This window comes from Balaenoptera borealis, assembly GCF_965194805.1.
Source record: "Balaenoptera borealis genome assembly, chromosome: 13".
In the NCBI taxonomy this organism is placed as follows: domain Eukaryota; kingdom Metazoa; phylum Chordata; class Mammalia; order Artiodactyla; family Balaenopteridae; genus Balaenoptera; species Balaenoptera borealis.
In genome coordinates, this window is record NC_138870.1 from 10,836,847 (window position 1) to 10,907,843 (window position 70,997).

Below are 70,997 nucleotides of genomic sequence, written 5' to 3' on the forward strand. Positions count from 1 at the left end.
GCATAACCTTGAAGCTGATCCTGGTCCAGCAGCTCCAGGATCTTGCTTCTGTTGCTTCAAAGCGAGTTTGGCAGGTGACAGCAAGGCTGGAGGGTGAAGGGAAGCACTGCACTCACCAGGAGAGGCAAGAGTGCCAACCTTATCTGGCACATGACTCTGCTCCCCACGTGCTGGGTGGAGGTCCCCCTGGATAAAATTGCCCTTGCTGAGAACTCTGGCCCAGGGCATTCATTGGTTCCAGGCACCCTGGAGAAACCTGTGACGGGTCCACAGGGAAGTGTATCTGAGCAGGATGTGCTGATGGCCTTTGACCAGCAGGCTGGTGGGACTAATGATTTCACTGAAGATGAGAAGAAAAGGAGAAATTCGAATTCCACCTCAAAGGAAGCGACCCTGCCCCGTCCTCTGATGGTCTGTGGGCACCTGGAGCCGGGTAGGGGAACTGCTCTCCTCAGAACCCTGCTCCCCGTTAGCTTTCCTGAACTCCTGTTTGGAGGCTACATGAATCCACATTTGTGATGCCCCTCGTCATGTGCCTGGTAAGGAGACTGGAGTCGTTTTCTTATTCCCCTCAACAGCCTGCCTCCCTGTGCTTGGCAGGTAAACGTGAGGTATGGTGAATGTTGTTCCCGTACTGCTGGGGCTTATGCAAATCTTCATCAATCTGTGCGTTACATCCAGTTTCTTCCAAATTCAGGATCAAGTGAGACAACAGGAATCCTAAATATTAAACTAAACTAAAAAAAAAAAATACAATGAATTATCCACATGCTGAGAAAATGTAGCTGAATTATCATAGGTCATGAGACTTCTTAGAGCTCTCTCCATTGTGATTTGATTAACACTCTTAATTTGTCATTATTTGGGGGGATTTTTTAAAAAAACTAATCTCGATAACAAGAGTTTGTAAGAGGTTGTCTCACTGAATTTCCACCCACTGGGGTAAACTCACAGAACGTTAAAGACAGAATGGAGCTTTGTAATCATCTAGTCTTTTTTGGTTTAAACTGAGACCTAAAATACATATATAAATAAAATTAAAGTAAATTAAATTTTACTTGTTACAATCTAACTTTAAAAAATAAATTAAAAAAAATAAGTACTGGAGGGTCTCTTCTATTTTTTAACAACTCTGAACCACAAAATACAAGGGCCATGTGACATAAACATCTGGCTCATTTTGTCTGGTCAGCCATTGGCTGATAGGATAAGGAAGAATATGTGGAGGAGAAAGAAAAGGAAGAAAATAAAAGACACTGTTTTTATCTTTTGACTTTGATTAAAGAAATCACCTCCACTTAAATGCATCAGCTCTGCAGATGTTTTGTGGATGGAATACTTTATTGTTCTCATTCCTTGCCCCAAATACCAAGCCTCATCTTGTCTTGTTTCCCTGTGTCTGCGAGGTGGGATGTACAGCTTCTTTCCCATTTCAGACGTTTAGCACCACCAGCCCAGGAACCTAGCCACAGCCAAGGAAAAAGTGAGGGCCAGCTCGCTAAATTTCTATACTCTCCTGTTAAGAATGCCACGTTCTCCCAGACCTCAAGATTTCCACGCAGGCAGCAGCCATTAGGCCCACAGAGGTCTGGATGGGTTTGGCTACTCATGCATTCCCTATAGAGAAATCTGTCATGTCAAGGAAAGAGCAACAGACTTGCAGTTAGGGGACCTGAAGGTGAAAAACCGCTCGGTCACACTCCGACTTGGGCAAGTCACGTAGAGATGATAATATGAACATCACAGAATACTTGAGAGGATAAAGTGAGATAATACAGGTAAAATCACTGAACGACTGATATTATTATTTGCAATTCTTGTTAACTAGGGTGTGAAAATGCACACCAGTCTTGTCTGTAAACCCGTTATTGTTTGAATAAGTACATCTTTAAAATGTGCTAGTCCTAGATTTGAAATAACGGAGACCTGGCAACCAGAGAAGAAAATCTCGAGTTACCACAGCCAAAGAAGAGTCTGAGCTTGGTGAGGGTACGACGATACATCCTGGAGAGAGAGGAGGGGCAGGAAGTGCTGGCTGGAGAAACGGCCTCATGTCTGAGTGTCCAGGAGAAAGAAGAAAGTGCTCCTTGCCCTTGCTGTCCTAGGGTATAGGGGCAGCGTCGGGCAGCCAAAGGTGTCTGCCTGAACTGCAGAGCGCAGGGAGATCCCATCTGCACTTCTCCCTTTGGCATTTTCTGGTCTTGCCCAGCCAGGGTCCCTGCTCATTTTCTTGAGTTTAACTCAGAAGAGACGTAAACATCCTGGACACAGCCTAGATGGGACACAGATGTGAGGAAAACAGCACGGCCGCTTCAAATGTTTCAAGGCATCATCAGCTGGTTAGGTTAAGGGAGAATGAAAGAGAGAGAGAAAAAGAGACAGAGACCAAAATTAGGCAACTCTATAAGCTTTCTTTCCCTAAGAATCCTGATTATAATTCGATCACAGAAGACTACCCAGCAAGTTCCAGTATATTCCAATATATGGAGTGCTCTCCAGAACAGATCCGGACAGAAGGTAATGTAAAAACATATACAATATTAACACTTTCTAAATGTTGCTTAGTAGAGAAATTCAAGTCTCTGAAATGTGTCACACAGGAGATTTCATTTGGAACAGAAGCCCATAGTTAACAAAATTTCAGTAGGGAGGAGAAAAAGGAAACAATAAAACCAGGTTGAATCATTAATCAAAGACTGTGTATATGGCTTATGCTTTTTGGACCTAATGGTAAATAAAAAGTAGGAAAGCATTCTTTTTTTTAATGCATGTAACTAATATAGTAAAGGGACTGTTGACCATAAGCTCAAGGTGAAAGCTTCCTCGAAAACAAAAAGCAACTAAAATAAAAAACACGAAAACTAAAATCAATAGTGAGTGCATTTTACAAAATCAAACATTTCCCTCAGAAAGTTGATCGAAAAATATATATAAATAGCTTCTGTTTTTACAGTTAAACGTTTTAATCTCTGGTACATAACAGTAATTGAAAGAATTCTGAGAAATCAGACAAAAGTATTGGGCGGATTTGAATTAATGGGCCAAGCAAGCTTTTTTTCCTTGGCTTCCCTGTCAAATGAACCATAGCTTGAGTCTTTGGCTACAGCTTTGGCCGTGGGGAGGATTTCTGAGACGCCGACATAGTTTTTTTTGGCCATCCTTGAACTGGTTGTGATAGTGTAGGCATTGCTTCGGTAACACTTCATCGAGGACATGCAGAAAGTCTCTTTCATTCCTCTCCTAAAATTGGCATTATAAATGGAATACAGAGTAGGTTTAGAGGCTGAGGAACTAAAGGATATCCATGTGATAGCTGTAAAAACAAGGGAACTTTTCTTATAGTCTCGTTCATGGGGGTGCCACAGCTGAGCAACATGAAAGGGCAGCCAGGAGAGCAAAAACAGAAGATTTAAAATGAGGAACATCTTGATAGTTTTCACTTTTGTCCTCGGGACGATGTTCATCGTCCGCCTCACTGTTCGACCATCGGTGCCGATTCTCCAAATGTATTTTATGACCTTCTGGTAAAATAAGATTATGAGGACGGATGGAATCACAAAGCTCACCAAGAAATGGATGACGGTATAGGCAGTTCCTTCCCAAGAGGAGGGGAGGAAATAGTTACAATGACTGTCCCAGTTGGAGCCATAGAAAAAGAACACGGGGGTCACAAAGGCCGCCTCAAAGATCCAGGACGCTGCAATCATCTTCTTGGCTTTTTCTCTGGACACCTTGAAGCTCAGAGGGTAGACGATGGTGTAGAACCGGTCTATGCAGATGGAGAGGAGAACGTAGACCTGGACGCCCGGGGTGAGATACTGAAAGTAGCGCACGGCCTTGCACGTGGCGCTGCCCAGGGCCCACCGGCCGGTGGTGAACTGCAGCAGGACGAAAGGCATGCCGGCCACGCTGATGAGCAGGTCGGCACACGCCAGGGACACCACGAAGTAGTTGGTGGTGGACTGAGTCCTCCTGCTCCGGTGGATGACCAAACACACCAGGGAATTGCCAAAGATAGAAAACAACCACAGGGCCCCAAAGAAAATGCTGGCTGTGGCCACTTCCCCGGGGTTCGGTCTGTCGCGCACGTCTGTTCCGTTGCTCCTCCAGCCGTGCTCCTCGTAGAGCTCCGTCAGGTCTCGGCTCAGCAGAGGGGAGGCCGTTTCTGTGCAGCTGTGGTTTTGGAGGGGCACCAGAAGTGTAGGAACAACCAAAGGCGGCTTGCTGTTATCCATTCTGTGAGCAAAAACCATATTCATTTTTTCCCTCTTAGTTCTGGATAAGAAAAGAAGAATGAGGCCTCCTGTTAAAACGGTGTTACACGGATTGATTCCTAAGACTAACAATCTTATTTGACGCTTAGATCGGTTGTCATCTGTCAATGAGTAGGACTTGTGTGTTGGCAGGAAAACACGACTACTACCCAGAAAAAGCTCTGGCCCCGTTTCTCTTTCATTTTAGGGCGGTTTCAGCTGATCCCAGCTCAGGCTTTCCCTGGCCTCCCCCTCTCCTGACCTTTAGTCAAATGCGGTGGAACTCACAGCAAACCCCACTCCTACGCTGAACCTTGTTCCCTTCATACGCTGGGGATCACGGAGGGTTAGAGAGCTCAAATCTGGCTCATGGTTAGGGCGTTACCCCCAAATGAAGTGCTGCTGGAATCCTGGGAGGTACGTGAGAAGTTCCTGAATGTCGTAACACTAAAGTAACGAGGCTGCAAGGGAGGAAAACGGGCAGATGGAAACACACAGGCGTCAGCTATGGAAAAAGCGAACAGAAATCTGTGAATACAGACTGACTGGCTACTGGGAACGACCTTGTCCTTACTTATTGTAGAATTTCCATTACAAAAGCATTATGGCAGCACATGGAGCAAACATAACACTTTCACATGAGCCAGAAGTAGCTCATTTAATGACACATAAACATAGCCTGTTTTTTTTTCCGAAAGATGATAGGCCACCTATCAGTGACATATTTTGATGCTATTCTGTTGTTAGTGTTTCACAAAACGACCCTGACTGAGGAATATACAAGATGTCCCCTAATGAATGTGTAACCAGGTTACTAGAAACCTTATGGCATTCAGATGATTATAAGCAACCAACTCTAACTTCACCCAGCCTTTATTTTAACTCTTTTTTCCCTACTATTCAGTGAGGGAAAAAAAAAAAGGTATACTTTTTAATAGGGAAAAAGCCTGTATCATTGTGGGCCATTCAATTAAAATTGAGGTGACTGCTTGCAGTCCGATCATTAGGGTTTAATTTGGTCTGAATCTATTAAGCAGAAAGAGAAAGCACAGCGGCTGAATCCATAATAACCACAGCGATTCCACCTGGCCGGTGGCGCAGGGGAGGGCACACCAGCAAAGGCTCAGCAGGGCTTCCGTCCCTCTCCGGGGCTCCTGTCACTACACCTCACAGAGGAACGTTTCTGGGGTTTAGAGGTGAGATGAAAGAACAGTTCTATATGAAAGAACAGTTCTTAATGACCCATTTTTCCTTGAAGGGTTTTCCCAATGACTTGTGGTAGGGAGAGGGTGTTAATAGATACTGTCCTCACCAAGAAACCACATTCAACAAAAGTCTGGGGCTCAGGGCAATGCACTAAAGGCCAGGTCCAGGTTCCCTTCAAGGCTTTTTTTTTGTCCATGAAACAGCCCTACTTAATTTCTCAAAGAGAAATGTAAGGTAATTAGCCATTTTAATAACTAAAAGACCTTTAAGCATGGCTGACTGGTTGATAGTAAACTGTAAGACTAGCTACCATATTTTCCATATAAAAAATTAGGATACACGGTCTGAAGACAGGACGTAAGATCTAAAATTAGCACTGTCCTAGAAAATCTGGAATGCATGACTGTTATCCTTACAAAATTGAAATAATCTTTTCACCTTTATTTGTGTAAAACCTACAAAATTCCACAAAAAAAAACACCCCAAAACCAAAAAAAAAAAAACCCTACAATTTTTTAAAAAGATTTAAAGTTTAAAAATAAAACAGACGACCTATTTTCCCAGACAGAAAGAGCTGTTCTAAACTCTTGGGGGATGCCTGTGGCCTAAATACAACAGGAGCTGGTAGCACAGGCACTTTCCCATAGCTCCACACACACTTTGAAACCTGTGAACTTCCTTCTGTTTCCTTCTTCCTCTCACAGCAAAACTCTGCCGATGAAACTCAAGATCACCACTACCACCAAAGCGCTGCGAGACCTTCGCCCATCCTCTCCTCCAGCTGCTTTACATCAACTAGTGTGTCCACCAATTTCCCTGACGCCCCGCCCCGGCCCCACACATTCCCGCCTGGAAGCGCAGGACCCCGCTGCTCAGAAATGGGACGAGGGAGCCTGAGAAGTTCTCGAGTCTAGGTCTCCCCTGACTGATGGCACGACTTCTCTGACTGGACCTAAAAGTGCTGCGGCTCTGTTTACTCATTCAATACACCAAGAAACTATGCTAGGTACTAGGAGAACAACGAAAAGTAAGGCTCATAAAAGGGTAAATGTATAAATGAGCTGTCTGCCATAGTATAACTAAATTCTATAATAATTATAATTAGTAGATAAGGAGCTAAGTGACAGAGAAATATAGGGACCCGATTTTTCTTGGGATAGGGGGAAGGAAAGGAAAGGCTTCACAAAGGAGGTGAGGTGTAAGCCGGGGACCTGGAGGATGAAGGTCCCTTCTTCAGGAACACAAGGGGTTTTTTTAAAAAGCCCCAAACATTCCAAGGGAGGGAGAAAGCATGTGGAATGATTTGGGGGTCATCCTTCTAGGGCTGATCTTTTCTGGGCCCTTTTCCCCTTAGAGGTATAGTCTTCTGCAGACCATACCTCCCAGACTATACAGTCTCTAAACGCCCTACAAGCAAACTGACCTACATTTTCCCCATGGTTATAATGAGAGGTTACATTTTCCACATTCATGGGCTGAAATGTGGTCACACAGTGGATAAGAATATACAGAATGGCTGTGGATTCCTTGTTCAGAGAGCATGTTGTTACTCCTTTTCCCAGTTTGTTTTGCTTTAGAGCCATGGTTCTCTAGCTTAGCGACACACTGAACTCTCCCAGGGAGCTTTAAAAAAACATACTGATGCCCGGGTCCTACCCTCAGGGATTCTGATTTAACTGCTCTGGAGTGCAGCCTGGGCATCGGGATGTTTCAGAGTTCCCCAGGTGATCCCAACGTGCAGCCCAGACTAACAATCACTGCTTTAGAATGGCTTCCATGTTTCTGTCTTCTCTCATTAACTATGGGGTCCTGGGAAAAGGGCATTATTCTTTGTCCGTGCTCTACAGCTTCCACTGAAGTTCTTTACGTTAATAATCGCTCGTTGGCTATTTACTGAATTGACTCCATAAGTACAGAGAACTGAAATACAGGCCTCCTACTCTAGGTGGCTCTGCTAGGAGCATTAAATGCAGAGACAGAAAATCACCGTGTGTTCTCAGAGAGCCGAAACGCTGGTGACCACGGAGGCAGGGGAAAACGTGGCTCCAGAGCTGAGCAGGGCAGGTGACACTGAAGTCACCCAGGTCAACTCTCATGTAAGGGACAGTCAAGGTAGTTTAGGTGACCTCAGACAGCCTCCTGCACCCCCTCCCAGAAAACATGGTCTGCCATATTACAACTAAATTCTAGGGTCCCAAAGTAAAAGTTCAGAAAGGTCTCCCCTGCTCCATTAATTTGGAAATAAATACATCTTCAAGGGGGTGTTTCTGAAATACAAGGGCTGCGGAATTCATAATTATGTCTGGGTCATCCATATTCAGTAATTATAGCAGCAACAAGAAAGACTTCTTCACCTCTTTCCTGCTCAACCTGTCTGTTCCCAACCAACTCGGAGACTGCCACATGACACACTCCATTGGGTTGATATTGAGGGCCCCTATTTTAAAATATATCTCTATCTATATATTATCTAAGAGAGGAATTATTCATCTATTGGGCTCTAAGAGATGGGTTTTAATATATAGGTGGGGAAAATGGTGGATGGGTTGACATGGTGTAGAGCTACGGACTGGGGGACCTCTGAAATAATGGGACCCTGGAGAGTCCCATCATTACAGAGGTCTGGGTCTATATATAAGATGATATGTCTATCATTTTATACTGTAATTTTTATTTTGAACGTTGTCTCCCCTGCTGCATTATGAGTTCCTTAAAGACAGTGACTGTGTCCTTATATCCCTGGGGCATACAGATATTAATAAAGGTTTACTGAATACATAAATGGATAGAGGTGTTAAGAAAAATCATCCAATACTTGAAAATAAGGCACAGAGAGCATAGCATAAGTTTTTTTTTTTGGCTGCACCCTGTCCAGGGATCGAACCCAAGCCCCTGCATTGGAAGCGTGGAGTCTTAACCACTGGACCGCCAGGGAGGTCCCCATAGCATAACATTTTAATGTCATGCTACGACATTGTTAAATGGGCTTCCCCAAGGATCATTTAATTCTCTGGAAGAATGTATCTGTGCTTGATTTTGCTATTACTATATGACTAGCACCCAGACATTACACGCTAACATGCAAATTTCTGTCTAGTAGAAAAAATAACCCCAAAGGTTATAGACTTATTGCCCTGTAGGGCAGTAACCAGCTCTGTGCCTCCTAGCAATCTTATGCTCACATTATTTAAGGAAACAAACAACAGCAACGACAAAAAACCCTATAAATATCCATTTATTCAAATGCTCTTGGAAGCAACCTTATTAGCTCATCAGTTCCTTCAGTAATAAGTTAATAAATCTTTGACATGGTGTTCATTCTATATTTGAATGAGAGTCATGATGAATGACAGTCATGATTTTAACTTTTTGAAAATCGTATTTTGATGGATGGCTGAATGTATGAATGATTAGAAACTAATGAGAGGACCACAAAGAGGAACAGAGGGGCACAGATGAGAAACTGTGTTTACTTCACAGTTTGCCAGCGGCTATTCCTGGATAAGCATATCCTTGCTGGTTAGGTTTCTTCTAGACTCAAAAAACCCTAACAACGGATTTCTTTTTCCCTCCTGAAATTATAAAGATCCACAGATGTTCTCATAATATAGGAAGACCATTTTTTTCTGACATTTGTTTAAAAATTTAATGGCAAATTAGAATTTTATAATGTTGAATATTTATATGATTTGGTTGGAAAAAAAAAAATGAACGGAAACATTTTCTGTAGAATGGAAAGTATCTGCTGCACCTAAGCAGATACATTGGCTGTTTACTAATGAGCAGTGAGATTAATTACAATGATGACAGTATTTATAACATTACTACTACCAAGAGTTAGTATTTATTTTGTGCTTATTACGTGTCTGGTACTTCATATGCGTAGCCCTTCGAGGTAGGTAACATGATTAGCCCTGTTTTACAATTGAGAAAAACTGAAGTTCTTCCCCAGGGTCATACTGTTGGAAAGCCACAGTGGGCTGGATGTGAATTCAGACAGTCAAACTGGCTGTACATGGACTTCTCAATCAAACATAGGAATATAAAGTTATTCCCCCACAGCCTCTTGCTACCCACAGATACATCTGTTCAATATGCTAGCTGAGAAATATGTGACACAGTGAACATTTGGGGGAAAAAAATCACTCCCACTATATACTGCACAGAGGCTTAGCATCAAAAGTGCAGTAGAAATGTTGGTCTAGAAATACAGCCTTTCTTCAGAATAAAGAATGTGAGAATATTGGAAATTCATTATCGCAGATGATTAACTTGTTGCCTTTTAAATGCAGAATGAGGGGCTTCCCTGGTGGCGCAGTGGTTGAGAATCTGCCTGCCAGTGCAGGAGACACGGGTTCGAGCCCTGGTCTGGGAAGATCCCACATGCAGCGGAGCAACTAGGCCCGTGAGCCACAACTACTGAGCCTGCGCGTCTGGAGCCTGTGCTCCTCAATAAGAGAGGCCGCGATAGTGAGAGGCCCGCGCACCGCGATGAAGAGAGGCCCCCGCTTGCCACAACTAGAGAAAGCCCTCGCACAGAAACGAAGACCCAACACAGCCAAAAATTAATTAATTAATTAAATGTGGAATGAAAGCAGAACTCTAGACTTCAGTTTGATTAAAGGGCAGAAAAAGTTTGATCAATAGTATTTCCCTGAGTAGGAAATTCTCTTTTAAATTTTAATTGTTGTAATTTAGGAAATATAATGCTGGTAGATATTTTCCTTAAATCTTTCACTGTTATGTAGGCTTGATTTACCTATATATGAAATAAGAATGAAACAGAGGTAGACTGGGACTGGCTTGCATGGGGCTCCTCAGAGCCAGCTGTGCACATTCCTTCCCAACTCCAAGTTCAGTGACATCATGTTGGTATCATGAATCAGCCATGGTAGGAATATTCACACCATGAAACGGACAAACATCACAAATAGGTTTTTTCCCTGAAGAGCCAGTTGTTAAACGTTGACCAGCCCACCGCTTCCAGTAGGGCAGAGTTTACAGGGCAACCTATCCCAAAGTCCTGAACTTACACACATCCCTGAATTTACAAATGGCTAAGGAGGTCCCATAGGCTCTTCAGAAGCTTGCTGAGTTCCTATCTTGCTTTCCGGCTCTGAGCTATGGCTCTGGTGTGGACACTGAGCTATGTGCTTTACAGAACCATGTTAAGGCCCAGGTAGCCACCAGCATGACTGTGGTGGGGAACAGGAAAACCAGAGAGACAGAGACACGTTCTCATAATGTGCCACCCAGATGGGGCTGCCAGATAAAACACAGGATGCCCAGTTAAATGTGAATTTCAGATAAATAACACATAATTTTTTAGCATAAGTATGTCCCATGTAATATCCCCTACAATATTTAACTGGTGTCCTGTATTTTTATTAGCTAAATCTGACAAACCTACACACCCAGAACATAATCTTCTGCTGAAAAACATTTATTTTTCATCTCACAATACAGCAATATTGCAAAGTGGTTATGTGTGCAGGCTTTGAAGCAGACAGCTGAAGTATGCGTCCTTCCTCTGTCACTCACTAACTAGTTGTGTGACCCAAAACAAGTTATCTAACCCGCTTGATTCCAGTGTTCTCATCTGTAAAATGGGGACAATTAGTCCCTATCTCATTTGATTATTATGAGGATTAAATGAGATAACAGATGCACAGGAGTTAAATGAGTTATTACAAGTCAATCTGTCTGGTATGAGAAAAACACTCAATAAGTGTTATCCTACTGTAGTTCTAAAACACACCTAGCTTGGTGTCTGGCACATAGCGAGTGCTGAAAAAATTAGCACTCTTACTACTGTCAGCCCATAAAAGTCTTCTAAGCCATATGACAAGCAAAGTTTAGTAACCACATCACATACTATAGTGATAGCACTAACATTAGTCACATAATTTAGCATTGTTAAGGATGAATGGCTTTTGTGAAGGGGCCTGGGTACCTAATCATCATTCACAACATTGTTTTTAAGGGGAAAGTCATTGGGGTCCAAATAAATAAACATAACCTTTCTCCAAGATGGGGATGATTTTTTAGTGACATGTTAGCCAGATAAAACCTTTTTCTATACCCTAAACCAAAAGATGTAATATAACTGGATTGACTATGTGTTTCTCAAAAGCATATAGAGTCTATCCTGCTTAAATTATTTCCTTTAGATAATTTTGAATAATTGCAAAAGAACCTCATACTTTCAGTGAAAACCAAGTTTCTTCTCCACCATCTGAGACCACTAGCATCACGACTTATAAGCCTGGAATTTTCCCTAATGTCCTTTTCCCTTTCCTCCTGTTATATAAGATATATAAATATTCCTCCGTAATATTTCCAGGTCTACGCCTTTCAATCTGTTTCCCAACTGGGATCAAGCAGTTTCCTGAGATCAGACTTGGCACGTTTTCTTTTTGTTTGAATATTGGTTATGCTTTCAAGGAGAACATGATTTTTTGAACAGAGAAGGATTTTCAGAACAGCCTCTTCTAACATCACAAAATAACCCATAATGACATTTCTCGGTGAGAAACTCTAGATATCTAGATTTAAGGAACTATTCCTCTTCTATCACCTTTACCTTTCTTTGTTCTTTACATGAATTCTAAAATATTAGAAATAAACAAAGTCAGCATCCTTGGCGTGATTTCCAGAAACCAGGAAGGCTTCTATCACCATCAGAGCATCATTCTTTTAAAGTCAAAGTCCCATTTTAGTATATATGCTGCCGAAGTGAGCACCAAAGTTCCATTTAAAATGTAACCACTACTTAAAGAGTAAATTTTTTTACATATTATCAGTAGAGCAGTGACCTCTGAGACCCCGTCTATCTCTGAGATCTATGATCTCAGAAAGGAGCCTGAGCTTCACCCCATGTGGAGGTTTATGTTGACCACGAGCTGCAATTCTCCCCAAATTCTCTGCAAACCAAGTTGCAGGAGAAAATGTTAGGTCATACTGGCTCCTCTTTGGGGGAATGTATAAAGGACACTATCCAGTATTTCCCACCCTAACTGCCACTTAGTAGGGTTCTGTGTGGAATGGTTTAATAACACAGAACTTCCCTCCCTACTGTTCTCACAAAGTCAGTGGTCAGATAAAATGGGAAAGAAAAAGAAAAAGAAACACCAAGAAACCTCACCGTAAGAAATGACTAATTTGTTATGATGGTATATGCAAAGTAGTCCTCAATCACACAAAATATCCAAATTTTTAACACTTAGTATGAGCCAGGATTGTGCTAAACGTTGGGGATACAGAAGTTAACTAGACAGACAAGGTCTCTGCTTTTATGGAGCTTTCCTCTAGTGGGAGAAACAGTATTACACAGCTAAATAAGAAAAATTACACAATTAATAAAGAAATAGTTACTGCTATGGAGAAAAATAAAGCAGAATGGGGAACCAAAATGGATGGGAAATGGAGGGCAGATGGTTGGTTGGTTACCCAATGGCCATTCCCAACTCCTTCCTTGCCTTCCTCTCTCCTGAGGCTGAAAAGGAAAGATAATCACTTCCCAGCATTCCTTGCAGCTAGGGGTGGTCACATCAACATCACCTGCTTCTGGCTACTGAGACAAGAGAAGGCCTCCTGGCAGGGTGCTGGAAGGCTCTTGGGAAAAATCTTTCTTAATAAAAGGAAAAGTGCGTGTGGGGAGTGTTCTCTCTTATGGACCTGGCTGCCCCTCACCTCCTGCCTTTGAAAACTGTCACGTGATGATGTCAGGGCACTGGGTGGGATGTTATGAGGTCAAGGGAGGTCCTAAGACTCACAAAGATATCATGCAGTGCCCTGACACTGTGGTACTGCTAGGACACCTGCCTCCAGACTACTTGTTAAATAAGTAGTAGGTTCCTTTATGGCTTAAGCCCTTTTTGAGTTTTCAGTTATTTGCCTCTAAATGCATCCTGACAGATACAGGGTCTTATTTCAGATACAGTCACCAGAGAAGGATTCTCTGAAGAAGTGACACTAGAGCTGAAACCCCAATGACAGGAAGCCAGCCATGTGGAAATTAGAATAGCATTCTAGGCAGAAGGAACAATGAGTGCAAAGGTCCTGGGGCAGGAACGAGCTTGTTACGTGGCTGGAGCATATGAATGTGGAAGAAAATGAGATAATCAGAAACGTAGGCAGGGGTCAGATCACATATGGCACTGCAGGGCACCGGCGTTAGTCTTATTGCAGTGAAATCCATTGCAGGTTTTAAGCAACAGAGGGATATGAGCATGACCTGATTTGTGCTTTAAAAATACAACTTTAGTTGCTGTGTAGGTGGCGGAGAGTAGAAGAAGGGAGACCAGCTAAGAGGCTCTTACAGTAACCTAGGTACATGATGATGGTGGCTCGGACCAGGGCAGTAGCAGTGTAGGTGGAAAAAAAGTAGATAGACATTGAAAATATTTAGGAGACGACAGAGCCACCAAGATTTGCTGATGTTAGGGGATGGGGATGACTCCTAGGTTTGAGGGTCTGAGATGGGGCAAGAAAAAGTCTGGGGAGCTGGAAATCAACAATTCTATTTTGGCTGAGTTAAATTCCTATTAGATATCCAAGCAGAGCTACCCAGTTCGCCCCTGAATATATAAGTTTGGAGAAACGTCTCTTCAGATTCTTTGCCCATTTTTATTAATTCATTCATCATTCCATAAACATATTTTAAGATCATACTACGTGCCAGAACGTACTGTGCTAAGAACTGGATATACAATGGCAAACAAAACTGTCCCTACCCTTATGAAGGTCACAGTCTAATTAGTTGTGGAGGAGTGGAGAGAAGAGTAAGAAATAAGCACAAATAAAGACAGTAAGTTGTAATAAGTTCTACAAAAGAAGTGTTATAAGAGAGCTTGGCAGGAGGCCCCTCTCTTGGGCTGGGAGGTTCTGGAAGCCATGGAGGCAGGAGAAGCAGGGACAGAGAACAGGGTCACCTACGGTAGACTCGCCAGGACTCCTGCTGCAGACAGACGGCAGGACAAGGAAATCTGGTCACCACGCTGCCCCGGATCCCCAGCCTCCTTCCAGATCCTGAACAATGTTTCAGGCTCCTTGAGGCCTGGCCTTAGGACTGCTCTTGTGATAGGCTGTTGTGCTTAAGTTGGCTCAGAATTCTTTGCAGTGAAAAGAACCTATCACATGGGGGTAGGGAAGAGAGAAAGCGAGGTGGGGCCTGGAGGGACAAAGTGCCTCTGGGAAATTCCTTTCACTCTTGTGCCACAGATTGGCTCCCCTATTCTCCCTCCCCACTGCGCACTGTGTGCCCATCAGGTCATTTCAGCTGTGAGCAAAGAACACCTTCTTTCTGCTGAGAGAGGAAGAAAGGGGGGAGGAGAGGAGGTCTGGCTCACTGCCCTGCAGGTCACTGCTGCATGGGGTCAGTGGCTGCCCACCGATAACTGCAGTTGGGAGACTCCACCGCCTGGTACAGAGACAGGATACGCTGTTGAGATACTGATGTGCGTGCGCTGTGCTCCTTGCTAGGACTGTTCTCCTATCCCCTTCGGAGGATGAACCCAGGCCCAAAGTACTGCCTTGTCTTAGAGGAGAGTTGTCTCACCGGGCCTGAGACAAACCTGTTTCCTTGGCTCTTGTCTTCTGGAAGCTGAGTTCTCTGGGGGGATTTCTGCAGAGGGGAGGAGGGAGAAACAAGGACCTCTGAGCCAGGAATGTGGCTGTGCCCCCCTGGAGCCCTGCAAAGGGGAGTCCTGGACAAGCACAAGGGAGCTTTTGAGGATGATGAAAATGTTCTGAAATTGGATTATGTGATGGTTGTACAACTCTGTAAATGGAACAAAAGTCACTGACTTGTACCCTTAAAGTGAGTGAATTTAATGGTATGTAAATAAAGCAGTTAAAAAGAAAAGGTAGGCCTGGGACCCTTGCCTCACTTTCACGCTGTGCTCCAGGTAAGGGACCGGTGGTGCTGGAGGCATGTCCAAGGAATAGAGCTCCCCAGCTGGAGAAGAGGCCACTGCTGCAGGGCGGGGGTGGAGGTGTCCCGAAGCAGCAGGTCCGTCAGCCTTCAAGGACACACACCAGCTCAGGCCATAATTACATCTCTGCTACAATCAGAGGAGATCCAGGCCTAGAGGGACCGCCCTACACGTTGTGCTGTGTGTAAGAGCCCCAGGGCCTAGAAAGAGGAAGACAGTCCCAGGAGTGTCTGTCACCAACTTCCCATTATCCTGGTAGGATGGAGCCTCGCTATTATTTAAAGGAAATAATGTGTGAAGTAGGCAGAATGGCCCCCCAAAGATGCCCATGCCCCAATCCTGGAACCTGTGAATATGTTACATTACATAGTAAAAGGGACTCGGCATATACAATTAAGGTTATGAAACTTAAAATGGGAAGATGATCCTGGATTATCCAGGGGGACCCAAACTAATGAGCCCTTACAAAGAGAGAACTTTCTCGGCTAGTAGCAGAGAGATGCGGCAGAAGCCAGAGAGAGATTCCAAGCGTGAGAAGGAATCAACATGCTGTTCTGGCTCTGAGATGCCGGGGCCCACATGCAAGAACCAGGGAGAGGCCTCTGGGAGTTACCGGTGGCCCACAACGGAGAGCCATCAAAGAAACGTGACCTTGGTCCTAAAGCACGAGGCACTGGATTCTGCCAGCCACCGAAATGAGCTTGGAAGGGGAATCGTCCCTGGAGCCTCTAAAAAGGAGCATGGTCCTGCCAACACCTTGAAGCCTTGTGAGACTCTAAACAGAGAAACTGGCCAAGCCCACGCACTCCTGACCTGCAGAACTGTGATGTAATAAATGGCCGTTATTGTAAGCCACTAAGTTTGTGTTAATTTGTGACAGGAGCAATAGAAACTAATTCAGTGTAGCATCTGTTATATAACTGAGTGTGAAAACTGAAACTCATACCAGCCATTCTATCACTTTCCACTACCCCACCATCATCTAGAATATTAGAAACCCCCAAAAGCTTACTTCACCTTAAATGCTAGACTGGAGACTAAGAAACCTAAGTTGTAATTCTGATTATAAGCACTGAACAGCAAGTCAAGAGGCCCAGGTCTTATTTTTACATCAGTGTAAGGACCTTAAGTAAATTAATCTCCCTGAATCTCTATTTCCATGTCTGCAACATGAATGAGTTGGTCTAGATGATTTCTAGGGTCATTTTTGCTCTATGAATTACAACTGATAGGTAGACATTGTGACGAGCAACACACTTTCATTTAACTTTTAATCCACCACTTTCACCTGGCGGAGAGTGCATCCTGAAAGTGCATTGTGATGGGAGGACACGGAAGCTGTTTAGGGCTGCTGGGGCCCAGTTCTTGAGCCTCTGCTGTCCAAGATTGGTAGTCCTGGGTCTCCAAAGGAGAGATGCACTGTACCAGCCAAGCCCTCCTCACTAATTATCCTGGATGTGCCAATAATCTCTTACTGAAGATTCCTTGCAAGAAGTGGTCTGGTCTAAGAAGACCTGCCACCTGTGTTTGCTTCCCATCCCATGTAACACCAAACTTCTCAGCAGGGAGAAACACTTGCTAGAACCCCTGACTGTCCTCGACCAACTTTCCACACCTCTCCTCCTAGTAAGGGATCTTTCAAATTTTGAAGAAAACAATTTGGCCCCAGAATTTGCAGCTCGCCAAATTCAATTTAATTTATTACAACAAACATTTTTTGAATAGTTGCCGTGTGCTCATTGAGTCCAAGTTTGGGAGGGAAATGTTCAGTTTTATGTCCAATGTCTGATTTCAGTATCAACATCTTTAGTTGTACGACTGAAATAGGAAAGGGGTGGGGGAGGCAAAGACCAGACTCATTACACTCAAAGCAAAGAGCTGTACAGTAGATATGATTTATAGCTATTTGAAAAGAAGGTGAAGGATTCGTTAAGAACCGAGTGTAAGCACCGAACAGGGAGTTACTAAGAACTTCCGTTTTTCAAAAGCATTTACATTCTGTCTCGCATCAAGTTCACATCAACACTCTGGGGAAATTTTGATCTGCACCACTGTCTTCAATCAGGGCTTTCCAAGAAAGCAACCTTCAAGTTCATGGAGCAGAAGTTAGATTTGAATTTGCAGTAACATGTATTTTTCATGGGCAAATTATGCAACTATATATGTGGTCAGATGTGACTGAAAATATGGCTGAACATGTATTTGCATATGTTTCACATGGTTAATATATTTTTTAGTGGCATATATTTTTAGACATTTTGTAAGTTAAAATGCTACTGCTATCACTTCTCAGTGCTTATTTTAATCCTCTCTGCATATCAGCAATGATTGACCAAAATCACCAACACCAGCAATTTTCAACCTCTTCTTCAGAGGCAGATGTGACAAATGTGTCCATACATGTGATACACTCCTACGGACACAACCAGAATTACGTGCAACACCAGGAGCTCAGCCTACAATCTTCAACCTAAGAAGTCATGTTGAAAAGAAAATAATTATGTAGATATCCTTACATTTATTCTAATTAGTTTTTTTAAAAAATGAATCACCGGCAAACTTTGGTATTTTATTAGCTAGAAATTATTTGCAACAGACATTTTTTGTTTGGGACATATTCTGACACTTTGGTTGATAAGCACTGCCCTGCTATACCATCAGTGTACACCTGAAATCTGAATTCTTGAAGGCTAAGGGTGCCTGACACATAGAACCAGGGAAAAGGTAATAAGAGAGAGAAACATGGCTATTCTCCACACTGGGCAACGGTGGGACATGACAAACCTGTTACAAAAGTCTAGCATTTACCTGGAAATAATTAATTTCCTACCTATGCTCTTTAAAGCCACTGACATCCCAGGGAGTTTTCATAGCCTGCCTCCAAATTCAAAGGTGTATAGTCCCTTCTTTAGATGTAGAAGAAAATAACTCTGAACACATTTAAAATGTGAAGAGGCTACGTTATCTCAACCATAATGCATGGTTGACAGCACGGGCTCTTAGACTAGTGGTTCAGAGGTCATTTTGCCTCCCAGGGGACATGTGGCACTATCAGGAGACATTCTTGGTTGTCACAACTCGGGGAGGAAAGTGTTGACGTCTGGTAGGTAGAGGCCAGGGATGCTGCTAAACATTCCACAATGAAGAGGACAGCCTCCCCCCGACCCCCAGCAGAGAATTATCTGACCCAAGAGGCCAATAGTGCTGAGACTGAGAAACCCTGCTCGCAAGCCAACCTGCCTGGGTTTCAAATCACCTGTTAACCTATATAAGTTACTATACATCTATGTGCTTATTGAGTGTCTTTACCAGTAAAATTAGGATAAAAACAGTATCCACCTTCTTGACTTGTTGTGAGAATAAAATAAATGACACAGACAGGAGCTAAGAACAATGTCTGGAAAAAAGCTAGTGTTTAACAAATGTTTACTTTCATTGAAAAAGACTAAGAAAACATTTTAAAATAAGTTGTTTCTAGGTGGCCAGACCATGACTGATTTTTATTTTCATTACACTTTTATATTTCTTTATATTTTCCAAAGTTTCTAGAACTGTATTTGTATTACCCTAATATCCAAAAACATTTGTTTTTTTTGAAGAATGTAGAGGAAAGAACTTTACTTTGTGACACAGTGGAAAGAGCACAGAATCAGAAAGACCTGGATTCAGATCCTGGCTTTATTTGCTGTGTGTGACTTGGGGCAGATTAGTTACTCTGAGCTTCAGTTTCCAGATCAGAAACTGGAGCTAATAATGCATATCAGAGAGTTTCCATCAGGATTAAACATGATAGACATCCAGTGCCTTGGAAATATGCTGAATGACAGGCTCCAAGAGATGAGTGCTTTCAAAGTTTGGCCCAGGAAAAATGACTCTATAAACAGGGAAATACATTCATGATGGTACCTCCCCTCTTGCTTTTTAAAGTGTCCTCTTGGAGAAGCCACCTCCCATCTCAACCCACTGTTTGCCTGGGTTCAGAGGAGAAATTGCATCCACACTTTGGTCCTTCTCTCTATTCTTTCCACCTCCCCACATATACATCCTAGCAAAGGACCCGATCATTCAGCAGGCAGGGCTTACTAGCAGCGGGAAGTTACTAAGAGTGAAAAGCACGACCCAGGCATCACTCTCACATGCCCACTGAGGGACACGTTCATTGTCCTTCTTCTTGTTTCTTCTTTCATCCCTAGCCTCCAAGCTGAAAGCATTCTTGGCAAGGCCTCTCCTCCAGAGGAACGCTCCACTTTCTCTCTATTCTATCTTCTCCTGTTCAGCTGGTAGAGAGGACTGCCCCCTTTCAGCTTTGAGAGGGATGAGTGGGAAGCCCAGAGAGGCTTCCAGATCGAAGCCTCTTGTGTGCACTAGCCTGGCTCATCTGAGAAGGCCGGCGAGCGTGCGGTGGGCAGGCAGCACTGGCCTGGCTGTACTGTGCTTCCAGCAGGGCTGTTCCTTTTCCACCCCTCATTCACTCCAGGTCACACTAAAGACCAGGAGGATGAGTAGACAGGCTCCAAGGACCCAAACCTTAACCACAAACCCCACTCTTAATGCTCCTTAATGACTTAATCAGATGGAAAAAGAATAGAATAGGATATATTTGTGTATATTATCAGGAGGGGTGACTATTTTAAGCCAGGTTAGCCGCCTGCTAACTTAAATTCAAATCCTAAGCAACCTTTCAAGATGCCCTGAGACAATCTTCCGTCCTCAGGTCCTAATTGCCACGGTGTGGAAAAGGCAGTCTGGCTCAACCCACTCTGACTTTGAAGATCCCATGGTTCTCCAGGGAGGAGTCTTGTAGTCCTACCGGGTGGGCTCTTGGTGCCATGTTCTAGGGGCTGGGAGGCACAGCTGATCAGGGCAGGATTGCCTGGGGCAGGCACTGACCTTCTCACGACATTCACTCTCAACCCAAGGTGAACTATTTCAACATGGGGAGATGGTGACAGGCAAAACATCAGAGGAAAATGAGACTATTTGGGGTGCCCCCATCTAGGTGTAAATAAAAATATCAGGAGAACTTCATTCTAAATATAAATAAAATGTCAGGGGGATTGGTAATACCCAGGAAATAATTTATGGATCCTTCTGGAACTCTAGTCTGCGATTGCTCCAGGGTCTGTCTGACTAGCATATGTAAATTTCAGACATAATACTGACTGTTGCCAAGTTCTGTCCTACTACACTTTTACCTCCTCACTATCCTCCCCATAAAAGCATGCAAAACAAAACAGGCATGGGCCCCCAGAATGCTGTCAGTCTTGAGTCTTCCCAGTCTTCATTCACAAGGGTACGTTGAGATGATATCATAAACGGGCTGGGTGCTAAGTGCTAGAAATCCAGAGATGGAAGGAGATGGTCCCTTCTGTCCAGAAGCTGACTTCGGATGACTATAGTAGTGTTAAGTGTACTTGTTCCAGGGAAATGCTGATTTCAGCAGGGATCAAATCTAAGAACTAAAGTTCAATAAAGTTTAAGGTGTCAAGGGGACTCCTTCCTCTCAAAGTATTCTTCAATTGAAACCATGAAGGAAACACTTCATATAGTGAGGAATTTCACAAATTTTGGATTCCTACCCCCTTTTCTTCCTCTTTGTATCTCTGATCTAGTAACTTCTCTAAGTTTTCCTACAGCATATAAGAACGAGAGCAGTCATCTTTTCTTGTCAAGGACCAAAAGGGAAACTACACAGACCAAAAGGAGATAACCCTTATATTTCAGATATTTCCAGAAGTTGAAAAAAATTCCTCTTTTCCCCTTAAAAACCTAAATTAATTTGCAAAAAGAGAGAAATCTATTCCCTATTTTAAAGTATGATAATATTATTTTAAAGCAATAGATCTAGTCAGTTTGATGACATAGTTTGTGTTTATAATTTCAGAAGTTTTTAATCTATTTATTTTATTTTGAAAACCAGGTAAGTACTGTTAATATGCTTAGGCTGGTCTTATTACTAGGTCCTGAGGATGGAAGAATGTTTCTAGGTTTGATTAAAAAAAAAAATGAACCATGATGTAATTTTAGATTTCTTTTTTTCCTTTAGACATCATTTGGTCACCACTGCAATACAGTGTTTTACTAACAGATATCTATACAGCACAAGGGGAAGAGCAGAACAGGTAATTACTTACTGGGTTATTCGGGGGTACAGAATGTGACTACAGGGATAATTCAAGATTACTATAAATTTCACTGGGGGGTCTGTTTTAGCCAGGAAAGCTGATTCAATGTTCTAGTAGCATCAGCTGAACAAAATTTGTAGCCAAATCAACTGTTGACATCATTTGAAATAATAGGAGCAGGGAAGCAGCATAGTTCAGTGGTTAAGATCATGGACTCTAGGGTCAAGTTTCTTGGGTCCAAACCCTGTTTCTCCTATTTGCTAGCTGTGTGACCTTGGGAAAATTCCCTAACTTCTCTGTGCCTTAGTTTCTTCGTCTCCAAAATGTGGGTACTAATAGTAACTCCCCCAGAGGGTTATTATAAGGATTAAATAACTGATTGTGATTAGAATGATGCTTTACACATAACAAGAACTTTACAAGTATTCGTTAAATAAAGACAAAATAAAATGTAAAATTTGCTAGCTCGTCTCTTTGTGCTGGATAGAAATAGTCAAAGATATCAAGATTTGAGTGCATGGCAGATTCTTTTAGCCTGTAACTTTGGAAGATTCCTTTGAGAACTTCCTTGAAGCCTTCTTGGTAGCTATTCTGAAAGATATGGAATTTGGTGACAGTCTACTGTCCCTAAGAGAGCTGGAAACAATCACAAGCACTCCTGGTATCAGGAACATCAGAAGGAAGACGATCACACAGCACAAAGAAACAGCACGCCAGCCCACTCAGGCTCCCTAAGCCACTGCCAAAAACCTCGGGGAACATGGGCACAGAATAAGCAGCTGAAAAAGGATGAAACAGGATTTTATTGCAGTGACAATGACATCTGGCTGGTGTCAGTAATATTATCTTTTTCCCTCTTTCCAGGATTCAATGAAAAAAATCCTTTTCAGCAATGAGTGCTTTGTTTTATTAATTATCACTATATACAATTTCCATCTCGTTTTTCTTCAACAGGCAGTGACTGTGGTGAATTATTCATTTTACAGAACTACCTAGGCATCTTTTCTGGACCTGTGACAAATCTAAAGCCCCTAACCAGCGTCTAAGCCCAGACAAAATCTCCAAATTGTCTGGAAAACAGAAGGTATTATGTCCTCTGAGCCAAATTTCAGCCACGAAACCGTGGGATCTCTAGCACGTACCTTCATCCGGACTTTATTTCAGAGACGGTCTCCTTGGGTCTTCTTGGTCAGGAACAACCCTTGCAGAGGAGTTTGGAGAATGCCATAAACCACCAGGGAAGCTTGGGAACACATCCATATCTGTCCTCTGCCTTCCCCTTGGCTCAGAGCCTGCTTCCTGGTAGGAAGACAAGATGACGCTGTGCAGGGTTGAGTGTTAAGCCATCTTCCCGCCCCCAGCCCCACTCTCTTGGTGCCCCTCCCTTCTCCTTTCCAGGGCTCTGGAATGTGTCACATGGGAAATGGATCATGTGGCTCCAGGGGAGAATGTGGCCGGCTTCTCTCTCCCTTCCCCCACTGTTCCTTTCAGGAGCATAGCAGCAGAAATCTCCGACCTGATTGGCTCGGACCAAAAATCTCCACATGAAAAGGGGAAGATTCAACCATCCAAACCTCCAGCCTTCTCCACTTTCTTTTTTTTTATTTTTCATCTGAACATTTTTCCTGGGCATTCAGAATTGCTTGGAAGGGAAGGAAAGAATGCTTTCTCCCCAGGCCGTCTCTTTCTTTCTTATCATCAGTACCCTAACATGGCAAGGTGTTCCCTAACCTCCCTCCGGAGCCCCCTTGGCACATCTGAGACAATCAAGTGTTCAGCACCACGGACAGCATTACACCCCCTTCAGAGCTCCTTAAAGCCATTTGTCTATTTCACTCTCAGGTAAATAAAAATATTTTAAAAATATTTCCCCTGAGGTCTTGTGTCTAAATATACATCAGGCTATATATATGTAAGGCTCCAACCTCCCCTACTATCAACTTACTGTAACCTTATAAACAGAAATATAATTTTTACATATCATTAAACCTAAAAAGACTATCCCATGTCTACCTCCCCGGCCCCATCCCGCCACCCATCCCCACCCTTTAAACATGCTCCATGTTTTGGGGGGGGGAGGGGAAATTCTCATCACACAGTTTACCATATGCCCATATATCTACGCTCACAGGCACAACGACAGACAAACGTAAGACTTCTTGAGTGTGCACGTCCAGATGTCTTTAGCCCCATCCCTAGGCCTCAGGCAGGGCTGAGTTCTCCAACTCAGAGAGGAAGCCCAGTAGGAGCAGTTTTATGCAGGGTCTTTCCTGCTTCACTGACGTCCCGGTTGCCATGGTAACTGTTGAAGGGGATGATTTCGTTCAGAACCAGTCACCATGGGACCCTGCTGACTAAAGAAAGGAAGAGGGAACAGGACTGAATTGCAGAGGAGGACTTTCAATTAGCATTTGCAGAGCCAAATTTACCTAATGGGCCCTTTCTTTACTGAATTGTTGCTGACCCTAAATCTTGAAAGGATTCTAGGAATTAGTATGGACACTGCAATGGTAACTCCCTCCATCCTCCACTGCTTCTTTCCTTAAAAATCTATTTAGGTGCAACTAAATGAAAATGCCAGCTTCACAGAACGACTGTGCAATGCCATCACAGAGCATAGGGAAGAACACAGGAAACGTATTTCTTCTCAGGCTGAGGCTTCTGACTTTTATGAGGCCATTTATCTAAGTCTAACAGTCTTAATTTTAGGGAGATACTTTAGAACCACACCTGAACCAGGAACAATTTGTGAATGCTTTACAATTTTATAGCAGAAAAGATAAATATGGTTTAACGTGCCTTGCTGGATTATTTTGAATAAAAATAAATTTGAATAATAAGGTCAATCCCTTGGATAGCATTTGGACTATCCCAAGTCAGGAACTTAAGCTAGCTATACACTTGTCTCATTAGGCATGCATATAGCTGATTGTTTCTAACTCAGAATCCTAAGCATGGCAATTTTGAATATTTATTTTGAGGGATAGAAATGCTGACTTTCAATGTGCAATAATGCAAACTCTATAAGAAAAGAGGTAGCATACAGGAGCTGGAGTGTAATTTCAGGAAACTGAAGCTCCTTCCTGGTCCAACATCCACAGCTTAAGACATGTTTACATCTTTTATTTTAGGATAAGAATCAAGTAAATTCTAGTTTCTCTATGTAAGACTCACAGAGAAATTCAACTCTGTTAATTCTAATACTTGCCACTTTCAGAAAATTCATTTATCAGGAAAGCTGGATATGTGTTTGAAGAAATTTTTAGAGAGCCAGCCAGATGGTTACTTAGATATCACCTTTCTTCTTTTAGTGAATAATAACAGCAACAACAACAACAAAACCGGCTAATATTGATCATGCACTAGGTATTTAGTACATGATGTCATTTAATCCTCCTATCAAACCATGAAACAGGTACTATTATTAACATTCCTGTTTTACAGACGAGGAAACTTACAGAAGATAAGTAATGTGCCCCAAACCACACCACTAGTTAGTGTGGGAGCTAGGATAGGGGAGTATTTAATATGACTCCAGAGCAGGCATATTATATGATACGAATTTGTATCATGGATAATGGACTCGATCAAAATAACTTTTCAATTTAATGTGACTGATGTGATTCATTACTATGGGCCTTTGACAGGAGAAATCAAAAAGATTTCTTTAAATCATCTGAGATGCAAAAAAAAAGACCAAATTATTCATTCTTTTTAGGATGATTGCATGTGTACATCACAGCTTAGTGATAAGATAATAAAAACGATTTTATAAGGAATCATAATCTGAAATATTATTAAGGATGGCTACAAAACCTGTTATGTAATATACTAATTCTGTTAAAAATATTAAATTTATAATCACCAAACTTATTCCTGGCCATTTGGAAGAAAATAGACAGCTGTCTTCTATCCAAACCCATAAAAATCCCATAATACTGTGTAGCTAGGGTAATATTTTGAAAATAATTTATGTGATTCTTTTCCCCTCTGCCTGCCTGGGGAATCGATTTGCCTTGGGGATAGGGAGTGTGGCACTGTTCAGAAATTATAAAAGTAATGGAAAGAAGGAAGGAAATAATATTCAGCTTCTGAAATTAAAAACAGGAGTGTACAGCAAGACAATAGGCTTGAAATCCAAGCTACTGTTTTGAAAGCCATTCTCAAAATTCCTTTATTTGTCATCAACCAAATATGGAAGACTTTGCTCAGACTGTTTGGTACCATAGAGCAGGCCTTCACACTGGGGCAGGCAAAAACTTTCCAAGGGGTCCCAGAGCCTGGGGGCAGTTCTATCGGAATTAATTTCTAGATTCTCAACTTCCACAAGCTGACTTTCCTGAGAACTGGTGCAGTCAAGATGTCATGCTGGTTCTTGGTTCCCACCTAGTAGTTTTTCTTCCCTTTTACCATAGATTGGTGAAGCTCTCACCCACCTCTACCTCAAATCCTACAATGGTGAACTGCCTGGATTTTAAAAAGCTCTCCTGGGAAACAAGCAAAGAAACAACTGGAAATATTGAGGATGCTATTGAGATAGTAGTGAACTCAATAATTGAGTTAACGCATCCTTTTAAGAAACAAGAGCTTTCCAATTGCTTTAAACAAAACTGAAAGCAAACCACTATCCAATTGTCCACTGAGAAAATCATTAAAACAGTTCTCTTAAAAGAAAGCTCTTTTTACAAAAGAATGACAGCTAATAAATGCAGAATATAATAGAACACCATTTTTACAGGCCCCAGTGAAATAACTGATTCAGGCAAGGACCACAGCAGGTATTCAAACTATGAGATGAAAAGTTGTTGGGAACAGGTTGTTTGTACGTTATTTACAAACTGCAAAGGGAAATGTGTACTTTTTCAATGGTGAGACTGGCAGGGGCTCACCATCTTAACCAAGTGACCAAATTTAGCATCACTAACCTAACAGTGGGACAACCTGAAATTAGTGCCTAACATAAAGCAAGGTGACCTACTCAACATTACTAATGAAGTATTCTTTCTAAAAGCATTTAACCTGAATCTAATCAAACCTCTAGACAGAATGCCCAGTTGGGGCGGGGGGTGGGAAAAAGGCAGGGGTTGGAGAAACAGATTAAAGACATCATGAGAAAATAATCGACCAAACTGAGAAAACAGAATATTCTACAAGAGAACTAGTCTGGACTTATCAGAAAGTCAATGCTGTGAAATAAGAAGGGTGAGCTATTATTAAAGAGACTAAAGAAAACCAATTGCAAAGCATGTAATTTGATGAGATGCTGACTGGGGAGGGAGGGAGAGTTGGTATAAAAAACTCTAAAATATTTTGCGGAAATTGGGGAAATTTGTCTTGTGAACTGGATATTAGACGGTGTCATGGAATTATTATTTCTATTAGGTGTGAGAAAGGAATTGTGGGTAATAGGTGGATCTCCTTATTCTTAGGAGATGCTGAAGTATTAAGGATAAAGGGTTGAGACGAATGCAAGTTACCCACAAATGGTTCAACAACAACAAAAAATATGTATGTACATAATCAGCAAGGGAAAGTAAATACGGCAAAACATTAACAACTGACGAATCTGGGTGAAGAGTGTGTGGGTGTTTACTGTACTTACTTTCAAATTTGTTGTCTGAATGAAAATAAAAAAGTAATAAATTCTGCTCTGTGGTGGACAAGGACATGCCACATGGAAAGTAAGAGTCTCTCCCTCTAGGTCTCAGGTTCAGAGAGAAATAGAGGAGAACAAAGCAGCCAGTCACTGGGCCTGACCTCTTTCTAGACCAAAGGCGGATATGAGTGTATTCATTTTCTCTTGTAGCTGTTTCAAATTACCACCAACAGTAGCTTAAAACAACACAAATCTATTATCTTACAGTACTATAGGTCAGAAATCTAACATGGGTCTTACTGGGCTAAGATTATGGTGACAGCAGGGCTGTGTTCTTTTCTGAAGGCTACAGAGGGAGAATCTGTTTCCGTGCCACCCACATTCCTTGGCTCGTAGCTCCCTAACTCCATCTTCAAAACCAACACCCTTGTATCTCTCTAACCATTATTCCACAGTCACATCTCCCTTTGTCTGACCTCAGACTGGAAAGTCATTCGATTGGGCTCACCCAGATAATCCAGGATAATCTCCCCTCTCAAGGCCCTTAACTTAGTCACATCTACAAAGTCCCATTTGCCCTGTGAGGTAACACAGTCACAGGTTCCGGGTGTCCGGGTGAATATCTTCAGGGGTCCTTACTCTGCGTACCACAGTGAGTGACCTCCGTGCTGAGAGGGGCACTCAGGGCAAGAGCTCTCTGCCTTGGCTCCCCTCTGGGGACCACTGCCTAGGCCCCTCCTACCTCATCCTCCGCACTCCGCATGGCCGTTCGGGCCAATGGCAAGTTTCTCACAGCGCACGCAGGCATACAGAGCAGTCAACCATCCCAAGCGTTTCCTGTTCCCTTGAAGCATGGACGCTCAGCTAACAGCCAGGGGGCCTGCCGTGGTCAGGTGAGGGGACTCCACAGCCGGGGCCAAGGGGAAACGGAGTCCCCGAGGGGAGGAGGCCGATTCTCCCTGTGGAGATTTGCCTGAAGCCAAAAATGGGCCATGAATTCACCAGCTGCAGGCTTCAGCATCGCAGGCCAGCAGGTTCCCCAGTGATCAGGCCAGCGAGGGGCATCATGCTGGAGCCCTGCCAGTGCACACTCTAGGCCCAGAATGAAGCCGGGGACACCCCCTCTCAGCAATTCCACAAGGATGTGTATGTCACCCCTCCCCACCCTCCATTCAAACGGACGTTATCTTCAGAGAAGATGATGGGGCCTCCTCGGGAGGCATTATGAAAGAGAAAACGTTTTTACCCAAAGGAGACTTACACTATTTAAAGGAACCACTTAAGAAATGAAATTGAACTAGATTTGAGACTGAACTGGACACTTTGCCGGTTTTTTTTTTTTTCTCTGTAACCTAACAGTTGTGATGGTTTTAAAATAAGTCCACAGATTTTTGATATGCCTCCCTTCAAATGGTGACACCTAATACTACTTCCCTTGAACATGGGCCAGCCTCATAACCTGCTTCCAATGAAGAGAATGTGGCAGAAGTGACTCTCTGTAACGTCTGAGGCGAGATTACTGTAAGGACAGTTTCTGCCTGGCTCTCTCCCTCTTGGATTACTGGATTACTCAGTCACCATGTCGTAAGGACACTAAAGCCGTCTTGTGAAGAGGCCCACGCAGGGAAAACTGAGGGCTTTCACCAACCAGCACCAACCAGCAACAGGGCAGTGAGCCACCTTGGCAACAGATCCTCCAGCCCTAGTCAAGCGACTGCAGTCCAGACAACATCTTGACTTCTACTTTGTGAGGCCCCAGGCCAGAACTGCCCAGCTAAGCTGCTCCCAAATTCCTGACCCACAGAAATTTTGAGATAATGTTCATTATTAGGTTCCTAAGTTTGGGGGGATTTTGTTATGCAGTAATAGGTAACTTATACACAGGTGAAAACCCTAGAAAGCAATGAAGAGAACTACTTTTTCTTGGCATATTCGAGCTGCAGTGAGTTACGTAAGTGTCCATGCTGCATATGTGTGTTCTTGTTGTGGAAAGCATGTGGTTTTATTAGGCCAAGAACAGGAGGAAAGGGAGAACACAACTAGCCACATTCGAGTACTGTCTAAGGGGAAAAAAGAAAGCCACTGAGGTGGAGGTGGATTTATTATAAAGACTCAGAAGAAGTGCAGGGAACTCAAGAACAGGAAGTGGCAGTTAGACCACAGATGGGACTGAAGGAAGGGACAGAAAGCTGTCAGAGCCAAGAGACACTGACTCCATCTCTTTCTCTCTCAGGCTACGGGACCGATTGTCTCCTATTTTCTCTCTCTTAATTAGCTGCATTCACCTGCTTCTCTTTTGCGATCAGCTGGTTCTGATTACTGGCCCCCAAATGGTGGCCTCGCTCTGAAAGTTACATGACCTTACAAGTTCAATGCTCCTATTTAAATGACCCAGTCCCAATTAAAAATAGAACTACCATATGATCTAGCAATCCAACCTCTGGGTATATACCTAAAGGAAATAAAATCACTGTTTTGAAGAGATATCTGCATTCCCATGTTCATCGAAGCATCATTCACAATAGCCAAGATATGGAAACAATCTAAGTGTCTGTCGACAGATGAACGAATAAAGAAAATGTGATATACAAATACACTTCACATGCACGCACACACATAATGGAGTATTATTCAGCCTTAAAAAAGAAGGAAATCCTGCCATTTGTGACAGGGTGGATGAACCTGGAGGACATTATATTAAGTGAAATAAGCCAGACACAGAGAGACAGATACTGCATGGTCTCACTTATATGTGGAATCTAAAAAAGTTGAATTCACAGTAACAGTGAGTAGAATGGTGGTTACCAGGGCTGGGGGATTGCGGGAAATGGGGAGATACTGGTCAAAGGGTACAAACTTTCAATGATAAGATAAATAAGTTTTGGAGACCTAATATACATACAGCATGGTGACTATAGTTAATAATAGTTGTATACTCAAAATTTACTAAGAGAGATTTCAAGTGTTCTCACCACACATACAAAAATGGTAACTATGTGAGATGGGGTGTTAGCTTGATTGTGGTCATCGTTTCACAATGTATATGTATATCAAGACATCACATACTTTAAATATACACAATTTTTATTTGTCAGTCATATTTCAGTAAAGCTGGGGAGAAAACATATGACGCAGGCTCTCAATGTTCTGATCTAAATTCTTAGGAGGCAGAGTCTGTTTGACTCAGCTTAAGTAGGATACAGAGCGGATCCAACCAGCTGCAGGCACTGGGATGGAGCAGAGTTCCTGTGTTACCCCTCAACACTCTCTAACAAATTTGGCAAATTTTATAAAGGGGAAGGACAAGCAGAGGGAGGAAGTGATTGACAGAGGAAATGACTGGCATCTTAGTGTGTGTGTATGTGTTTTTAAAATTCCATGACCTCTCCACTGGCGAGCCTGCCAACAGGCACAACACCTTTGGCCTCCATGTCACCTCCGTGTGAATCACCCGCCTGAATACGCATACCCTTCACACTGCCTGAGTTTTCCCACATGGACACCATGCTGTGTCACGCTCCCACAGCTTAGACCTGAGGCAGTTTCCTCTGCCTTGTCCACCTGGGGAACACCTATTCCCATCTCAAACCCTGCTGCCTTTCATCTTCTCTGAGGTTCTAGGTCCCTCTTAGCCCCACCCCCTCCAAAATAAGTTACTCACACCTTCTTTCTTACTATAGTACTTCTTTAATTTTCACACATATTACTTCCTTTATTGCATACATTATATTGCATTGTGTTCATAGATTCCTATAGGGAGCAATGTCATTTAATTCATCTTTAGACCTCTAGGATCTCAAAAACAAAGTAGGTTCTCAACAACAGTGTTCCAGCACATTGAACAAGCATGATTTCAGGGACTAACTTAAAGCAACTTAATTTTTATTTCCCACTGTCCCAGTGAAAACACTCTGTAGGGCCTGGTACTCCCATCCCTGAAGGAAAACCTGAGCCGCCCCATTCCTTTTTATGGTCACTTTTAGGTAAAAAAAAGTTAGTAATTAAAATTTCCAGTCCAGTATCATAGTCGAAATTTGCCCCCTGACTTACAGTTAGGGCTTTCCCCTTCCCGCCAGTTTGCAGCTGCGGTACCCGGGAAAGCTGACGTTCAGGCAAAGAGTGGAGCCACGTCCCTCTCTCCCTGGTTTGTCTGTCTACTGGCACTCCAACAACTCCACTCAAATATCCTCTGCGGAAGCCTTTCCCAGTCTTCCTCGTGACTCCTTTATGCCCCTGATATGGGTGAGAGTTATAGAGCAGTCTAATCAGTTCCCAGCCTCCTACAGTTTGCAGAGTCCTACGGAGCAGTCTAATCAGTTCTCAGCCTCCTACAGTTTGCAGAGTCCTACAGAGCAGTCTGTCTCTGGTATTTCTTGTCACAGGGTCTCAGGAAGCACTCCTGTTCTGACATACTTTTATAACCGTTTAACTAAACTGTCAGCACTTGGGATTTTTCTACTTTGAACTTTCAATACGTCTCCCTCTTCACCCCAAGTCTCCTATCCTTCTACCCCATTCCACTCCTCACTTCTGCATCTACTCACTTCCGTAACCTCTAGTTATTGACCCCTGCAGAGTCTCTGAATCCTGTCTTCTTACCTAGGCAACAATGTTTGGCCATTTCACCAACGCTCTTGCTAGGGATTAAACTAATGTGCTTCTCAAGAAAAGGGACCCAGTGAAAGACAGATTACCCCCTCCCCTTTTGGCAGAAGATACTCCTCGCCATTACTGCTACGTTTGGGTCTTGGCATCAATGACTGAAGTAGTATGGTGGTTTCAACTTCTAAATTACTTATATCTCTAGAAAGCAGAGTCGTCCTACAAGAAAGTACCTTGTCTCTTAGAACCTCAAATTCTTGACCCAGACACGCCGTCCCTCCTACTCTAACTGATTCTCTACTCACTGAAAGTCTACAAAACAGACTTGATCCTCGCCTTTCTCATCTGTTAGTACTGACAGGACCACTTGTGTAGTCAGAGCAGTCATATCAACCCTATGAGGCTCTGGGAAGAGGCTTCCTCATCAATGGCCTTTCCACTGCAGAACACCCACGTACATACATGTCAGCGATGACTCGACGTCCCTCCCCAACCAATGGAGCAACTGTAAAAGGTCCCCGCACCCCACTACTGCAGTCCGCCACGCTCATGGCCCAAGATCCACAGCGCGGTAAAGCAATAAAGACATCACCATCTGTGTCACCGCTGTTAAATTAGCACCACGCTCTAACCAACTGAGCTAACCAGCGGAAATTGTGTCACCTGTGCTAATCAAAGGCCCAGCTTAGGAGGCTCAAAGTCCTCCATCTCTACAGTAAATCCTGTGTATTCCTGGGGCCTGTATTAATGACCTCATCACTGACCTTTCCCAAATCACGATGCTTACCACCTTATCATAGTGCCCTCTCTCCTGAATAGAGCTCACTATGCCTTACTCATCTGCCCATCTCAAGTTCTAGCCCTCATACCTCTAGAAATTTTTCAAATATATAGCTATCCAGACAAGTGGTCTTAAACCACAGGCCTAACTTCTTTTCTCCTCCTGCTTAAAGCAGTGGTTCTCAACTTTAGCAGCAAAATGAAGAGCTTTAAAAAATACTGATGCCCAGTTTCCACTCCCAGAGATTCTGATTGCATTGGCCTAGGGTGAAGCCTGGGCATTAGGACTTTCTAAAGCTCCCCAGCTGAGTCTACTGTGGAGGCAAGGAGAAGAATCTGTCTTAAGGCTCTCTGAATACGGATGCATCCATGCTACACAGAACATCCACATTTTGGTGAGGAGATGGCACGCGTAAATGTGGTGTAAGCTCAAGGCAGAAACTCTTATTTGTTGATCATACACTACATATCAAGTCTTACACTAGTAACTCATGCAGTCTTTTCAACTGTACCTCGTTTCCTCTTTACAGTCATCCTATGAGGTAGGCACTATTGTCCTTATTTGACATGCAGGGAAACCGAGGCCCAGAGAGGGCACACTGAGTGACTGGTATGCTCAAGGGTCAAACCCTTTCTGTGACACCATCCTGAAGAGGTCACGCCTCTTACAGCTGGATGACCCTGTAACCGAGCGCCGCAGGGCGCAGCCCTTAGCCCTCCGCCGTTGCTGCCCGCCCTCACCCCGCACCCCGTTACCAGGCAACGGTTACCGGGAGATCATTAATGCCGGGGGTTGGAGCCTCAGCGAGAGGTCCTGCTCAGCCGTTGGTCGGCACCACAGAGGGCCCCATTCAGCCATTGGTCGGCGCTGCCGTGGGCCCCGCCCCCAAGCGAGCAACTGTCAAGGAGCCACCGTTTGAGGGGCGGTTTTGAGCCCCCGGTCGGCGGAGCGGTGGTCGTCCACTTGGAGAGTGAGGTAAGAGGCCGATCCCGGCCTTCTCCCCGGGGCCCTCCAGCTCTCCCGGCCTCGCGCTGGCAGGCGAGCTGGGGGGCCCAGGGAACAGGCTGGGGGTGCGCCCTGCAGGGCTCCCGAGCCTCGCCAGGCCCTCCCACGGGCCGGGCCCAGGCCCTGAGGCTGCGGCGACCCTCTCCCCCATCCCCGCCTCTGCGACCGAATGGCAGCGGCAGGCTGCATGGGACACAGTCTGGGGGACCTGGCCCCCACTGTTTGCGCGGCCCGAGGAGCCTGAGGGCCAGCTGGGCCCTGGGCGCCTGGCTCCCTCAGCGATGACAGCTGGGCAGGGTCTGGGGACCTGGCCCGGAGGGAGCCACCGTCTGAGATCTGCCTCTTCAGCCTGGGCACTGGCGGGAGGAGCCAGACTGGGTGCTGGACGGACGCTCCGGGGTTAGGGTGACCGCCCCCCGTCCCCCGCAGGGACCCCCTTCTCTCCGCCGGGCCTGGACCTCGGAGGGCGAAAGTTGTGCCTTGGGACCTTCCCCTTTTCTTGTCAGAACAGAGAGTAACATTTGTTTTGGTGGAGATTTACAGGAACATCGTGACCTGACCATGACCTGACCTCAAGGACAAAGGCTCTGACACCAAAAAGTGTGCACCAACTAACCGCGCCCCTCCCTCCCCTTTCCTATAAAAGGGCTTTGCTGATTGCTTTCAGGGAGTTTGGGGTTTTTTAAGGCGTGAGCCACCCATCTCCTTGCATGGCCCTGCAATAAACCTTTCTGTGTTCCAGACTCCAGCATTTTGGTATTGTGTGGCCTCACTGTGCGTCGGGCACACAGGACTTGCGTTTCGGTAACAATCCCACTCCCCCCAAAAACAGTCTCCAACGCAGAAACCCTAGTCTATTGCATCCATGGATTTTTTTTTTTTTTTTCCTGGAACATTCTCCCATGAACTCCACACATACAGCCCAGTTACTAGGCTATACTTTAGGCTGCCAAAATGAGGTGAAGTGCTCCGGGCAGAACTTCTTGATAGGGGACTACTAGGTCTGGGCCTTTATTAAAGTACTTCCACTCTATTGACCGATACCTGGATCCTTCTCCCTCACTGCTAACTTAAACCCTGCGGCTTTCTATATTGAGTTTTTCTTACAGATGAAGCTATACTGCTTACCTACAAGCCATTCCTTTGCTGGTCTACTAAAACCATGTATTGCACCGTTCCTCTGCCTTGTACTCCAGACAGTACACAGAGAGTCAAAATATACTGGCTAAGCTGCATACGACTGCTGCTACCATCAAGATGGGACTCTCATACCTAGTGACCTGGGAGGCTAGCGGCGACAAGCCGGTACTTTTGTAACGCGCCACTGTCTTGGTAGCTCAGTTCCACCACTCACTCCATGCAATCCACACTGCATTCTGCCTGAGGGATGCTTCGAGGGACCAGGGGACCCACTGGGAGGGGACACTGCGGGTGGTACCTTTCAGACGCTGCAGGGCAAACTCCAGTGCTTGCGCAGGTGTCCCACATACCCTGAGAGAGAAAGAGGTCAGATGGGTCAGTTCTCTCAAGACACTTGCAGAATTCCTGACTCCCGTTACCTTAACTGTTCTTCCTCATCCCAACCTCAGCCCTTGCTCAGGACTCTGGCTTTTAGAATCCTCCTCGTCCCACTCACTTAGGGACTCCCCGATTTCCACCTTACCCACGAGGGACTAAATGTGGAGCATTTCTGCCTTTCTGTTTACAAACACGCACAGGGTCACACTATTTGAAGGAAGACGTGCTCTGCTGCCAAGAGTTCTGTTTTCCTAGTTTCCCCTCTCCACTGTGCTGCACAGCTACTGCCTTCATGCACCGCTTCAATTTTCCCACCTTCTCCCTCCCACTGCACTACCTTATTGACATTCACATCCTCTCTTGGTCTCCAGAAAAAAAATACAAACAAAGAAAAAACAACGTTTTCTTTCTTGGCCCCTCAGATTTACTCCTCTATGTCGCTCCCAGGGTTATCTTTCCAAACACAGAAAGCTCACCACTCTGGTTTAAAGCCTGGACGGCTCGCCCACGCCCACGCCTTTACTACTCGATTCGCTGAAACCTCCTCACAGAGTTCACGGCCGAAACAGAGCAACGGAAAGGAGTGACGACCGTATAAGCATGTGGAGTTGTGACTGCAAAATCTCGAAGAATGTAGTGTTGTGTGCTCGAATCCATCGCGTCCGCGTGAATTATCCTCCGACCTTTCTCGAGGGTCAAATTTGGTTGACTATTACCAGCCAAAACGTTTCTAAATGTTTTCGCGCTAAAAACGATCAGTCAAGCGCATGAGCAAACGCCCGGAGGGTGAGGGGGCCGTCCGCTATTCGCGCAGGCAGATCTCGCGATGTTTGGGCCAGTCAGGGGAGTAGTAATGTTTTTGGGGTGCTTTGAGGCCTTTTTACGCCCCCCCTCTCCTCCAGCCCCGATGGATTAATGCTGTCGTCAAGTAAAAAAGATCAAGGCTCCGCGGCGAGAACAAACGAGACTAGAAGTAGGCGACACGCCAGCGGCAGGTCTCCGGGGCCGAGGAAGGGCTTCTCTACGAGGCCCCGAAGGCCGCACAAGTTCTTCAGAAACAAAAGCCAGAAGTATGTAAAAATGGAAAAAAGCCAACCAGTTTATCACCTTAGAATGCGGTGTGGGGATTTTTGTTGTTGTTTTTCCACTTTTCACTGTACGAAAAATCCCATTGGCTGACAGCACACCAAGTTTTCCCCTTCTGCTGCTATTGCGCCTGCGCGGGGCTTTGTTTACTACCTCGGGCGGCCGCTGGGTACCCACTTCAGAGTCCGGAGTCTAAGGTCTTGGTGTGTAGTTTATGATGAAAGTCGCGTTTTCAGCCGGGAACACGGGTGGAAGGTTAATAACAGGACAGGTTAAGTGTAAACCTGAAACCAGTGAAAATACGAGCCGTAATGAAAACCAGTCTTGATCACTCAGAAATCGTTGCCTTTTCAGATCTGTCGTGGAAGAGCTTCATTATCAACGTAATGAAGGTGATAGCACCACTCTGACCATAACTAAGAAGTGGTAAGCACCAACAGTACTAAACCCAAAAGCGTAGGTCGTATTTAGGTACCTGTTAAAAATATGGACTCCTGTAGTGGAAAAGATGCAAATAACCCTAACCCTAAGCCCATCTTGCTCTAATTTCGAGCAATACCTGCATCGTTAAGAATGACTATTGAAAAAAAAAAAAAAAGACTCTCGAAGCAGAGTCAAAAAGGGAGCCATGCAAATTTTGAAACTAAAAACTGAGATGACTCTAGAAGCAATAGCCAGAAAAAGCACAAACCAACAAGCAAATTTTTTTAAATGGTTTTAAGTTCCCTTCAGAATCAGTTTCAGATGGCTTAGAAGGCTATGATACTTACAAAATGAGAAGATCTGGTGAAACTTTGTGTTATAGATATGACTGGATCCGTTTGAAAACAAAGAAAAAGCAGGCAAGCTGATTTTTTAAAAACTATCTTTATGGAAGAATTTCCAGTGATGCGTTTTAATGTGCTCAAAACAGCCTTAAGTAACTGGTAGATTCAGCTAAACCTGGATGTTTACCTTAGAGTTGGATAATAGCATAGATGTTAACAATTTGGAAATTTTGTTGGACTCTGTTAGGTTTTAAATGATGGATTTGAAGACTTTAATTTGTAATAGAAGAAACTTTCTACAAAAGGAAGGTGAAATTTTTAGGTAGCATGAAATTAAGTAGAGGAAAAGTATGGACATGTGTGCAGATGGGGCCAGATTTTGAAGGCTCTGGACACTTCCAGCATGGTTCACAGAGCCTTCACCTTAAAAAATCAGCCTCTGGCTTTTTCTTATTATGTTCGATATGATAGTAAAATTTAGTAAATGTAGCAATTTGGATACTTACCCTTTAAGGCAACAATTTGTACCAAAGTCACAAGGAACTTTAAAATCCTGCTCCGTTATCTAGAGGTACACTCATTTGGTTGAAGTAAGGTGATAGCCAGTTTTCTAAGCCAGGACTGAATTGACATTTTCTTCCTGAAGGAAAAGAAACGTAGATAAGCTGAATTGATTCTTTGTTCGCCTATTAAGGTGATTAAGACTGACTCATAAACACTACTTACTTTGTCAAGGCAGTCAACAACTGTAAAAGAAACTGAATGCTTTTATTGCACATGATGAGATGGTTCTAATGGAAATAGAGAATGGGAATTGGATGAAGAGTTGATATAGAACTATGAATCCTTTGAGACTACTGGTTCATTTACATGTGATGAAAATGTTAGTGTAAGACTGGTAAGTGGTCAAATAAAACTTCGTCTTTGTTCACTGAAAAAAAAAAATCCTTTGATGAGTAAAAGAAACTCACTACTGAATTGGTTATCCATTCAGTCTGTCATACGACTCAGGAAATAGACTTCCAGAATTTCCACAATCAGTAGCTAAAAAAGTTATCCGTACCATTTCTTTAGCAGCATTCTGAGCGTGCTCTCCTGTAATTACCCTGACATTGTCAAGCAGTGAAAAAACTGCCGCCATTTGTGTCCACATATTTATGTAAACCTGGGTTCTTGAATTATTGTGACCCCAAGATAAGAAATTGCTGATCAGTGAATCTTATATGCATTCCCAATTACCCAAAATTGGTTGAATCAACACAATATAAGCTTAGTTATTAACTGAGTGATAGAACTTTTTTCAAGATAGATAATTTTAAACATTTTTTAAAGTATTAAACATGTTATAGCCAAATTGCAGTGTTTATGCATGAATCCTTAATGATAAACAAGGGACTTCAAGAAAACTGTGCTCCTGCTTCTAGCTCTGCTCTCTTGCAAGTGTTGGGAGTAATTCCAGCACTCTTGTCACACCTGAAGAAAGAATGTTCCAGTCAGATGGAAGGGAATCATTAGCAAGGAGATGGGGGCATATGGGAGAAGATAGGGTGAACTTTGGTTGTGAATATTAAGCAATGCCCATTAAGGACATATCTGCTGAAGCACTCTTCCTGCTGCTAGGGAACTCCTCTCCCGCCTCCCTCCTACCCCCGTCTTTGCCTGGCAGGCTTCTTCATGGCATTTACATCTCTGTAAGGAAAGATGCCTTTCTGTTCTGCCATCTTCAATGTACCAGAGTCTTCTGTCATAGTCACGGAATGGCTGCCACAGCACCAAAAATCATGTTCTCATGTGAAATGTTCAAACAGAAAGGAAGGGATAGAGGGAGAAGAAAAAGAAAAATGCTTTCTCTTTGTGGCCTCCCTTCTTATCAGGGTGAAAAATCTTTCCCATATGATTTAACAGACTTCCCTTCACATTTCATTGCTCAGAACCTTGTCGCATGACTACCTCTAGCTGGGAGGAAGGGTAGGAAAATACGTACAGAAGAAACAAGTATTTTCTTTTAAGTGGTGCACTAAAAATAATAGGACTTATAGAAAATACAAGCTTAGGAGCAGACCACTGAAAGCCTATGCAGTTTTGTTACCCTAGGACCATAAAAGTTACTAGGCTAATAAAAAATACTAAGACAATTAAACTTCCACTGGCATTTGTACTCAACATCACAGTTATCTTTTAGAGCTATGCTGTCCAGTATGGTAGCCACTAGCCAAGTGTGGCTCTTGAGAATTTCAATGTACCAATCCAAATTGAGATGTGATGTAAATGTAAAATACACACCGGATTTCAAAGACTTAGTATGAAAAAATAATGTAAATATCTCATTAATAGTTTTTATATTGATTATATGTTGAAATATTTCACCTGTTTCTTTTTACTTTTTAAAAATATAGCTATTAGAAAGCTTAAAATTGCATGTGTTTCTCGTATTTCTATCAGACGATGCTGCTTTAGAACCTTTAAACCTGGGACATGTGCTTTCTCCTTGGACATATAGGTCCTTGAGGGCATTTGATTCCAATTGAAAGCAGTTTTGTCGAAATTAAAAATCTGATCTATTATCTCGTGCTCTTGGATTGGAAGAATTAATATTGTTAGAATGGCCATACTACCTAAAGCCATCTACAGATTTAATGTGATCCCTATCAAGTTACCCATGACATTTTTCACAGAACTAGAACAAATAATCCTAAAACTTATATGGAACCATAAAAGATGCAGAATTGCTAAAGCAATCCTGAGGAAAAAGAACAAAGCTTGAGGCATAACCCTCCCAGATTTCAGGCACTACTACAAAGCTACAGTAATCAAAACAGCATAGTATTGGCACAAAAACAGACATACAGATCAATGAAACAGAATACAGAGGCCAGAAATAAACCCACACACCTATGGTCAATTAATCTTTGACAAGGAGGCAAGAATATACAAAGGAGAAAAGGCAGTCTCTTCAGCAAGTGGTGCTGGGAAAGCTGGACAGCCACATGTAAATCAGTGAAGTTAGAACACACCCTCACACCATACACAAAAATAAACTCAAAATGACTTAAAGACTTAAACATAAGATATGATACCATAAAACTCCTAGAAGACAACATAGGCAAAACATTCTCTGACATAAATCATACTAATGTTTTCTTAGGTCAGTCTTCCAAGGCAATAGAAATAAAAGCAAAAATAAACAAATGGAACCTAATCAAACTTACAAGCTTTTGCACAGCAAAGGAAACCATAACAAAATGAAAAGACAACCTATGGACTGGGAGAAAATATTTGCAAATGATGCTACCGACAAGGGCTTAATTTCCAAAATATACCAACAGTTCATACAACTCAATAACAACAAAAAACCAAACAACTCAATCAAGAAATGGGCAGAAGACCTAAATAGACATTTCACCGAAGAAGACATAAAGATGGCCAATAGGCACATGAAAAGATGCTCATCATGGCTAATTATTAGAGAAATGCAAATCAAAACTACAATGAGGGGCTTCCCTGGTGGCGCAGTGGTTGAGAATCTGCCTGCCAATGCAGGGGACACGGGTTCGAGCCCTCGTCCGGGAAGATCCCACATGCCGCGGAGCAACTAGGCCCGTGAGCCACAACTACTGAGCCTGCGCGTCTGGAGCCTGTGCTCCGCAACAAGAGAGGCCGCGATAGTGAGAGGCCCGCGCACCGCGATGAAGAGTGGCCCCCACTTGCCACAACTAGAGAAAGCCCTCGCACAGAAACGAAGACCCAACACAGCCATAAATAAATAAAAAAAAAAAAAAAAAAAAAAAAAAACTGCAATGAGGTACCACCTCACAGCGGTCAGAATGGCCATCATTAAGAAGTCTACAAATAACACATGTTGGAGAGGGTGTGGAGAAAAGGGAACTATCTTACACTGTTGCTGGAAATATAAATTGGTGCAGCCACTGTGGAAAACAGTATGGAGGTTCCTTAAAAAACTAAAAATAGAGCTGCTATATGATCCAGCAATCCCACTCCTGGGCATATACCCAGACAAAGCTATAATTCGAAAAGATACATGCACCCCTATGTTCATAGCAGCACTACTCACAATAGCCAAGACATGGAAACAACCTAAATAACCTAAATGTCCATCAACAGATGAATGGATAAAGAAGATGTGGTATGTATGTGTGTGTGTGTGTGTGTGTGTGTGTGTATATATATATATATATATATATATATATAAACTATGTATATATTTATATGTATATAAAATGGAATATTACTCAGCCATAAAAAAGAATGAAATAATGACATTTTCAGCAACATGGATGGACCTAGAGATTATCACACTAAGTGAAGTAAATCAGAAAGAGAAAGAGAAGCACCATATGATATCACTTATATGTGGAACCTAAAATATGACAAAAATTAACTTATTTACAAAACAGAAACAGACAGACATAGAAGATAAACTTATGATTACCAAAGGGGAAAGGGGGTGGGGGAGGGATAAAGTAGGAGTTTGGGATTAGCAGATACAAGCTACTGTATATAAAATAGATAAACAAGGTCCTACTGTATAGCACAGGGAACTATATTCAATATCCTGTAATAAACCATAATGGAAAAGAATATGTATATCTATCTACAACTGAATCACTTTGCTGTACACCAGAAACTAACACATCATTGTAAATCAACTATACTTCAATTTTTAAAAAATTCAACCCCCAACCCCACACACAGGACAAAACAGTTTCACGCCTTCATTCACACTTTGTAGCTTTACCACATAACAATGTCATAAAAATCTTAAAGGTTTTTGAAGCCACAAACAAGGCTCTATTTGTACTAAAGGAAGGCATTCCTGAAGAATTTCCTGCTTTTTTTCTTAAAGTGTTTATATTGCTAAGGTTTTGTATTTAATTGTAAGAAGACTTGCCCCTGATCACTTCAAAATGTAAGTGTGCTGGGAAAAATAATGAATGAACCAATGTGATTTCTGAATTATATTGACATTATTTCCCCTTGTATCAATTGCATGTGAGCTAAAAATGACTATATCTGGCATACAGAGCTCGTATTGTGGGAGATAGGACTGCTGGTAGGCAAAAGGGAGAGCGAATTCCAATCCTATATTTTCAAAGGGGTGGTATACATTTATGAGCTATCTCGGACAGTGTCAGTGAACAATAACAGGGGAATAAGATGATTCTTCTCGTTACCAAGTTTACATTTAGTAAATTTTCCCATTTAATTAATGCAGTTCTCTGCCTCTCCCAACTTAAATCCATCGAATTCTCAAGACCCTTTCAAAAGCAACCTCTGAAGCCTTCCCTGATCTCATCTCTAGAAACTTCATAGCACTTTGCTTGTACCATCTTTTTAAAGCACATATATTTGGCTATGCATTAATGTTATTGTCTCTTTGTTTAACTTTTATATATAGAATAAAGCTCCTGCCATGGAAGATGGTAATTGTATCTTACTTTTCAAATTTTCTCTAGCGATTGGCCTTATGGTTCATACAAATGAGACACACTTAAGTATTTGTCGAATTTAATTGTACTGTATTTATCCTAAAATGACTTATTTAATCTACTATTTAATAGAATATTTCTAAAATTTAAAGTATGAGTTGGTACTTGACTTACATCTCTAGTGCTTAAAAAAACTACAAGAGAACCCTCTGCATATTAGAAATCAAACTAAACATATTAGAGTATGTACTGGTGGATTTTTTAAAAATATTTTAAGTGATTAAAACTGAATCCACAGTTAACATAGACCTATGATAAATCTGGATCCACATATTGATGACATGTTTTAAAAGATTGGTTTTTTAGATCTCCCTCCTTCTCCCATTTCTCAGGGCCTTTCCCCTTTCCTCCTCTACTTTAAACTCCCTATGTTTTCTTTAATTATCTGTCTTGATAATCGCTCAAATCAAGAAATCAGTAAGTAATGTCTAACTTTTAAGTCTAAAACGTCATAACCACATTTAAAGTCCTGAGAAGCCAGCAGGAAGCAATGGTCATGATGAATGTGGTAATTATTAACCCTGTCCATCTAGTTACACCATTGTACATCCCAGTCATCAGGGCACTCAAGAATGATATGATTCTGTTCTCATCTTTTCACTTGGGTATACAGTATGCTGACATAAATCTCATGTTGACTGATAAACTGGACTTCGCTAGAAGAGCTCTTTTAGAATGACTTACAAGAAAAAAGGATCTACCATTTACGCCATCAGTATACAGTTTCCCTAAATTTTCTCAATTTGTTTCCATTCTTGTATGATGCCTTTCCCACTGAGGTGGGAACCCCTCAAATACAGAGACCTTGTCTTATTTGTCTCTTGCTTATTTGTCTCTATAACTCCAGCTCCCACCTAATGCCTGACACATAGGTAATCAATAGATACATAATGAGTGAATGAAGTACAGCTTTGATCAAACAATCATATGTTCCATGTGAGCTTCGTTGTGATTAAATGTTGCTTATTTTGGTTATGGAGCGTTATCTATGGGTGGTGGTTGGCTAAGTTCTTTTGGTTGTAAGGAACAGTCTCATTTGTTCCCTTGAATAGTGTGTGAATGTGTGTTCACATGTGTGATGGGAATCTTAGCCATACTGCCAAGTCCTTAGAACATGGAAACCCAAACTATGGGGCCTTGAAAGAGTCACATGTAAACAGGAATTATAAGTTCATTTGGAATGTTGGGAGCGCTAGACATCTTTGCCATAGACGTCCATGGCCTATGAGTCCAGCACATAGTGACTCTATGTCCCTACATGTCTTCTCTCTGCATCAGCCTATGCTCTTTTCACTGTGACCTTCTGGTTTTTACTATACCTCCCAGTTCTAATTCTTGAGTGAGAGTTTAAGATTGGATTAGCTAATAATCATCTTCCTTTTGGGCAGAGGTGTCCATGCCAGGCCCTATCATAAACCACAGTTCTTGGTCAGGAGCCCGTGCCGTGGCCCATGCTAGGGGTGGGGCATTTGCTCTTGGAAGGAGCTGTAGATTTGATGGGTTCCATGACTGCCATATCGAGGACCTAACAGAATTCACTAGGGGATATCTCTTTGAGCTTCACTGCAACTGTGTATATTTGCCAGTAATATCTATTAGGTGCTACCTACTTTGTATTTCTTTTGTTTAGAGGATGGAAATTGGCCTCATTGGAGGATACAGAAAAGGTTAAAGACTGTAGATTTATATCTGAAGTCAAAGTGAATATGTCATGAAGGCAGTGGAATGTATCCGTGTGTGTTTGGGGGATGGAGGAGTATCTTTCTGAAGAGCTAAGTTTAGTGGAAAAGGATCAGGCTTAGGTTGTTATCTTTGCACCTAATTGTGTATGACCATAGACAAATCACCTTTTATCTTTATTTCTACTTCCTCACTTGTTAAGGATTGTAACACTTAACCTTGACTGCACAGACAATTATTAAAACACTCTGCTACGGTAAAATACATAAATGTTAAATTCAGATTATTATGTGAATAATGTATGAAAATGATCTGAAAATGTTTAATAGGTAGAGTCTATACAGATTTAGAGTTCAGTTAAATTTGGTGGGGATTAAAACTCTTGTGTATGCATTCAGAAAAGTAGACCATAAGTATGGTTGTGGTTTGGAATATTTGCCGGATTGGGGCCAACAGTTCTGGCCTTGTGCTGCCCTCCTGTGCTGTTTAAACAGCTCAGCAGGTCGATTACATTCCTGCTTCATGAATGCTCCGCGGGGGAATTCTATCTTATTACTTACCCTCTTCTGTCCTCATGTGGCCACAGAGGGCCTAACTATTCTGGATGTTTCTGTTTCTTCGGTAAAAGAAGAGAATGGAAAACTACTCTGAAACATTCTAGGTCAGAAAATCAAATTCCAAGTTAAGGAAAAAGGCAACAAATTTCAAATTGCATTAGACACTTGTTGTATAATTGGTCCACTGATACAGGAAGATCTTAAGCAGATTATTGAGGTTCGGAGAAGAATACCATTATGACAACGTCAGGAAAGGCTTTTTGTCAAGAATAAATCGAAATGCAACTCAATGTCCTTTTATTATGCTAAGAGTTTACAATCAAGCCTTACACTCTTAATTTGGTAAATAGGACAGTCTATTATTGTGGGAAGAGAATTTGCTGTTCTGTGATGATTTTCTATTTCTTAGCTGGGTGAAATACAAGACTCACAAGCAAAGCTCATTCTGTGCTAACTCTCTTAGCATCGTCTCCAAAAGGGATTCCTTTCAAAGAGGTTTAAGGTAATTTGTCAACATGACAATTCTTAGGAAAGTTAAGAAAAGATATTGAAGGAACCATAGAATGTGAAAGCATACAGTGAAACAAGTTAAGGTAGTCAATGGGTGGCACCTTCTTCACATGCTTACTTCCTCATCTGCCAGCGCACAGACCCCACCCCAGGCCTGCTTCCAGACTGGCTCCCTGATATTAGAACCTAGCCACCCTCCGCTTAGACAAGGTGTATGTGTGCACATTTTGTTCTGGGGTTTACAGCATGTATGTACGTGACTTTCCTTTTAGTCCACTCCAGTCAGGCTTTCATATCCTCTACTTGGCCAATACTACTCTTATCAAGATCACCAATGACCTTCATGGCCAAATCCAATGGTCAGTTTTCAGTCCTCATCTTACTTGACTTATCAGCAGCATTTGAACCATCTGATCTCTCTCTCGTCCTTGAAATACTTTCTTTTACTTGGCCTCTGAGTCACCTCTCCTTGGCTCTCCTTCACTCCATCAGTGGCACCTTTATATTCTCCTTTGTCTAGAGCCTTTCCATCTTTTTGATTACTAAAAGTTGTAATGGCCAGGCCTCTTCCCTGTCTAAACTCATTCCCTTTGTGATCTTATCTAGTCCCATGGCTTTAATTTCATCTAAATGGTGAAAATTTACAAATTTGTATCTCCAGCACAAACCTCTCTCCCCTAAGAGAGACTTATATATACAACTGCTCACTCAGCATCTCCACTTGGATGTCCATGGATATCTCAAACTTAACACATTCAAAGCAAAATTTGTTCCTCCCTCAGTCAACCCCATTTCGGTAAATGGCCAAACCTTCTTCAGTTGCTTAGGCGAAAAAGCCTTGGAATCATTACGGACTCCTCTCTCCCATACACACATTCCATTTCCAATCCTTCAGCAAATCCTGTTGGCTGTATCTTTAAAAACACATCTATTAATAACTCTACCCCTTTTTCTACGTACATTGCTACCACCCTGGTCTGAACCAGTATGACCTCTTTTTGGATTACTGCAATGGTCTGCTAAATGGTCTCCCTACTTCTCTCTTGCTTTTTTGAAGTACTTCCCACTCAGGAAAGTGACCAAAGTTAGCTGATCAAAACTCTCTGCTCAAAGGTGGCTTACCTCATTTGGAATAAAATCAAACGTCTTTATCATGTCTTATATAATATACATGATCCGGACCTCTACTTTCTCTCTGATCTCATCTCCTACCTCCCAGCCCCTACATACTGTGTCTGGCTTACTAGTTCCCTTACTACTCTTTAGCCATCCCAGGCACATTCCTCAGGGCTCTTGGATTTGCTATTTCCTCTGCCTGGAACACAGAAAATGACATAGTCCATGCCCTCATTTCATTCAGGTCTCTATTCAAATGTCCGTCAATCAAAGAGTCCTTCCTTGTTAATACAGCATCTGCCTTCATTACTCTCTGCATCCTCAACTACACTAGTTTTTTTTTTTTTTTAGCACCTATAACAACATGACATACTATGCTTATTTATTTGTGTCTTGTCTGCCTTCCACACTTGAGTGTAAACTCCATTCCATAAAGCAGGACTTTGGCTATCTTTTTTTTCTGCTGTGTCCCCAGAGTGTCTGGCATCTGCTAAGAGCTCATTAAAAATTTAGTGAATGAAGGAATGAACAAATATTCATGTGAACAGTTATTCAGAGAGTGGTCAGGAGCAAAAAATGAGCACTTTCCTTTTTTTTTTTTAGGTATAAGTTTGCGTAAATTGAAGACTGAGATAATAATTGAGGGAGGTTTTCCCCTTTGTATCTTCTCAATGAATGTAGTCGAAAATGGTGAGTTGGTGGTGAATATGTTTTTTTGTTCCAAATTCCATATTCTACCCACAGAGGTTGTCCACTTATGTTTCAGTCATGGAAATTAAGGTCATGGATCCAGGGTTTGCTATTTATTTCCCATTCTTATGAAACCAGTAATACTGCATTTGCTTACTACATTTTACTTGAAAATGAAGATTTTTCTCTAATTAAAATTGCCTGATGCATTTTTTTCTTTAAAGTCTGACCCCACTGGATCAGTTTCAAACCCTTTCTGAGTCCAGTTTCTTTCGAAGATGCTATTTTTCTTTTTAGGAATTTGAATCTCATTTTCCCCAGAACCTTCTTTTTATGAATAGTGCACTGTAGGTAATTTAAGCCAATGAGCCTCAGTGATGAAATTTACAAACCCACCACGTCATTACATCTTCAAGAGTCATAACAGTGGACTCTGGACTCAGCTTCCGAAGAGCAGGCATACTGGTCCTAGCGCCTTGTCTGCTCTTTTTTGTGGCTTTGGAGCACTCAGCCTTCTCTATCTCAGGACCTCATCTGCAAGAGAGGATAATAGCATTCGTCTGGCAACCCTGGTCTTGTGAGGGTCAAATGTGATGACACCAGAGAAGCTGCTTCCAAGTATGTAAAGCATTGTGTTAATCAGGGATGTCTTGGGTTCTAATAGAAACCAGTAACAAACTAGCTTGGAGCAAAATGAGGGGAATTGTTTTACAAACACAGGCTGTCCCACAGAACTGAAATCCAGGGAGTTGGACCTCCTGAGCGGCAGGATCCAGAAACTGGGGAGTTTGGGGGCGCTAAGTGTTATCTGTCTTTCTAAAACCCATGGTCTCTCCTCTCTGCCCCACTTTGAATGTCCCTTTCTTTCTTCTGACTCTGCAGGCAATCTTAATCTGCATCTCCATCACACATGGGCCAAAGATAGCTTTCTTAAAACTGTTCTTTGAATTCCAAATCTACATTCCCTTATTAATCTCTAATTTACGGTTTACTAATTGAAGTTTCTAAGACCTGGTTTCAAATTTTCAGGAGAGGGAATTTGGTTGGCCAAATTCAGGTCAGATAGATACAGCCTCTCCCCTCCTCTGGTCACCTTCAGAAAGAGAATGGGGGGAGTTCCCCGGTGGCCTAGTGGTTAGGATTCTAGGCCTTCACTGCCGTGGCCCGGGTTCAATCCCTGGTCTGGGAACTGAGATCCTGCAAGCCATGTGGCTTGGCAAAAAAAAAAAAAAAAATCTAGAGAATGGGAACAATGGGATATAATCTCTCAGCAGAAGAGCCTAAGGGAGCAGACTTTCTGAGAAGGGAGGGTGGGGCAGTGAAGAAACAATGAGTGTTACACAGCTCAAGTGTGATGAAAAATATTGAGAACACCACACACATCCTTATTCCCACACTTTTGAAAGCTTTAATCTACTCAGGATCTGACCTGGCCATATGATTACGGGCACATTTGTAAATATGGACAGGTCTCAGAGAGCCCGCCCACCATAGCATCCTTTCACATTATGTGTCAGATTCATGTCTCCAATATTGTCTCAGTTGCCCTCTTAAGGAACATAACCTCTTATTCTTTTTTTCCTCAGGGATCCAGTTAATTTCAATGCATATAGTGTCTGCATCAAGTCAAATTCTTAATCTTCCTTATTCCCTATCTCCCAAACTTTTCCCTCTGTAGTAGTGCGGATTGACTATTAAAATGTTATAACAAATGGACCTCCAAAATACCACAGTTCAACAGAATAGAAATTCATTTTTTCTCTTGGGTCAGGTCAGGGACTCAGGTTGATGGTGGCCCTATCATCTTCAACATGTGGCTTCCAAGGTTACAGTAATATTCACCTTACAGCCCATGGGAGGGGGAAGAGAGAAGCAGAAGGGAAGGAGTCATGTGATAGGTTTTAGGCACTAGGCCTGAAAGACACATGTCACTTTTACTTACATTCTGTTGGAAAACACCTAGCACCAGGCCACATGCAACTGCAAAGGAGGCTGGGAAATTTAGAGTAGCTGGGCAGCTGTATGCCCAGTTACAATTCCGATACTGAGGAAGGTGAGAATGGAATTTGGTGGACAACTAGCATTCTGTATGACATCATCTCTCTGTGTTACTTCTCTTAATTAATGGCATTATTCTCTCAAATACCCAAGCGTGAGTCCTTAAAGCCATCCTCCATTTCTCCATCTTTCTCCAGCCCCCGTATCTGTTCTGACTACCTAAGCAAGCCCACATTCATTCCTAGTTTTCCATTCCCTCCTCTGCAGTACAGCTTAAGGCCATTGTATCTCTTGCTTGAGCAACTGCAATCAGCCCGCAAAGTCACCTCCCTGTGTCAGCCCCTCCAGGCTCATCACACCCATCCTCTACTCTGCTGTCAGATGCCACTCCCGAACACAAACATCTGATTGTCCAAGATGGCGTGGGCTTCTTAACAGTTGCCTCCGCTTCCCGTCAAGGCTGTGCGCACCACATACAAAGCATCTGCAGCTGTGCCTTCGTAGCTCAGTAGCTCACACAAGACAGCCTCCTATTCTCTGTTCCAAACCCTCTTATTGTGGTCTCGTGGCTCGTGCTCCTACCCTCTTGCCTCACACCCGGACTCAGTCCAACAACCAGCTCCCTTTGGATTAAGACCATAATGGGACAGTCCACCCAGCTTTCGTTTAGCTCTGTCCCTAGACACTGTCTCTCAGGGCCCAGGCTTGCTCTGGGTCAAGAGACAAGTTTGGACAGTGATCACGATATTCTTTTCACCAAACGCTCCGTTGCTTACTGAATAAAACATTTTTTTTTTAGCATGTCATCCATACGCCTGCCACTGTCTGATCCCATTCGCCAATTACCACCCCTGCCAATACATCTTCATAATTTTCTTGACATTTCTCTCATTCTTCAAGACCTGACTCATATCACATCCTTGAAGGCTTCCTCTTTCTCCTTCCTTTGTACTCTATCTTTGGACCACATTCTTCCAGGTTTTGCTTTCTATCTCTGGGGTTTTTGTGCACATGGTGGTCTCCCCATCTAGGAGGTATTCTCCCTAAAGGCAGGGATTGTGACTTCGTCATCCTTAGGCTGCTGAGAAGAGCGCCTAGGGGAATACCTTACACATGGTAAGAGCGCATCATTCCGCTGCTCAGAACCTCCCGATGCTTCAGTGGCTTCCCCTATCACTCAGTCATTGATAAAAACCCTCCAGAGGCCTGCATGGTCTTGTATGAGCAGATGTTTCAGCTGCTACTCTCCCCTTGCTCCTCGATGTTCCTTGAACACGTCACACAAGACCACACTTCAGAGCTTTTGTGTTTGCTGTTCCCTTTATCGGGACACTCTCCCCAGATATCCGCATGGCTGCTCTCTCTTGAGTCCTCGGGGCATCTCTCCAAGGCCACTTCCTCAATGAAGCCTTCCCCAACCACTCTAGTCCCACTGGGACCTCACGACACTCTCCCTCCCCTGCTTGTTGTTTCTCCATAATATGTATCACCTCCTTACACAGTGTATATATTTCACTCATGTATTATTGTGTATCATCTGTCTCCTCTCCCCCTACTAGAGTGTAAACTTCATCCTAGTTTAAATCTGTTTGTTTACTTCTGTATCCCCAGGGCCTCGGATATCAAAGGCACTCAACAAGTATTTGTTGAAAGAAGGAATAAGCAAATTAATAGAAGATGCTCAATAAATATTTATTAAATTGAATGAAAAGTGTCAGAAACAGAAGACTGTGAAATTTCCAAACTCTAAAAATATGTCGGTTTAGAAGAATAGTGAAATTGAGTTAACGTTGCCTCACCGTAAACATCCTGGAGGAAGGATTAAAATTGTGTGCTTGTGGTGGGAGGGGCAACAGAGCAAGGAAACCCGCGCCTTCGCAGAAATTTGGGGCTGCCTGACTTCCCCCCTGCGAGGACCACACCTGGGAGGCGAGCTTCCCCTGCCGCCCCGCCGGGACACTGGGCTACAACACAGGTGTTTTCTTTTAAGTTATTTTGGTCTTCCTCGGTCTCAGCTGGTGAAGGACACGCAATCTTGGGTGGCTTATGGGACACTTCTCAGCTCTAAGGAGGAAACCACCAGGAGTGCAAATGACAGGAAAAACATCACCCAGGACTAGATTTTGGGTCTTGGGCCAGCAGAGCCCTTTTTAGAGCAGTGCCAGTGGAACTTTCTGTCTTCTACCCAGGCTCCGCCTTTACGCTGTTTATTGGAAATTCTTCTCCCCCGCTCAGTCTTTTAAAGCCGCCGCCTACTTTCCGCAGGAGGATGGCGCTCTGAGCTCCCAGTTCCCTCTTCCCCCGGGGACTCCATAGTATTTTTTCACGCTTCGTCGCTACTACAGCAGACGCCTGCCTTCTCATTATTTGCTGTGCAGATCTCCTGTGCCTTGACTGTAAACAAAACACTTTAGATCATAGCAAGGTCGGAGTAAGCACAGCCTTTCTGCTGGCAGCCAGACGTCTTAAGGTGGCGTGACTGTGACTCGTTTACTTTTCAAGATTAACAAAGCGACAAAATGGTGGTCCCACATATTAGTTGAAGAAATATTCAGGGTGTGGAGGGGATAGAAGTATTCATTTTTAACTTTTCTGTAAGATATTAATTCCACGAATAAAATCAAACATCTGTGGCAAGGTGCAATACTCTAGAATATCTCCATTTACATATATGTGATAGTTGATGTATTTATGCATCTGAATTGACGCTTATATATAATATAGAATTCCGGTGTAGTCTAGCAATTGTGTAAAAATTTCAACAACAATGATCTAATTTCAGGAATAGGGTATAAATTATGGTATTGAGACCTACCCTAATTTTCCTGTCCCTCTCCCCCTCTTCTCCAACTCAGCAAACTAAGTGGGGCATTCAATGTAAAAAAATAAAGAAGATGAGACCTTTTACTTTGATCCCAGGTGAAGTATTTTCTGTCAGTCAGGTAGAAGTCCCGACCTTGAAACAACTTTTGGGCACTGCCTCCCTCACTGCTCTCTGGGTCTCACCCCGCCCTTTTGGCATCTGCATTTTAGTCAAATTAGTGCCAAGGTCATACCAAAGGCCAGTGACAGCTGTATTAAAATATCAGGGACCACAGGCCGCGTCAAGGAAGCATCTGCAGGCAGCCCAGGTCATGAAAAGGAGCCATTTTGAATCATTTGTAGGAGAGGGACATAGGCGAATCCAGACGAAAACCCAAACCATTTGGGGTTATCAGGAGGGAAAGGAACAGAAAATGAACCAGGAGACCTGCCTCTAGTCTGCTACCAACTGGTTATGTGTCCCTGGACAGGAATCCTCTCGGTCTCTATTTCCTCAGTGGTAAAAAAGAGAGGGTTGAACCACAGGGTTCCCAAGGTTCCCCCCCCCCCCCCCGACCAGCTCTTACATTCTGGAGTGTATGAAGCAAGGCAGGCACACAAAGTGGACGAATAATACGTGGTTAAGAAAACAAGTTAAAAGTCAAACTCATTTGTAGCATAGACGCCCAGGAAGACTGTTGTGTACAATTGCCGTTGTGTACTGTTAGAACTGAAGATTAGTTTCCAGTAAAATGTGTAACTTTGACCCAGACCAAGATCATATACGGGGTTTGGGGGGAGGCAGTTAAAGACTCTGAGCTCTGTTTCAGATATGACAGCCCTGTCCATCCTGTTTTAACGTCCATCACCTTGCTCAAGATCATATTGCTTAGGTAAATTTCAAGTTGCAAAGGGGAGCAGAGAAATGCCTAAGTAATCATATCAGACGTGAGAACACGGTGGTGGTGGTTTTATACATCACTTCACAATCCGGACTTTCCGGTTACTTTCACTCTTCGACGACCTGCAGCCCTCTGAAGGCGTCACTTGCATCTGAATGGTATTCTGGGTGGGTTCCGAGAAGTGAGTCTGGTGGGAGAGAAAGGTGGAGGAAGGAAGGAACTGTTGTATTTGGCGGCGGGACTCAGGTTGAGGAAACTGCTACAACCCGGCAAAGAATTGAAAAATACAAAGAGGAGACGAGTTCCCACACGCATCCCGTGTCAGTGGCCTTAACTGTGACTGGGAAGCAAGAACCTGGGCCAGGGGTGTAATCTCGCTTTTTTGAAACTAAATGTGTCTAAGACAGTTACAAAGTTTATTGGGGACTTGAGAGACAAGTCGACTTTTTGATCTGGAAATCCTTTCTTATTTTTACTGAGGGAGAGCTTGGGTTCAGAATACAGTAGAAGTGCTGCGTCTATTCCAGGCTAATTTCTAGAAAGACGTTCGCCGTGGCTTCTCCCCTAAGCCCCCTGCCCCCGCTAGAACAGCACAGACTTCTAGCTTAAGGGTGAGCTAACCACTGCTCACTCCCACCTAAGTAAGGCACCAGGCCGAGGGGCTCCCTGCCTCCCCCGCCGTGCGAGCGGCTGGGGCCCCGGGGGAGAGCTCAGCTGGGGGCCGAGCTCCCACCATCCGCCTCCTCCCCCCAGCTGCCCGCCCCCGCCCCCATCCCCCGCTGGGCGAGTGAGGGGAAAACAAGATCGCCAGCGAGGCGCACAACCAGCTGCCGGCAACCTTCGAGCTCCCCAGCTTTCCCGGACGAGGAGCGGGAGGTCGGGGCTCCGGAGCAGCCGCGCGCCGGCCCGTGCAGCGCCGGGACCAGAACCCGCCGCCCCGCCGGCCCCGCTGCACAGGCCCCTCCCCGGCTCCCCGGCCGTTTGGCGAGCTTGTTTGTCTTATTTTTAATTTCTCCGAGGCCAGCCGGAGCAGGTTTGCTGGCAGCCGTGCGCCTCCAGCAGTCACGCGACCAGCCCATCTCCGGGGCGCGCGCTCGGCGGCGGCGCGCTCGGGAGGCGGGGAGGCCTCGCGGCCGCGCCGGGGCCACCTTAAGGCCGCGCTCGCCAGCCTCGGCGGGGCGGCTCCCGGCGCCGCGACCAATGATCTCCTCCTCTGTTTAAATAGACTTGCGGTGTCAATCATCTTCTTCTTCGTCAGCCTCCCTTCCACCGCCATATTGGGCAACTAAAAAAAGGGGGCTCGTCTTTTCGGGGTGTTTTTCTCCCCCTCCCCTGTCCCCACTCTCTCGCCGCTCCGCGACTCCGACGCCGGCAAGGTTTGGAGATCCGCTCGGTCGGCGGGACCCGCGGGCTCGCAGCTGCCCGGACTCGGACTGGCTCTGCCCCCTCCTCTCTCCGCTGCGCTCCTCTCCCCTCCCCTCCCCGCCTCCCGCTCGCCCGTCCACTTGATCGGCGGGGACTCGGGGCTGCCTGGCCGGGGCTGCCCCTCGCCCCCTCCCCCAGCCCCGCGCGCTCCTGACGCTCGGGCACTTACTCGTCCGTGTTTGTTTCTCTTGGCTCGGAGGGCAGTCGCAGGGCTTATAAGAGGGGCTCGGGCTGGGTCGGGGCGTTTTGTTTTGTTCGTTTTGTTTTGCGAGAGCGCAAGAGAGGCGGTCGCCGAGCCCGGGGAGAAAGATGTCAAACGTGCGAGTGTCTAACGGGAGCCCGAGCCTGGAGCGGATGGACGCCAGACAGGCGGAGTACCCCAAGCCCTCGGCCTGCAGAAACCTCTTCGGCCCGGTCAATCACGAAGAGTTAACCCGGGACTTGGAGAAGCACTGCAGAGACATGGAAGAGGCCAGCCAGCGCAAGTGGAATTTTGATTTTCAGAATCACAAGCCCCTGGAGGGCAAGTACGAGTGGCAAGAGGTGGAAAAGGGCAACTTGCCCGAGTTCTACTACAGACCCCCGCGGCCACCCAAAGGCGCCTGCAAGGTGCCGGCGCAGGAGGGCCAGGATGTCAGTGGGACCCGCCAGGCGGTGCCTTTAATTGGGTCTCAGGCAAACTCAGAGGACACGCATTTGGTAGACCAGAAGACTGATGCACCGGACAGCCAGACGGGGTTAGCGGAGCAGTGCACTGGGATAAGGAAGCGACCTGCCACAGACGGTAATGACCCTTTCAAATGAGTGAAATGTCTTTCTGTGTGTCTGTGTTGGCGGCACTGCTTTGCCTGCCTGAGGCTCTTTAACCTCAGCTTTGTTTTCAGCGCATTCTGATTTAGCTTTGGGGGAGCGCACTTTCTTAATCTTAGGTTTTAAATGCTATTTATTTAGCTGACTGCTTGTCTGTTTATGACTTTTAAGTCAGAAGCCTGAGACTGTGTTATCTGGTAATTTTTCTAACTGAAAGCATCGCGGCTCCTCCCCGCTCGCCAGCGGTAGGTATGTGACAACGTTGGGATGTTTATCAGCGGCCTCCCTCTTCGCTTTGGAGAGAGAGCTTTGGGGGCGTAGAATATACTTTCTGTTATGTGAAAACAACCTCATTTTGTGCCCATAAAGGCCACTGGGAATGACGGATCCAGGATTGTGGGTGTAGGTGGTGGGTTTTTCGTTCTCTGATTCTTGGGTCCACTTCTGTCAGCCATTGTTTTTTCTAATAAAGATTGTTTGTGTGTGTTCTTTTTAAAATTCCCTCCTGCCCTTAGATTCCTCTCCTCAAAACAAAAGAGCAAACAGAACAGAAGAAAATGTTTCAGACGGTTCCCCGAACGCGGGTTCAGTGGAGCAGACGCCCAAGAAGCCCGGCCTCAGAAGGCGTCAAACGTAAAGTACTCGGTGGGTTGATTACTAGGAGCAAAGAAGTGACACCCGAATTGGGCAGCAGGAACTCGTGGGCTTTCAAGCCCCAAGATAACCCGATCTCAGTGGTGGCTGGCAGATTAGAGCTTGTGGGTGTTTGTTTGGTTTATATTTTGGAGGTCAAAAAAAGTAGGAATGGGGAAGACTGGGAATTAGTGTGGAGGTACTGTAATTCTTCCCAGTTTCTACGTTCTGAGATCATTTTCCTTTGAAGTACCAAATGATTAGAGCAAGTGTCCCAGGCAAGTACTTGTAACCAAGGCCCTGTGGGGAGGAAGGTCAGTTTTCTGAGAGTCCCATCAAAACATGTTGGGAACAATAGGTTCTTTTTCCATCTGAACAAGAGCGGGGGTCTGCCTCCATCCCACTTCATGAGAATTCATCTCCCAGAAGACCAGGTTGACTCAGATTTTGAGCCGTACATGGAAAAATGATTTAATTCAAATAAATGATTTAATTCAAACTTTGAGGGAAAAGTGAGGCACAAATGGGTCATAGCTGGTTGTTCAAATGGTTAGAAACGTGACAAGAGAGGTATGTGACTTCCTTTGGTTTTTATCATTTTCACAAACACTCACTTTCCCTGTCCTCTGATAAGTTTGGGGGGATGGAGAAGGAACGTGTGTATTTAAAAAAACCAAAATGGAAGGCTCAAAAATCCTAAGGTTCCGACGGAATTTCTGATAACACTGAAGTTGCAAAGCAAAAGCTAAAGTAACTGCCAGAGTAAGCAATCCAGGAACACGTCAGCATGTGTATGCCAATCGTGCTATAACAGGGGAATTTGGATATTTGTAGGGGAAATGGATAGTAGATATCAGGGCTGGCAGGGGTAGGTGTACCCCAAACAAGGGAAGTGGAGATTTTTGCCATCTACTAAAATATGATCAACATGAAAAGCTAATTTGAATAATTCAGCCCCCAGCTTTACGTGGATTGGTCTCCATAATGATCAAACTACATATATTAATAGTTTGTAAACTTCTTACAGACAACGACCGTGTCCTCTTTTTTTTTTCCAAAACACCCTCATAGCCTAGCATATAAAGAGATCCTAAGAGATGTTGATGTTAACTTTTAAAATCTTCATCTATAAAAATTAAAAAAAAAAGGGATGAAGGTGGGGTTCAAGTTTGTTGAATTTTTAAATCAGCGTCATATATAGGATTTCATTACATACATATTTTTCAGAGCTTATACAAAACGGCGCTATTGAACCTCTCCATCACAGCTTATATATGAAGTGGGTAAATTGGTTGAAAAAATTTTCTGAAGCAACCTTACCACCTGTAGCTCTTGTTGGTTTGTGACTTGTGGCCTAGCTCATCAGATGAACCACAGCAAATCAGACCTACTGGATTTTGATCTGGCCCCATTCTGACATACAGAGAAGCATTTGTTAGTAAATATTGCCAGTTCACAGAATACAGGAAATAGTAGTAAGGACCTATTCATAAGCATTCGTGTGTATATTCTATATATGACTAAGACTAAAATATTTTGAGAAAAAAAAAAAGTGAATAGAATTTTCTTTGGATAGTCTTCATAAGTGTGATTTCCAATTATTTTTCAAACTTAGAAAATTTTGCTACTCTTAAGTGTTATAGTTTCTGAATTTTCCTGTGTCTGTCCTTTCTCACTATCTTTGACCCCCGATTCTCCAGACCAGGGTTTCTCAACCTCTGTACTGTTGACATTTGGGGCCGAATAATTCTTTGTCGTGGGAGGCGGTCCTGCGCATTGTCGAATGTTTTGGCAGCATCCCTGACCTCTCCCAGCAGATGCCAGTAGCACCCCCTCCCCACCCAGTGTGACAACCAAAAATGTCTCCAAACATTGCCAAATGTCCCCCAGGGGTGGAGGGGGAGGCAGAATTACCCACTGTTGAGAATCACTGCTCTAGACAAAAGTCCACAGCACAGAGGAGAGTAGAAATCCAGTGAAGGAAATGTTGGATGGAGATGACTCTCAGCACCAACTTTTAGTACGTTCTTTCTTTCCCATTGCTCAGATATTTCCCAACAAAGACAGTAACAAAATAATTCCCGTAATATATTGACAATGTTATTCTAGTGCGTTTCTCCTAATTCTTCTTGTTTCTTTTGCAGAATTGAGAGTATGTTTCCTTGTTTATCGGATACATCACTGCTTGATGAAGCAAGGAAGATATAAATTAAAAATTTTGAATACATATCGCTGACTCCACGGAGTGGACATCCCTTATAAGCACTGAACAGCAACAACCCAATAACACTAAAGTTTTAGGCACTCTTAAATCATCTGCCTCTAAAAGCATTGGATGTAGCATTGTGCAATTAGGTTTTTCCTTATTTGCTTCATTGTACTACCTGTGTATATAGTTTTTACCTTTTATGTAGCACATAAACTTTGGGGAAGGGAGGGCAGGGGGGGTGCTGAGGAATTGGCTTGGGGGGTGGGGTATGAAGAGCTTGCTTTGATTTAGAGCAAGGAGAAAAATATTTGACTTGCACTAAGAGAAGCAGTTTGGGGGAAGGTTTTGTTTTCTTTAAAGATGTAACGTCCCTTTCAGTGAGAATTGATACTTCATTTAAAAAAATCATCCAAATTTGAACACTGGCTGCAGATAATTGATACTTATTTTTACATGAAGCTTTTTCTCATTTAGGAGCTCTGATGATTCCGTTATGTAGCAGCAAATGGCTTTTTTTTTTTTTTAAACAAAACTCTACTCAGTGCTCCCCCGCTTCCCCAGTCTCCCTTAAAATTGGAATTTACCAGTTAAAGTATTTAGCTGTTTGGTAATCACTCCAGGTACCTCTGGGCAAAAATCTGGCATGTATGGGGGGAGTTCTGAATGCTCAGAATTGACCATTTAATTTTTATCAGATTTGTTGAGAAAATTTCTTAATTTTCTTTTCACTTCAGGGTGTGTAGACACAGTCAAAATAATTCTAAATCCTTGGATATTTTTAAAGATCTGTAAGTAACTTGACATAAAAAATAATGAAATAATGTTTAATTTACAGCTGCTCATTCTATTTGTTAATTTGCCCAAAGGAAAGTGGTGTTTTTAAAGGAAAGTGCGTATAGAGAAAAGTACCCGTGGATAGGTGAAATGGATACTACATCTTTAAACAGTATTTTTACATTGCCTGTGTATGTATGAAACAAAACCATTTGAAGTGTACCTGTGTACATAACTCTGTAAAGACACTGAAAATTATACTAACTTATTTATGTTAAAAAGAGATTTTTTTTTTTTAATCTAGACAATATACAAGCCAAAGCGGCATGTTTTGTGCATTTGTAAATGCTGTATTGGGTAGACTAGGTTTTCCCCCTTCTTCTTTTAAATAATATGGCTGTGCTTAAAAGGTTGCATACTGAGCCAGGTATAATTTTTTGTAATGTGTGAAAAAGATGCCAATTATTGTTACACATCAAGTAGTCAATAAAGAAAACTTCCATAGCTATTTGTTGACTTGAACTGTATGTAATGTACCTTACTATTAAGCTTGAGGTATTTGACCTAGCTTTGTAGTCATATTTCCACAAATATAATATGAAGTGGCAAACACCTAGATAATTCAGGCCCACCACTCAGATGTTTATGTAGGACCGAATGTAGCAGTCACTCTTTTCCACTTAGTTCTGTATGGGTGGACAAAGCTTTAGAAGTGGAAAGTAGGCAAGCCACATTTTCATATTAATAAGATGGTCAAAGTCTCCCTTAGTTCAAATATTTATGTCTCTAGGATATGAATGTGTCAGAACCAAAAATTGTTACATAAGTGTAGACCGATCACACGTTTGCAGGATTGAAAATGAAACTAACATGGTGACTTCTCTAAATTCTGTATTTACACATGCAGTGTTGTGAGGAATTAGAGCGATTGTTCAGACCATCTAATCTACACCTCTCATCCAAAATATTCAGATATATAGGTCCTTTAGAAATGGGTGTGCATTCCACACTAATTTAGATAGAACAGGTATTCTTCAAATTGAACTGGTCATCACACGAATTCCTCAATTTCTAAATTTCCTGGTTATAATCTACACAACCTAAAACTGGTTAATCTGAATACCGGATTTGAGGGTTTGAGGATCCCATATCCACAGAGCAAAAGTATTTTTTATTTAAATAAGAAAAAAAATTAAACACGACATTTTAAAGTCAGATTTATTAAGATAATCCCTGCAATTTGAAATTCTCATAAAATGTGGCTAAGGTGTAAGAGTGAATTATTTTTTCTAGGAATCTGCAAATGGTTAAATGCAAAAATCTGGATTTGGGTTGAATTGTTTCTCTCAAATACTTGGATTTAATTTATTGCACCCCAAAAGGGGCTCTAAACAAGATAATTTCAGCTTATTTTGACCCGAAATTGCTTATCAAAAAAAAAAAAAAAAACAGGGTTGAGTCTCTTCGACTGCCAGGAAGGGAAAAGTAGGTCCTTTGGTGGCTGGGCCACATCTTCCAAGTTGGTATTATTTTAATTAAAGACTAAAGGTGTTTTTGTGATTCTATTCAAAACACGAAGGCAGGGTGTTTTTCAGGAAGAGACTGAGAAAGCAAGAAAAACAATTCAAAATGGGGAGGAAGGAGTGGAGAGTCAGGAAATAATGAAATAAATTCTCACTGAGCCAAAAAGGATACTTTAAAAAGTGTCTCTAACAGATAGGGGGAAAAGTCCTCTTCTAATTGCTGCTTATAACCCCTGTTTCTTTCCCAAAGAGCCATCTTTAATGTGAATTTTTAGAGATTGCGTTTTAGGAGTGCTGGGCCAGGAAGAAGTGGATGCTCGCCGCGCCAGGCACGTTCACAGGAACGCAGCCCCTAAAGTCACCGTGTCGGTCCTTCACGCGTTCTATGTCAAGTCTCCAAACGTGTCCCCGGGATTCGGAGCGTCCTCTCCCCGACCCCGGACTGCAGGGTCCACCGCGGGCCTCCCTCCGAGGGGATGCGGCCGCCGGCGCCAGCCACCCCCTACCCCGCTACCCCGGCCACTGCGCCGTCGTCTCTCCACCCTGCCCCGCAGCCCCGCGCCGGCCCGCCGCGGTAGTTGCGGGGTCAGGCTGGCTGGAGCCTCGGGACGAAAAGGCTATCAAGTCTCTCTCCTCGTCTGCAGCTGGCGGCTCCCGCACCGCCCGGATCGCTGCGCGCAGTTCCCGCGCCCCGGGCGCCCGCAGGCCATGGAGGGCGGCTGCGCCTCGGCCCCCGCAGCTGGGCTGGGCGGTTTCTCCGAAACTTGCCTCCTTCATCATCTCTCCTCTGGGCTAAGAAAGAAGCGAAAACCCCCATTCCTCTCCACAATCAGACCCTGCACATCAGTACCCCGCCAACTCCAGGGCGCTGGGAAGATATGAGCGGAGGGGAGAACCTTTCCGAATTCGTGGACCCTCCAGGGCAGCAGCCCGCTCCCACCCCCACCCAAGGCTCCAATGATCCGCAGCCCCGCGCATTTCGAAAGGCTTCTCGGCTCGCCGGCGGCCCAGGAGGGCCGCAGCCGCGCGCAGGAGGGGCCGCGCGCCACTGCCGCTCGCGGGGGTCGCTTCCTCCCTTACACCCGCTCTGCCAAGTCCCCCGGTTGCATCCCCGCTGCCCAGTGCGGGGGACCAGGGCAGGGAAGAACTAGGAAACTGTGGGTCCAGGGGCATATAACTGGGGACGGAGGGGACCGTGGAAATCAACAGGAGGGGAGCGGGGCGGGCGGCCTTTCAGGCCACGGTGTGCCCACCGGCCGCGCGCCGGGACCTTTCCGGGCTGCCGAGGAACGCTGCCTTCGCCATTTCATCTTCACCCTCGTTAGCGTAGACACTTGCTCTTCCGAAGCTTTTTTGAATTGAAAGAAAGGTGTTTTGGAAGCTCGTCTAGGATCTGCGATCTGTTTTTCAGAGTACGAATTTTTTTTTTTTTTTTAATTTTGCCATCTCTTTCACCTGGGCCACACCCTACGTTCGCTCCCCTCCCTCCCGGCCAAAATTAAGGTAAAAATTCTGCGAGCAGAGCTGGGCGGGGGGCTGGGTCAGAGGTTCCACGGTCACGCTAGACCCTCTCCTCCCCCGGGGAGGGGGGGTTGGTGGCACCCCCTGGATCTCGGCTCGCGGGGGGGTAGAGCGGGGTGGGTCAGCGCCTGCCAGACCCCGCAGAACCGAAAGTGTAGCATTTACACGTACACTCAAGTCCCCGTGCGGCCATCCGCGTCCCGGGCCTGTCTCGCGTGGGGACACACACAGAGGAGGCAGGAATCCCCAATTGAAAAATACAAAAAGGAATCGAGGCGTGCTGGGAGCCAAACGTCGACGCGCCTCAAAACGAACGTGAAGAAAAGGCAGGGAGAAGGGCGCGCAGCCGGGACGCGGGGCCGGGGGATTGCATCATTGCAGCTCCCCCTCCAGAAAATGGGCTCCGAACCGCGGCCACCATCATGGCGCTCGGGCCGGGCCGCGCTTCCCGTGCGCCTTCCCCGAGCGCTCTGGCCACGGGCACTGAGCCTCGAGCGAGCGTTCTGCAAACATGTCCCCCTTCTCTCTAGAGCGCCTGTCCCCCACCCCCTCCTTCCTTTTGTGTGCCTGTGGACGTGTGTGTGTGCGTGCGTCCCTGTAAGTGTGTGCGCGGACCAGAGAACTTGAAGATTTTTTTTTTTTCCTCTCTTTTTTCCCTCCCGTGCTGGTGGTTGTAAACTTGATTGGCATTGGCTGCACCCACTGACCCCTGCGCCGAGTCCACTAAAGATTTAAGGTGGATCCGAGAAGCTGCAGCTTCAGGCGGAGTCTCGAGCTTTAGCTAGTTTTGGAGGAAAAAAAAAAAAAAAAACCCCAAACCGTGCGCCCGCCGCGTTTTTACGAATCCCCTGCGGTACCAGCCCCCGCGCCCGCCCCGCCCGTCGCGCGCTGGCTCCGCCCCCTCCCGCTTCTTCCCCATTGGCCCGCGAGAGCAGTTTGAATTTTTTTTTTTTTTCTTTTGGATGCTTGTTTTCTCGTAAAAAAGACGGTGCCCCAGCTCGTGTGGCGAAATCTACTTCGGCGGCCCGAGGTGCGGTGTTGTAGCTGGTTTTGTGAAGGCAGGAGGGAGGAGGGTGGGCGGGGCTTCCGTTCCCAAATTTTATCCCGAAGAGCCGTAGACAGTGTGCGGGCGTGTGGGGGGGGGGGGGGGCCTGGGGCCTCGGTGTACAATCTGGAGAAGCTCCGGCGGGGGCAGAGTGTAGGATAAAACGTTACTGGACGTCCAGGGCGCGTCGCTTCACCGGCTGCTGGCCAGAGGTACTAGGAGGCGCTGGCAGGAGCCCTGGCGAGGATGCACCTTTCCCCTGCCTTGGAAAGGTAGAACTGGGCAGGGCGGGAGGGTGAAGGTAGCCCGGAAAAGAACACTGTCTCATTTCCAAGGGAAAAAAGAAACAGAAGAAATACAATTATAGCAAAAATGTATTATTTCAAAGGTCACCCAGTCAGAATCCTTCAAAATCAGGCAGTCAGTATCATTTTTACTGAATTAAAAAAAAAAAAGTTTTCTGTCTCTGATTTCCAGGGTGTTTTTGAGTAAGGAGAATGTTAAAATAAAATCGAGATAGGGATTAAGACTTTGAAAGTGCCTCTGATTTCTGGGTCTGAAATTGATTCTTTTGATACAGTACTTTACCATTTAGGATAATGTTATTTGTAATACAGGTCTAATACAAGTGATATCCTTCCTGAATTTATAACCCAGTTATGTTTCACTTTACTGTGAAAATTTTAAAAGTTTATGATAATTCGAATTATTCTCCAAATCACTGAATCTCCAGATTAGTGAAGTTAGCATATGTACAGTTTTTTTGGGTCCGTTACTTTTGTTGCAGTGTGGCTGACGATTTTAACCAGATGTCCAGACCCAGCCTTCAGTCTAACGGTTCCTATCCTGTCCAACCTACAGTCCATTTTTTAGTACTAAACTCCCCCAATACTTCCTAACCCAACTAACCCCTTAAGGTTAGCCCAGACCAGCCAGACTCCTTAGACCACCATAATCCAACCTGCTTGTGCCCTTAGCAAGGACTTTTGGGAGTTAAGATTGTCCCCCAATGGACTGGCTAGCCTCAGGAAGCAGTGATGTCCTCATTCCTGGAAATGCCAGTCAAGCACTAGTCTGGATGACCCCTTAATAGGGAAATTGTAGAAAAGATTCAAATATCAAGTGAATATTAGGACTAGTGATTTTGAAAGTCTGTTCCAGACCCTTGAGATACTGTATTTCCAAACTTGGAGTTTCTGGATATCTACTAAATCAAGCCATTTGCCTTGCTCATTACCATTTTCTAGAGTTGTGCTATCCAGTATCCAGAAGCCATATGTGGCTATCAAGCACTTGAATGTGACTAGTCCAGATTGAGATGTGCTATGTGTGAAATATACTCAGGGTTTCCAAGAATTAGTATGAAAAAGAGTGTTAAATATCTCATTAATAATTTTTATATTGATTACATGTTGAAATAATCATATTTTTGGTTATTGGGTTAAAAATATTAAATTTAATTTCATCTGTTTCTTTTTAACTTTTTTTTTAGTGTGGTTACTAGGCAATTAAAAAAAAAAACTCAAACATGATTTTATTTTTTTAATTTTTTGGCCCTGCCTTCCGGCATGTGGCATCTTAGTTCCCCAACCAGGGATTGAACCCATGCCCCCTGCAGTGGAAGCTCAGAGTCTTAACCACTGAACCTCCAGGGAAGTCCCTAGACAGTTTTAATTTATAGATGTGACTCGCATTATATACTTCTATTTGGACGTTGCTGTTCTAGACCAACACCCATGGTAACTCGAAGCCCCATCTTTGAGATTGGTGGCTGAAAATACTGAGGAGTAGCTGATAACTTGTAGCTGCCATCCTAAGTTCTCAAGTTAAATCAAGGCCCAAACTCAGCCTCAGGAACCCTTAAAGAATTCTACCAACACCTAACACCTATGGTTTAATCTGTAACACATAGTACTTGTTTTGGGTCCAGCCCATGGAAATATGGTACAGCTCTGTCTGATTAAATCAGACTTGATCACAGCTTTCCACATTTATGTAGAGAACATGGGAGAACCAATATGTTAGGAATGACTCTGGAAAAAAAATTTAGATCCCAAACAAAGTCTCCATGAGTAACTTTTCACTAGCACTTGTCAGCAGAGAGGAAGGTGGTGGGGAGATGGAGCAGTTTCTCATTCTATGATTGCACCTCTATTAGAAGATTGGAACGAATGAAAAGGTGTGCTATGTTTTTGGATAGGTATATGCAAAATGATAAAGATGGCAATAAATTTATACCTTTTAAATTAAATTTGTACCTTTGCACTAAATTCTAAATCTGATCATCCTATTTTGTTCCATTGTTCAATCAGTTTAAACACTGAGGACCATTTTATTTTAATTACTGTAAGTTTAGAATAGTTATAATTACTCATAGCACTAATCCTCCACACCCCAACCAGTACCTTTACTCTTCTCTTTTTCAGAATTTTCCTGGCTTCTTTGCTTGCCTCTCCTCCCCACCCCCCCAACCCTGATGGATTTAAAATGAATTTTGTCTAGTTGCAAATTCCTGTTGTGTTAAAATAAATAAATAAAGTGGGATCCTTATCTCCCACTTCATACCAGGTAAATTCCTCAAGAATTAAAGAGTGAAAAAAAAAAAAAAAAAGGCATAGACATACGAGAAGAGATCTCAGAGAATTTTTAAAGATATAATCTCAGAGTGAGGAAGGTCTTTCTAAGTATGACACAACACATAAAATCCATAATCTGAGTCTCTCCAAAATCATTACCTTATTCTGGCTTTCCCTTCATATTCATAAATTCAATGACATAAAAATATTCTGCATGGAAAACCCACCATAGAAAGTCAAAAGACAGTGACATGGTGGTGAGAGTTGCACCACAATGTGAATGTACTTAATGCCACTGAACTGTACATTTAAAAACGGTTAAAATGGGAAATTTTATGTTATGTTGTAATTAACTATAATAGTAAATAAATAAATATGCAGCTACAGTGGTCCCCCATTACAGTGGATGTCTGAAACCGAGGGTAGTACCGAAACCTATATATACCATGTTTTTTCCTAAACTAAGGAGCAGATAGCATATACAGGATGGATACGCTGGACAAAGGGATGATTTTTGTCCTGGGTGGGGAGGAGCCAGACTATTGAGAGATTGCATCATGCTACTCAGAAGGTCCTGCAATTTAAAACCTATGAATTGTTTATTTCTGGAATTTTCCTTGTAATATATCTGGATTCTGGTTAACCATGGGTAACTGAAACTGAGAAAATCAAAAACTCGGATAAGGAGAAACTACTGTACTGGAAGAATTTTAAAGTTCATCCATGTTCCATCTAAAAGAATCTCACAGGATTCTGGATCCCATCCTTTTTGAGGCTCTGGAATGAGACTGCTTGGGGTCGAGTCCTATTTACCTAACTTACTGCCTGTGAGACCCTTTTGCAAGTTACTTCATCTTTTATAGTTTCTATTTCTTTAGCTATATAATGAGGATGCTTATAGCTCTCTCAGAGGGTTATTAATACTGTTTGGTGGGATAATGTGTGTGCAGTACTTAGCACAGTACCTGGTATATAATAAATAATAACCATTATTTACATAATTAATAGGGAAATCCAGGGGTTTTTTTTGGCCATGCCACGCAGCATGTGGGATCTTAGTTCCCTGACCAAGGATCAACCCTGTGCCCCCTGCAGTGGAAGCTCGGAGTCCTAAGCACTGGCCCTCCAGGGAATTCCCCGAGACATCCAGTTCTTATTTTGGATTCTCAAGTAACCACAACCAGCACTATACTAACCTTGTAAACATATTTTCTCATTTTTAATTACTGCTATTGTTACCCTTAAGAAGAACAAATAATTTTGGAGGGGGGTGGTAATTTAATAAACAGAATGAATATACTGCAAAAACTGGTTGAAATGGTAAGTTTAATGTATATTTTACCACAATTTTTTTTTTAAAGTTTAAAAAATAAGGCATTTGTGGGAGTTCCCTGGTGGTCTGGTGGTTAGAATTCCAGGCTTTCACTGCTATGGCCTGGGTTCAATCCCTGGTCGAGTAACTGAGATTCCACAAGTCACATGGTGTTGTCAAAAAAAAAAAAAAAAGGCATTTGTTGACTCTAGGGCCATCTCTAATTATCTTAGAAAGGATCTGGTATAGAGTTGTTTGTGTTACTAAATCAATAACACTCACACCCATACACAAAGACAATGGCAAACTGGAAAAAATGTTGGCAACCCATATATCAAAGGGCTAATTTCCCTGATAAATAAAGAGTTTCTACAAATCAATGAGTAAAAGCAAACAAAACAGCAGAAAAGTAAGCAAAGGTTGTGACCACAATTTTCAGAAAAGGAAACACAAAAGGCTCTTAAAATGTGAAAACATGCTCAATTGTAATGTAAGACTATGGGATAAAAGTTACATACAGAATATGTAAGTTTAGGTAGAGTTACAGTTAGCGTCACTCAGATACAAAGTGGGCCATTATCGTTTCTTGATAGTGTAACATTTGCTTCCCTCCCTTCTATCCAAAGCTGAGTGATTTTTTCCAGCTTCAATGATAACCAGAGAAGCAAGGAGTTTGCATATGTGGAAGCCATGACCACCTTTCAAATTCAGTGTGAAATCCCTCTCATCCAAACTGTCTAATTTTTGGCTTATTGGCATCACCTTACTTTGCCCATAGATACCCCCAGAATCAGCCTCCTAAAACAAGTACAACGACCTTTCTCAATACATCTCATCCATTCCTGCTTTTAATGCCTGTATATCGTTGGATAACCTGAGTTTCTACAAAATCATTGCTTTATTCTGGCTTTCCCTTCAAGTTCTCTATTCTTTTAAAAGGCTTCAAGCAGAATTTATTATATGATAAACATGAAATGTCAAATCAGTAGAGAGAGACAATATTATGGAATAATTGGTGTTAGGTTATAGCTTATCATGTGGGAAAAATGCTAAATCCCTCCTACACACACATATACACACATATTGTATTTTATGTTATGTACTGTGGGTTTAGTCTTTCATTTAGCAGTTCTACAAATTTAGGAAAATAATCACATGTATGACTAAATATATATTTACCAGAATGATCGCTGTTTGTTTAAAAGGAAACAAACAAGTAAATGACCAAACAACCTCCCCTTTGCTATAGGATTACAGGATTGATTATTTGATTGAACCAACTATAGAATATACAAGAATGACACAGATTGCAGCTATTAAAACACCCCAGGTAGCTTTATATGTATGAATAGGAAAAGTCCCTAATACTAAGCCAGGCACAGAACAATATTTATAGTATGATCCCATTTTTGTAAAAAATAAATTTTAACTCATATATATGCATGGACCCGGCCTGAAAGGTTACCTCTCCAATTTCTGAGAGGGGGAGTATGAAGAGACTTTGACTTTATACATTTCATTATTGGTTGTATTTTTTTTTTATATTTATTTTTTTTAATTTATTTTATTTTTTTTCTTTAATTTTTGGCTGCATTGGTTCTTAGTTGTGGCACGCGGGCTCTCATTGCGGTGCGTGGGCTTCTCTCTAGTTGCGGTGTGCGGGTTGTTTTTCTCTCTCTAGTTGTGGTGCGTGGGCTCCAGGGCGCATGGGCTCTGTAGTTTGCGGCTTGCGGGCTCTCTAGTTGAGGCATGCGAGCTCAGTAGTTGTGGTGCATGGGCTTAGTTGCCCCGTGGCATGTGGAGTCTCAGTTCCGTGACCAGGGATGGAACCTGCATCCCCTGCATTGGAAGGCAGATTCTTTACCACTGGACCACCGGGGAAGTCCCTGTTGTATTTTTTATAATGGATTTTCACAAGAAAAAAAACATAAAGATATTTCAAATTTGAAAAATAATTATCCTGATAACTCTTGAACACAGAATAAGTTTCTCTTTGTGTCTCATACAGTCTCTTTTCAGACATTAGCAAAGAACAAGGCATTTCTAGAATTCATTTCCTCTCCATTTTTCTATTTAGTTTCAGATATCGTTAAATGCATATGTGAGTTCTGAGGAGTGTGTGTGTTTGGGTGTACGGTGTTGCTTCCAGGGCACATGAGAGGTGTAAATATCATCCCCACTGACTCAGGGGTATCTTAACAAACCATGGAAAACTGAGCCTGTTCCATCTTTTTTGCCACATGGGATCCCATTGGTAATATTATCCCGAACCTCACATTCCTTGATCTTTGGCATTTGGCATCGACTCCCTGCCATAGTTTAGTTGCTTAGGACCTAGTGCTGGGGAGATCGTTTTAAATTTCAAGTTAGTAGGCCAGTCTTGAGCTGTCACGCTCCATGGGACTGACCTGGGGCAAAACTTAGAAACCTCACAGTACTCGGAATGGGAGATCACTGCACCCAGTCTTCATTGGACAGATGAGAAAATTCGAATCCATGATTTCCTGTAACGTGGAGAAGTTAAATAAGATGATTTATAGGTTCCTTCTGGCTTACAATTCTGGGATTCCTGTTTCCTAGTCCAGATCACACATTTCCATCCCTGTGGATCAGGTTATTTTCCAGGGAAGCTAGATTCCTGATTTTTGGCCACAAACCACATATTCACAGGAGTCGAAGGAAGATGATAGTACAGGAGTATAGGCTGAACCGTTAACATGTATTATCTTACCAGAAAAAGGCATGTGAAGGTATAACTTCGTGGTTGCTCAGCGGTGCCAAACACTGCTTCACCGTTGCCTGAATATCATGGAGCCCCTTCTAAGGGCCAAGCTCTGTGTCTTCAACGTGCCAGACAGGAGCACTGCCCTCATGAAGCCGCAGGCCATTGGAGGAGACGGACAAGGAATCATAGCCATGATTGCTAATGAGTGTTCTGAACGATGAGTGCTGTGAAGGAACCTCGGAGCTTCTGCTTTGTGCTCCAACAGTTTGGGCCCTACACAAAGGTGTCCAGCCGAGGTATCAGGCAGGGGCTGAAGTCCAAATGCCAACCCCAGGCCAGTCTGTGTTTACCAAAAAGAAATAAGCCTCTAAAAATCCATCCCTCTCTGTGGTGCCTTCTGCAGTCCCCCATGTTGTAGTGGCCGCCCTGGAGGATGCCGTAAGAATTTGGGACACAGGCTCTCACCTAGTGGTGGGGACCAGTGGGAAGAAGAGTGATCCAGGCAGAGCCCTGCCCAAGGCCCCAAGTCTGGGAAGGCCTTTGAGGAAGTGAAAGAAGGTGCTTGTGGCTGGGATGCATCAAACGGGGCTAAGCAGGGCTGATCAGGGCTCGGACTGGAGCGGCAAGTCCACACAACGATGGGCTTTTAAAACCACGTTAGGAATGGTGGACTTTACGTCAAGGTGCAATGGGAAACCATTGGATAACTGAAGAGAGTGACTTCAATTAAGCTTAAATTAAACTCTCTCATTTCCTCCTTTTGTCTAATTCTTTTCAAAACCCTTAGTCTCATATTGGGATCGTTCCAATAGGGTGTGGGAAAGAAAGTCCAGGCTCACACCTTTGAGCTGCTGCTCAACATACACAATATAAAAAACATTTTAAAACTCTGGCCTCAGTGAGTGAAGGAGACGTGAGGTCCTTGGACCATCAGAGCAGATGCCAGTCCCAGCTGATTTATTTCAGGTTTTGAAGGAGGACCCAAGCAAGTCCCATGGCCTGGTGTTGGTCTGCTGAATCAGCCAACTCATTTACTTCTGCTTCTTCTGCTACAGATTCAGCTTGCATTCTCTTCATTGTCACAGTGAGCTGGCTGCTTGTGTCGTTTTACGGACCAGTCCACATTTTGTCCTTTGCTGGTACAGTTGGTGTGAAGCTTCTAAGCTAGTGAACAGCTTAGGGGTGAATATGGAATCATTTTCTTCAAAAAAGCTCAGCATTTTAGTCTTTCATCTTGACTGAGCAACTGGATTCAGTGTTCACGAATACTTTGGCCAAATGATTCATTATTTACATGTTTGGTTTTGGAAAGTGACTTCAAAAGAGGAAAAATAAAAATGGACAACCCACGGGGATTTTTGTTGCTGTTTGGTTTTTTTCAATTGAAGATTAGTAAAACAGAGACCTCTGCTGGCTAAACTGTTACAGTGACCTAACATTGGTCCATGTCCGTTAAGCTTTTACAGGTGGTGTTGGCAAATTGATTGCTCACAGTTTGTTCATTATCTCTGCTATCAACTCAGCTTCTTTTGGAGCTGGTCTAAGTGACCTGTAATTCCCAGCTCCAATCACAGTTGTTTCTGCTTCAGTCTTTGGTGTTAGGCTTTCAAATTTCTCAAAAATAATAGCCCTACTTGTCAGCCGCAGCCAAAACCCAGGCCTGAAATACCTCCTGTATCTTATCTTCTCTGTTTCCTTTCACTCTTCTGCCCTCCAGCTCCCTTCCTCCTCTCTTGCCAGTAAAATAAAATAAAACAAGTCTTCACTCAAAAGAGAGAACTGCTGATGGAAAGTGAGAAGGAGGGAAC

The 70,997-nt window shown here is 43.5% G+C and overlaps 3 protein-coding genes and 3 long non-coding RNA genes across 8 annotated transcripts in view; 4 read left to right on the forward strand and 2 right to left on the reverse strand.

Moving 5' to 3' along the window:
- Nucleotides 1-2,391: 2,391 nt before the first annotated feature.
- Nucleotides 2,392-35,636, reverse strand: GPR19 (G protein-coupled receptor 19). Of its 3 annotated transcripts, XM_082348857.1 has the most exons (4): nt 35,498-35,582; nt 34,942-34,994; nt 22,662-22,818; nt 2,392-4,275 (listed from the first exon to the last, which is right to left on the reverse strand). In XM_082348857.1, the coding sequence occupies exon 4, from the start codon at nt 4,257-4,259 to the stop codon at nt 3,006-3,008; it is 1,254 nt and encodes a 417-aa protein (XP_082204983.1). In that variant the 5' UTR covers nt 4,260-4,275; nt 22,662-22,818; nt 34,942-34,994; nt 35,498-35,582; the 3' UTR covers nt 2,392-3,005. The 3 variants fall into 3 exon arrangements, with proteins under 3 accessions (XP_082204983.1, XP_082204982.1, XP_082204984.1); XM_082348856.1 differs by lacking the exon at nt 22,662-22,818 and having other exon boundaries at nt 35,498-35,636; XM_082348858.1 differs by lacking the exons at nt 34,942-34,994; nt 35,498-35,582 and adding an exon at nt 34,776-34,932.
- LOC309608624 lies at nt 26,611-40,157 on the forward strand. Its single transcript, XR_014233014.1, has 3 exons — nt 26,611-33,473; nt 35,469-36,091; nt 36,462-40,157. It is a non-coding gene; the product is annotated as an uncharacterized lncRNA (long non-coding RNA).
- Nucleotides 40,158-53,904: 13,747 nt separating this feature from the next.
- CDKN1B (cyclin dependent kinase inhibitor 1B) lies at nt 53,905-58,995 on the forward strand. Its single transcript, XM_082348898.1, has 3 exons — nt 53,905-54,845; nt 55,387-55,516; nt 57,649-58,995. Exons 1-2 carry the CDS (start codon nt 54,371-54,373, stop codon nt 55,506-55,508), a joined length of 597 nt encoding a protein of 198 aa, XP_082205024.1. The 5' UTR covers nt 53,905-54,370; the 3' UTR covers nt 55,509-55,516; nt 57,649-58,995.
- On the reverse strand, nt 58,146-62,344 carry LOC309608608 (uncharacterized protein). The gene is made up of 3 exons (XM_082348911.1): nt 61,703-62,344; nt 61,264-61,358; nt 58,146-60,802 (listed from the first exon to the last, which is right to left on the reverse strand). The coding sequence occupies exons 1-3, from the start codon at nt 61,722-61,724 to the stop codon at nt 60,521-60,523; spliced, it is 399 nt and encodes a 132-aa protein (XP_082205037.1). The 5' UTR covers nt 61,725-62,344; the 3' UTR covers nt 58,146-60,520.
- Nucleotides 62,345-62,467: 123 nt separating this feature from the next.
- The window catches only part of LOC309608615, an 11,077-nt gene continuing 2,547 nt past the window's right edge, over nt 62,468-70,997 (forward strand). Inside the window, exon 1 of the long non-coding RNA XR_014233003.1 lies at nt 62,468-62,561. This is a non-coding gene — a long non-coding RNA (uncharacterized lncRNA). The remainder of the gene's footprint in view (nt 62,562-70,997) is intronic.
- On the forward strand, nt 62,601-65,187 carry LOC309608626. Its single transcript, XR_014233016.1, has 2 exons — nt 62,601-62,848; nt 65,003-65,187. It is a non-coding gene; the product is annotated as an uncharacterized lncRNA (long non-coding RNA).

Bases quoted from the DNA above. Each gene is read 5' to 3' on its own strand.
- GPR19 (XM_082348856.1), bottom strand. From the start codon at position 34,991: ATGTGGGACACCTGCGCAAGCACTGGAGTTTGCCCTGCAGCGTCTGAA. The intron at 4,276-34,941 runs GTACCACCCGCA...TTTCTTATCCAG, and splicing joins TGCCCTGCAGCGTCTGAAAG to AACTAAGAGGGAAAAAATGA.
- CDKN1B (XM_082348898.1), top strand. From the start codon at position 54,371: ATGTCAAACGTGCGAGTGTCTAACGGGAGCCCGAGCCTGGAGCGGATG. The intron at 54,846-55,386 runs GTAATGACCCTT...TCCTGCCCTTAG, and splicing joins GAAGCGACCTGCCACAGACG to ATTCCTCTCCTCAAAACAAA.
- LOC309608608 (XM_082348911.1), bottom strand. From the start codon at position 61,724: ATGGCCGCACGGGGACTTGAGT. The intron at 61,359-61,702 runs GTACGTGTAAAT...AATTCAAAAAAG, and splicing joins GGCCGCACGGGGACTTGAGT to CTTCGGAAGAGCAAGTGTCT. The intron at 60,803-61,263 runs GTGGGCACACCG...CTTCTTTCTTAG, and splicing joins AAGGTCCCGGCGCGCGGCCG to CCCAGAGGAGAGATGATGAA.